Here is a 70,578-nt window from a genome sequence, read left to right on the forward strand (position 1 = left end):
GATGTCCTAGCAATAGGCATGGTGATCAAACCAAAGTTTGGAGGAGCATGGAAGAGTGGTTGGAAAAGATAAGAACGAATAGACATGACAATAAGTACCATTTACATTCAGAGGGTAAATTTAGTTTACACAACTGAGGAATTAGCATCCACAGCATAAAAATACTTAAGCAAGTCATTATTTTTCTTTAGACATAAATTTCCTTTTTTTTTCCTAGAATTGCACAAAGAGTCTATATGAATTAAGAAAACTTAAATGTACTTATTAAGCCCCAACATAGGTATCTACAATTGCTCAGTATTTTGTCTGGATACAAAGTTCAAACATTAAGGAATGTGTCTTAAACTTTAAATATGTGAATAGAGAGAATGAGATATTCACAATAAAGATTTGCATGTGCATCTTAAGATGCGAGTTGTTTAACAAATAGAAAGGTTTTCTCAGGAATAAACAGAAATAACTTGTTAGCTACTCCAAAATCATACATGAACAAATCAGGTATGCATACAAAATGTGCAGTCTTCACAAGTTGACAGATGGAATGAAAGGGACATTCTACACCCGGTGAAAACATTTTAAAGATTAGCATCCAATGAGATTGAAATGACATTGTTGGCAGAAAGAGGCAGTACCAATTTTTTTCATGTGCGTGTGTGTTTGTTTTTCTTTTGGGGAGAGGAGGGGATCCTCTGACTTTGAGGGGCTGACTTGTGGGTCCCACGGTTCGTGGGCCCACATGACAGCGACCCACGTCATGGGCGGAGCTACCTTGATTCCTACGTATTCCCAGAAATACCCAACTTTTTTTTATCAAGGAACAAGTATACTTTAATATATGCACATGTACACATATTAGTTAGCCAAGTACTCTTCTTCACTGAGATGCGTATAGATGAAAGGTTTAGAAAAGTGAAAAATCTTCCTGATCTTTCCATTATGATTGTTGAAACAAAGTTGCACAATAGACATGAGATTCTTTACAAGCTTCTCAAATTGGTTCTAGTACTTCCAGTAGCAATAGCTAGTGTTGAAATAATCTTTTCTGCCATGAATTATGTGAAGAATAAATTGAGAAACAGGTTGGGGGATCAATACTTGAATCATTGCTTGGTCACATTTATTGAGCGTGAGATGTTTTTGAAAGTTAAGGACTGTGATATTATAAACCGCTTTCAAGTCATGAAGGAATGTAGAATTAAAGCTACTCTTCCAAGCCATGAAGGAATGTAGAATTTGTAGTTTTATTTCTTCGATTATCGGTATTGACATACTGTGAACCATTGATTTTTTTTTAATCGCTAGTAATCGCGGTTCAGCATGCCGCGGTGAATATGTACCCGGGCCCTTTTTTACTATAAACTTTTTTTTGTTAGACGGGAATACCCACCTTTAAAATCCTGGCTCCGCCACTTACCCACGTCAACAAATTAGACAAACTATGCATATTCCAAATCAACCATTTTGTTTGGAGTAGTACAATGTGTGCTTACTAATAAAATAGGCTCCTGAAGGACTTGCGCTGATAAAACTTTTAAAACTTGCGGGGAAAATTATGAATTCAAAAGCAAGAATGGTGAAACACCAAAACTACTATTCTGATGGTTGTTGAAGTCTTGAAGGTGACTACTGACTAGGATGTTGTAGTTTCCAGTAGATTTTAGAGTGTATATGCTACTTTTCAGTAATGAAAATGTTTTCCAATAACAGGCTTCACTGGTAGCTCACTTGAAATAATTGTAAAGGCTTGATGCAAAAAAAAAATGAAGAAGAAGAAAGAAATAATCACTGGTGGAGAAACCATCTTTGCTCGGTTGCCCAAAATCCACAATAGTCCCGATTCGAATAGGAACCGGGACTAAAGATTATTTTTAGTCCCGGTTAAAAACTTTTTGATCTTTAGTCCCGGTTGGTACTAAAGATCATTTTTAGTCCCGGTTCAAAAAGTTATCGGACCGAGTTAGACCCCAATTCTTTTTTAGTCCCGGTTGGTATAAACAACCGGGACTAAAGATCACTTTAGTCCCGGTTGTTTATACCAATCGGGACTAAAAATTCAACCAAGCTGGCGCCACTGCCTCGCCCGGCCGCCTCGGTCTCTCCCCCTTCCTCTCCCCTTCCCTCTCATTAATTAAACAGCCCTTATCCCTTCTCCATCCTCAGCCTCATCCATCCTCCTCCATCCTCATCCCTTCTCCTCTCCCATTCTCCTCCCTTCTATTCTCTTCCTCCTCCTCCTACCACATGAGGCCGGGCAGCGCGCGGCGGCAGGGAGGGCGCGGAGCAGCGGGCGGCCGGGCAGGCGGCCTGCGAGGCCGGCGGCAGGCGGCCGAGGCGGCGGCTTGCGAGGTAGGCGAGGCCGGCGGCCGGGCAGGCGGCTTGCGAGGCCGGCGGCGGGCGGCCGAGCAGGCGGCCAGCGAGGTCGGCGAGGCCGGCGAGGCGGCGGAGCTCCTCGGGCGGGCGGCGGAGCCCGAGGCGGCAGCAGGCGGGCACCGGCCGCATAGGCGGCTGGCGGCGGGCAGCGACGCTCCCCAGGCGGCGGCGGAGCCCGAGGCAGCCGGGCGGGAGGCCGGCGAGGCGGCGGACGGCCGGCGCCTGATCTCTGCGATGTGGTTTTTTCCTGATCTATGTGATCTGTGCGGCCGATCTGTGCGATGTGGATTTCTTTTTCTGATCTGTGTGATATGTGATGTGTGAATGAATTTGTGGAGATGATTTTGTGATTTTGTGAATGATTTGTGATGTATTTGGGGATAGAAAATGCAGCTTGATGTATTTGGGGATTTTTTGAATGATACGTGGTGTTCGAATGATTTGTGGAGATTCGTGGGGCTCGAAATCATGCAAGCAGCAGGAAACTAAAAAAAAAAAGAAAAAAGAGCATTAGTCCCAGTTCGGAACTCCAACCGGGACTAAAGATTCTTTTTTAGTCCCGGTTATTTCAACTGAGACTAAAGATAGGTATTTTTAGTCCCGGATTCATAGTCCCGGTTGTATAACCGGGACTATAGGGGGGTTGTGAACCGGGATTAAAAAGGGTTTGTCCACCAGTTAATTTTAAACGTTGAAATGAAACTGCAGGAGCACTAGTCTGCACTCCACGCTCCACAGCAATGTCCTGGTGATTTGACAATGGGAAAAACCTTTACAATTTTATGCTTTCAGAAATTATTCACAGGGACTTGTCAAGTGCATCAATTCTTGCAGAGATTTATTGTACCTATGTTGTTCAGTGACGAATCATTGGTTTGATTCTTAAATGAGTACACTAGATTACAGTGCACAAAATACTTGTTGCCGCTGAAACCATACTCAGGTATCATCCCACAAATTCTACTAGTATTTCGTAAAACGATTTTTCCAAACACTATTTCCCAGAAAAAGGAGTTTACTTACTGTTTTTATCATATTTTTTTACACACACAACCACAACCTAATCCCACTTCACTTCCAGCAGCATGAGAAACCATTCCTCGCCTAGGTTTCGCGCGATGGAACGAGAGGAGGGGAAGCTCACCTCACCCCTGTGGCCGTCGATGTGGCTGGATGTTCTCCGGCGAAGGGGGGCGGCGGATGAGGGCCCAGATGAACTGCGGAAATGTAGGAGAGGTGGATGCGGTGCTGGCTGGATACCAAGTCGCCGGAGCGGCGGCGGCGAGGTCGCGTGTAAGGAAGAAGACGGCGGCGTTGGGGCGAGGCGCGCCGCGATGGGATGGGCCGCTGGCTCGCGGGGTTGGGCTGGGACGAGGCTGGAGAGGTGGGCCCACAACACAACAGGGTTCGGCCCATGGGCTGGAATTGATAGTTTTGAGGCCTTTTAAAGTATAAAGTCCACATTGTGTCCCACATATATGGTTATAATCTAACTCGTATTCCTCAACCACATCTTTACAACCCCCCCTAGCTATTAAAAATCGTGTAATTCGACTCTTCTTCTGTAGGCAGTTTTCACTTATGTGTCTTGTTGAGCTGGTTCAACCGGCTGAATCAGCACGTGGGACCCACACATAAGTGACTCCTCTCTTTGTCCACGGATGGACGGCGGTGCGATGACATCAAGCGACAAGGAGCATCCTTCCCCTACATGGCCAAACGAGCTCGAGTGTGACGAGGAGCAACAACGCCCGGCGGACGAGCCCAAATCTGCATGAGCTAGGACAAAGTTGCTGGCTCGGATGGGGTTGCAAGCAGCGGCTCGAGAACCGGCGAGGTGTGCGACTCTTCTTCTCCAAATTAACCATCTAGAATTGAAAAGAGAAACAATGCTGGTACAAATAAGAAGAAAATTTGAAGCAAATTGAGCAGTGGTGAATTAGGATTCACCTACTCACTATAAACTAGGAACGGTGACCCCAAGCTCCGGTTCCCTACCATCACGCGCAGCAGCGTCAACCCGCTGGTGTCTGCCACATCCACCTGCAAGCCTTTACGTCTCCCGTCCTCGCCTTTTTTCCCCCTGAGTCCAAGCGCCATCGTTGTGTCGCTTCTTTGCTGGTCAGTGTTCATATCCATCGCCACCCGGGCTCTCTACTATGCCTTGAGGCCTCGCCGCTCGATCTGCCCGCACTGGTGCTGACTGCAGAGGCGCCTGAGGAAAAGAACTTGAGCTCACCTGGGGCTCACCAAACGCCGCCGCACACTCCCTCCCTTCAGCCTCAACTTGAACTGGAACGTGTGGGTGGCAGCGTGGTGCAACCTGTGGCGGTGTGGGAAAAGGGGAGGGAGGAGAAACGTAGGGTCACTGAGATGAATGCCTCACATGCTGATTCATCCGGTTAAACCAAGTAAACAAGCAATGTTAGTGAAAACCGCATACAAAACAGAGGAGGGAATCAAATTACATCGATTTTATTAGTTAGAGGGTTAATATATATGAGGGATACAAAATTAGATTTGACATATATTCGAGGGAGTCAAAATGAACTTATCCCCATTTTAAATTATTTGAATCTGAGCTCAGAAATGGGTCAAATCAAATTAGTACTCCCTCCATACTCGTAAAGGAAGTCGTTTAGGACAATGTTTAAGTCAAATCTTGGAAATATAAATCATGAATAACTCTCAAGTTGTTGAGTTTGAAAATGTAAAAATTATATAAATAGATTTGTCTTGAAAAATACTTTCATAAAGTATACATATATCACTTTTCAATAAATATTTTTATAGAAACAAGAAGTTAAAGTTATGTTTTGGAGACTGTGTCGCTGTTCTAAACGACTTCCTTTACGAGTACGGAAGGAGTACCAAATTTCCAGCATACTAGACTTTGGGGAATTGTATTACAGACAAACTTTGGAACGAAAACTAATATTTGTTGAGCTGGTTATTTTTAAAAAAAAAGATGTCGAGAATTATTATACGTATAGAAAGTTAGAAACACGTGCTTCAATCGAACTTGTATTTTTATCGATCCAATTTAGAACAGGTAGCAAGGATGGTGGCTCGTGGTCAACGTGATTTGTTACGGCAAATGGATAAACAAATCAGCAGTGCTCCAGTAATGACAAGCTATCAGAACGTCAGCACGTGAAAAGAATCTTACAACGACGTGGATAAAACAAAAAAAAAATCATGCTCTAGACCAACTGCAAATCACAGACACAACCTGGCGGTTAAACAAAGCTGTAACAACAAGCAGCAAATTGATTATGTTACATATAAGGTTATAATACGTGTCACAATCCTGTCAGATCCTCATCTCTCCTTTTTTATTATTAAGCCTCACTCATTTCAACAGTCTACAATATGGATTACAAGCCGTAAGCCTCGGTGATGCGTTGGTCGTAATGCAGTCCACTGCTTAATGCAATCGCTACATGCTACTGTATTTAATAATAATACAATACTAGGTCAAGTCCAACGCTGTAAGGTGAAGGAATGGTTTCTTGATTATCCAATGATGTGAAGCAGGCAAAAACCCTGATCTAGGAAGCAGTAAGAATTTCACTGTTCGGCATAATGTTCATCTTCAGAGGCTCGGCCGTTGTTTCTTCTTGTTGTTCCTGTAATGGTAAGCAAACGTTCTTGGGTGAGTTGGGTTTTGCCCGGAGGAACAATCAGCTAGATATGGTACAATAAAGTTGGATGATTAAACGATTTTTAATGTTTCTAGCGATATTGTATCACAGGAAGAAGAGTATGTTTGATTTGACATTTGAGGGAAAAAATCATGGTGACTCGGATTTTTTCGACAATAGAAGCACAACTTCATGGTGACTCTAACATCAGTACATTAGTAAATTTTAATCTCCTATCTTCCACAGAATATAGACCAACAACTATTTTGCCTATATTATATGAAATCCAACCTAAACAGAATAGATTCTGCAACAGTAAGGAACAGTCTGGATGTTCTAAAAGGTTATAAACTTTCTAACAAAAAAGGTAAGGAACAGTCTGGAAAACAATTCTGAATGCATATTCATCATGACTACAGTTAACGGCTCTGAGTTTGGGTGGCAAGTGATGGCCATCACAGCAAAATTGATTATAAAAGAAAATAAATGTGGCTTTACAAGTTACCAGGATTTGAAGTAACTTACCCTTTCAATGGTAGTACAATACGCCTCTAGCTCTCTCCTTGCAAAGGTTGGGAGAACAAATGCGGCTCTATGCATCTGATCAGCAGCAAAAATCATTAATGAGTGTGCTTAAGTGTTGATAGGATAAGGACTAATAATACTAAAGATCAAACAACTAGGTAGCAGTTCATTCAAAAAATAGGAAAGGCGGCCGTATAGAAGTACTCCCATGACACAAGACAAAGTTAATCATAGCAGATAAATGTAATTCAGAAGTAAAATTCCTTATTAATTTTATTGGGAATACAGTCCGCACACCATGACCAAAAAAATAAGACAAACTGAAACAAGATATAGAAATTGAAGATTCCTAGGTAATTCTTTAGAGAGAACAAACCTCTGAATTATAAAATCTAATATCCCTTCCTGCTTCCATAGCTCCTTCTAGTTTTTCAATTGGATTTGCAGGAGTCAGGAAGTTGACTGGTGGACCTTCTTTGGCACATAGCAGAAACCCAATCACACCACTGCAAATGCAAGGGAATAAATGTATGTTAAAAGTGAACTCCAAACATTGCGGCAAGCCAGTAATTACCACTTGAAAAACATCATCTAGGCGATTTATGCAGCTTAATGCTTCACTTTCACCATATTAAAACAGTGGAGCAATGAGCTTAATACACAATAAAAAGAATCGCAACCAACTGTCTAACCAGTTCGTTGTCTAACTGAAACAGTGGTACCGCCAGTTCACTGATAACAGTATCATCTGTTAGGAACAAACCCAAATAAACGTGAGTAGAACACAATATGAGGTTGACAACTAAGACATTTTTAACTCATCATATACCAAAATCAGTAATAGCATAAAAGAAAAGCAATGTTAACATATCAAAGAATTTCTAATCATAAAACCTGGCTTGCATACAGAAAATGGACAGAAGGAGAAAATGGAAACGAATGAAGAACCTGGGATATGTCGGGACACTCGTCCAGGCATAGTGGACAGAACCCTTGAATGTCTCACGGCAGATCGAAAGCATGTCCTGGATAAGATGCGTATGCAACCACATGCTCTCAGCCTGATTACAAAGAACACCACCAGGCCTCAAAGCTCTTGCGATTGTGTCAAAAAATGGCTTCTCCACAAGTTCCTGGGCAGGCCCTGCAACAGATAATGCCAAAACAGATAGTGTAAGAACATTACCATCAAATGGGAATACAAAATGTAGGTGAAGTTTTCAAGTCAAACATGATCAGACCAGTTTTTTGTTCATATAAGAATTTCTATTGATATAGCAAAAGCTATAAAAACTAAAGAGATCAGGAATAATTTCATGGGAAGTAAAAAAAAGAACAATATTCTAGCGAGCTGACATTCAGCGACAAAGATAAATAGCCATTGTTTTTGAGGCTTTATAATAAAAAAAAGTAACGGTACAGCAGCATGAGCTCACCAATCGGGTCTGATGAATCGACAATAATAGCATCATATGTCCCTTCAGGAGCATTCCTTAAGAACTCCACAGCTGAAATAAAATAGGACAGTTATGAAAATTACAAACCAAAGAATTGAAAGGTGCATCTAAATTGCAAATAGGATATATTTTTTTCACAGTTATAAACAGGTAATATTGATTGTGAACGTACCATCACCAACATGAAGCCGAACACGAGGATCTTTGAATCCAACAGATAAATCTGGGAAGAAATCTTTACAAACCTACATAATTAAGATGCATATCAGGAAAGTTTGTTGTGCAATGACATATATTTATTCAAATATCAAAGGAGAATTGTTACATCAATAACTAGCTGATCAATTTCACATATATCAATTGACTCCACAGAACCATGTCTACATATCTCCCGAAGGACTCCACCATCACCACCTCCAATAACCAAAACCTGCAATTTGGTAGGTCCAAAGAACATTAGTGACCAAACTAAAATTTTCTATAGAAGTAAGGATAAAAGGAAGAAAATAATTTAAGACAATCAATTTCGAGTCTGTCAAAAGTGTTAATTTCACCTCTAATGGAAAAAAAATAAATGGAGTCCTTACTTTCTTTGGGGATGGAATTGAGCAAAGCGGAAGGTGAGTAATCATTTCCTGGTACGCACATTCATCCTTATCAGTCAACTGGACAATACCATCAAGGACAAGAACTTTTCCATAGGTTGATGACTGCATAAAAAAAAAAACAGGTCACACAACACTGTAATACAAAGTATAATAAATACTAGATTTTTTTTTATTTTGGCTGTCAATAGGTGATGAGAAGTTGAGAACCTCAAAAACTAAAACTTCTTGGTATGGTGACTTCCCCTGATACAAGATCTTCTCAACTTTCAGTGAATGGGCCTCTCCTGTGTACAAAAATAAATCATGAGAGCTGTGAGGATTAATTGGAATTGTTGGATTATATCTAACAGTGAGATGGCAACAGAACAACAGATGAAAAAAAAAGATTTAGGGGAAAATTACAAAAACAAAAAAACTGGGGGTAAACAAAAGTATCCAGACAGAACAAGTGAAGTCTAGTAATTTTTTTAATTTGCTAACACACAATAAACCATGTATCTATAAGAATAGTATTTATGAACATAACAACATGTGAAAAATACCTGGCCACATCGGGTTATTGTAATACTGCACTTTGCTCGTTTTACCTGCACAAACCAAAATTCAGACAAACGAACATCATCATCATCCAAAATAGGGCATAAAGCATCTATCGTCATCATCAAGAATCAAGAAACAACGTCACATACCGCCGCGCGAGCGGGGCTCGGTGAACCATCCGGACACCACGGTGGCGTGGCACTTGGCCTCGGATTCAGGCGCCGCCGCCCTGGCCTTGACGCAGCAAGGGGGCAGCGGCTTCCCGTTCCCGGCGGAGCCACCACTACCACCACCAGCAGCATCACCCCCACTCCCCCCTGTCCGCGCCGCCCCGGTCGTCGAGCCATTTCTTGCGCCTCCACCCTCCATGGATCCTGCTCCTCCTCGAAGTTCCCAGCCTCTACACCCCAAAAATAAATAAATAAAAAATCCCACAAAAAAAAGCAATCAATCCATCAAACGAGAAGGCGAGAGCGCGGCGCGGGGGGGGGGGGGGGGGGGGGGGGGGGGTGTTCTTCGGGGGGTGGGGGTGGGGGTGGGCTAACCTGGGGCGCGGTGGCGAGCGGCGAGGCGGGGGGGTGCGGGGAGAGGAGGCGCCGCCGCGAGGGCATAAATAGAGCTCCTCCTCCGGTGGCGGTGGTGGCTTCTCGGCTACTCCTCCTCCTCCTCCTCTCTTCCTTTTATTTCCATCTTTTTCTTTTCTCCTCCTGGGGTTTCCGGGGATTATTATTATATAGCAAGGGATCGCGAGATTGCCGTGGACGCGTGGATGGCTTATCGGCCGTCGGATGGAGGATGGACGGATCGGATTGTAGCTTGGGTTTTTTGTAACCCATATGTATGTAGTATTATTATTAAGGTATCCGATTATTAGTGGATGTGCTGGTTTGAGCCGTGTCAAAGTGTGCAAAAACAAGTGTGTGACATGTGTACACTATTAATATCATATGGTTATGAGGAAAATAATTATATTTCAGATGATAGATTTTGGCTGATTAAAATGTACTCACTCTAGGGTAAAAAAAATTGTTTTGGACTTCCAAAGATATAGCTTTGAAAATTATAGTAGCATAATAATAATATTATGAAAGTTTTTATATGAATGGCTTTGGTTGCACCGTTTTGTCAAATCTTGTATTGCAAATTACACGAGATGGAGTTAACTTGTATTGACTGCACGTACCTTAAAATGAAACAGCATTTCTTTTTATCTTTCTATTGGAGAGATATGTTCCAAGATTTGCTTTTTTATTGGAGTACGACGAAAGGTATAAGTCAAGAAATTGCAAAAGTCAAAAGTTCACAACACCTAAAAGCTAAACCGTTTAAGAATGTGAATAGGACTGTTGCATAGGACTTTCTATCAAAGTTCTACATTTCTAGAGAAGTTTATGCTAGTACTAATGGCAAACCAACCCACAATACCCATTGTCAAGACCTTTTTTGAATTTTAAGTGCCAACAACTTGAAAAAATCTTAAAAGTTTAACTTCTAAATATATCAATACCTCTCGGTTATCGCAGTAACCATCTTAATTTTTAAACTTCACTTTTTTAAAAAAAATCTAACGGTTTTCACGATAACCGTCGACACCACCACCCCGCTAGATAGTGATAACCACTACTGAAACGGTGGAGGAAAATCATAACAAGGACACATCCATTAATCAAATTCAGGTTTCTGTCTATTTATCTTACTTTTTTTTTTTCAACAGGACGAAGCGAAAAGGTGTCCTTATCTGTTTCAGGGCTCAATATTTAGTGTCAGATGGACTGCATAATTTAATTAGTGGATAGAGTAAGAAGCACAACACGAGCATCAATTTCGCCATACCACTAATTAAACACGAGCGGCACTAAACTCTACTAGAGTCAAATATTACAGAAAAATACCATCAGCCAGTACTCCCATGCATCTCACGCTCGGGCATACAAATAATCACAAGAAATCACCCGGTAATATTATAGTAGAAGATTTTCTGCTTCACAAGGCAAAACAGATCAAAAGTATGGTGATTTATCGATATTCCATATTAGGATAGCAATTAACGTAACTGTTGTCAAACAAAAAAAGAGAAACGAGAGCGAATATATGCGACAACTGGAGCCCCATTGAGCCAGGACTTTATTAGTTCTGAAAAAGCCTCTTTATTTAAGGGAATCTCTCTTTTTCAGTTGGGTTCTATTCTGCTCTTTCTTGTTGATTAGGGCATGTGTAATGTGGGAGCTGAGACGTCTTTTTCTCTCTTAAATTCCAGTCTATATTTTAACAATCCCATCGTTTGGTATATTGGAGGAAAAAGCAAAACAGCGTATTTACAAATAAAAAATCATTTATAAATAAAACTTTTATATATGTGCTCTTAACAATCTAAAAGCAAACACTGAAAAATAGATTACAATGAAAAAACTCAAAATCAACTCCATTTTTAAGGTTGAAAATTTAAATTTTAGCTGATAGATATAAGCATAAGCGAAAAGATAAGGTTATAAGACTATTCTATATACCATATTCTAATGTTTTTAAACTAAATATTTTAAAGTTTTACTTTTTATCTTAAATCCAAAACATTAAGAATTATGGTACCATCATAAAAGCTAGTAAACCTTGGGCTCAATCCATCGTGTTCAACGTCCCGTTTGATGAAATAAAGGAATGAAGAGAAAGAAATGAGAGGGACTAGTGCTAAACTACTGAAAATAAATTTAGAAATTAGCACCTATAATATTGTAGCTTCTGAGGTGGTGGAAATTTTAGCCCCTCCCTTAGGGCTTTCGATTGGAGGAAAACACATGAATTGCGAACCCTTTGTTTTGAGCACTGTTCATGCCGTTTGGAATGGAGGATTTCAGCAAACAAAGTCTTTTACTCCAAAAACTAAATTTTTTGCCTATTCTGTAATTTTTGGAGGAAATGAAAACGTCTGCCCCAAGCTAAAGGAAACTTTCCTTTGATTGAACAACGCAATTTATTGGCTAACAGAGCATCGAGGGAAGAGAAAATTGGGACAATAGCTGTATTGATGTTTACATCAACAATTTATTTTTATTATTGAGTAGTGCTCCGGTGCAATATACTTGCAGTATTCTACTACAAGTAGAATTAATCTCGACCGTTTATGTTAAAGGATAGATTAGTAATCTCTTCATACAGATTAGGGGTAATTTTAGAATAGGATGATCATCTCGACCGTTTGCCGCAACGCATCTCGCCCCCGACGCATCACCGCGGTTTCTGCTCCTCCTCCCGGCAGGCGGCGACGCGGCCGGCGGCGCTGCGCCAGAGCCCCCGACGCTGGCCCGCATCACTACCAAAAATTCTCATCCTCCTCTTCCTCTTCCCCCGATTTTTTTTGTCATGATGTGACCAGGGCAGGGTCGTTGGTGGACCTGCTCCCTTGGTAAGTTTCCCAACTCTGATATCGCATTCTTGCTGATGAAAAAGATCTTCCGAATTGCAACAATCTGATATGGCTCACTGAACTTTTGATCCTTGCTGATGAAAAGATCCTCCAAAATCTTTACTGAAATTTTGCTTCCTGAATTGAGCTTAACTGTTGCATAATGAACTGCGCTTACATGTTGCATACTGAACTGAGCTGGGCTGCATTTCTGTGTCTGAAACAGTCGCTGGCATTGGTTCACGCCGACGTCGACGACGAGGTTCTCTTCGTGCCGTGGGTGTGAGTGGAGACCGACTTCAGGACTGGCGACAACCCGTGGTGGGCGTAAGCTATAACAACATGATCCATATCATCAGCAGCAAAATTCACTTCTATGATCAGCTTGTAGCTATAAGTCCGTTGTACCCTATAAGAAAACGCTGCTGCAGAGAAGGCGGCGAGGCCAGGGGAGGCGACGGCGCTGGAGGGGACGGAGGCGGCGAGGGAGAAGGACCAGCGACAAAGACGGGGATGGAGAGGAACAGGCGATGGAGGAGAGGGATGGAGGGGAATGGTGTTGATTAGGATAGGAAAGGGAGAGGGTGAACAGTTAAATAATGGCAAATTATGATAATACCTCCACGCGAATTATTATCTCTAGACAAATATACCCCTCCACATTTCTACTCCCATAAAATTTGGTGGGAGTAGAACTAGATTTCAACCTTACGATTAAATACGATCAACGGCTCAGATTAACTTCTACTCCAAGCAGAAAGGACCGGAGCGAGCTGCTATTCTGTTCCAAATACCAATTCCTATGATTTTTTTTATGTGTTTTTTGTTTCTATGTTTTGCACAGCCATTCGTTTCTTATTCTTACTATCCTATCATATGTTTTATGTGTTTTTTGTTTCTATGTTTTATCCTATCATATGTTTTGTGGTGCTTCGTTCCAAACAAGCTCTAAAAACGAAGATGTCCTGGTAATCAACCGGGTTTGTGGTCTGTTAGCACGTAGGAATGACTAGGTATTTTAGTTTTTTTTTTGCGCGATGAAAACATTTTAGTTCTGTATGCACCATAAAAATAGTTTAAAGTCCTGATTGAACAGAAATCGAATTTGAAATATTATTCTGCTTCACATTTAGAAACCTTCTTGTCCAACTCAAACCCTTCTTTTAAGAAAGGGGCAATTGCTTATTTGACCCTGTTTTTAACTGTAATTGCCAATTTGACCCTACTTTTTGAACTTTGCTTATTTAACTCTCCTTTTTGAGTATGAAGGTCCGGTCTAACCCTATTTCATTTGGATGAAGTGACGGTGTTAATTTTGTGGTAAATAGTCCATTTTGCCCTTGCTTATTTGACCCTGTTTTATCTTGTTTGTTTGCTTGTTTGACCCTATTTTGTTATACCGTGTATATATTCAAGAATGTTGAAATATTTGTAATAATTTTTGCTCAAGTAACAGATTTGGAATTAATTTGACAGATTTGAACCATTTTGTAAAATTTGACTTAAATTTGACAGAATTTTGTGAAAATAAATTAAATAAAATGTGTCACAATTATGACAGATTTGCCATAAATTTGAGAAAAATGATTCATTTTGACAGATTTGACTAAAAAGTTGTCAGAATTTTGACAAAATGAATTAAACAAAATTTTGACAGCATAACTTCTCATTTTGTGGATTCCAAAGTGCATTCAATATAGCATAAACATATAGCAAAATCCAACAAGTTCATATCCAAGCATGTGACAACATACATCAGTTCAACATGCACATTACTAGGTCCAACATAAGGCCAACAAAAGCACACCACCAAGGCCTACAAAAGTGCACCATTAGGTCCAAAACAACATCACATAGAGGCACAAAGCCATGTCCAACATCACACAAAATGCAGTAAATAGTAGGCACATATTACATGATCCAATCAACAGCCTAACAAAGCAGCTAGCCTACCTCTAGCTCTTCCCCTACCTCTGCCACCTCTCCAGTAGCACCATCACCACCACCACCTCTAGCTCTTCCCCTACCCCTGCCACCTCCACCTCCACCTCCAGCACCATCACCACCAGCACCACCTCCACCATCACCACCAGCACCACCTCTACCTCCACCTCCACCTCCACCTCCACCTCCACCACCACCACTTGAACTTGAACTTGCCCTCCCTCTGGCTCTTCCCCTTCCCCTTCCTCTTCCCCTTCCCCTGCCACTTGCACGTCCACCTCGTGCGTTCATGGTACCTTCCCCTTCACATCCACCTGCGCTTGCGCTGTATATGGGAGCATAAGAAAGTTAGTTTGAGCAAAAGTTATAGATGAACTAAAGTGAGGAAAAATTCACTTACTTAGATGCATGTGCATCACTGTTACTCTCTTGAGTGGCTTTTTTCCTCTTTTGACTAGCTGTAAGGCCTCCTTGGCAATACTTAGCTGTATGACCCAATTCATGACACTCTGAGCATTTTCTTTTTTTCCTTTGGCCAACCTCATCAGAAGCCTTCATCCTAGAGACCCTTGGTCTCCCTGGTTTTCTCCTCAATTTGGGCTTCTTGATTTTGTAGCCTACATCAACCAATGGCCACAAATGCTTGGATGTCATAGGGTTGAATAACCCTGCATATGCTTTCCTGAACCTCTCAACGGAGAAGCATTCATCCATAAAATCACCCATATGTACTTGTCTGCTAAGCTTTGCAATGAAAGCTAAAGCATGGCTACATGGCTTTCCACTTATTTGCCAAGCCCTACAACTACAAGTTCTCTCATTCAAGTTTACTGCATGTGTAATGGTGGATACAGTTACCTCGGCGGTGCCATCTCCACATCTAAGAACTTCATGGTCCTTGATAGCCTTGCTCTGAGCATTAAGATCTTTGGTAATGGCTGGGATTATCTTGCCCTCCATATTTCTAGCAATATTGGCTCTCAAGTCAAACTTTGCAACAATCATATGTCTTATTTTCTCATGCATATCCACAATCTGCAAGTCCTTAGTTTTTGACACCCAACTGTTGAATGATTCAGAAAGATTATTACTGATGTAGTCTACCTTACATAGTTCAGAAAATTTGCTCCTACTCCAAACATATGGATGATTCTCATCCAACCATTGTATTGCATCAGGACACTTCTCCTTTATCTTGTCCATGTGGTATTCATACCTCTGAAATGTGCAGCTCTTGGCAGCTCCCCACATGTTCTGAGAAAACAATGTGCCATGATACTTCTTCTTCATGTTCTTCCACAAGTGCCTCATGCACTCTCGGTGTTCCACTCCTGGATAGACATCATCTACAGCTCCCTCTATCCCTTTGCCTGTTACAACAAAATGACAAGGCATGAGATACAAGTGTACATCACAGTCATGAACAAAAGAATGCAAAACAGAAATCACTTGTTAATATACCTGCATCGGTGCTGATGACCAATCCTGTAGGAGTACCTATGGCTTGCTTCAAGTTCTGAATAAACCATGTCCAACTCTCCTTAGACTCGATTTCAATCACCCCATAGGCCACTAGAAATAGCCAATCGTGGCCATCGATTGCAACAGCAGCTGCCAACTGACCTCTTGACCTTCCTGTCAAGTGAGTTGAATCCATTGCAATGTAAGGACGACATCCTTGCAGGAAACCATCAATGCATGGTTTAAGAGCTACAAAGAATCTCCTGAAACAAACATCCCCATTATGCTCTTCAGTGTCCAACTCAACAACACTACCAGGGATTGCCTTCAGAAGTGCCTCTTTGTAAGTAGGCAATAGATCATAGCTCTCATCCCGCTTCCCATATATCATGTCCATAGCCTTCTCCTTGGCCCTAAAAACCCTGAAATATGGGACATCCATCTTATACTTCTTATTGACCTTCTCTTGCAACTCCTTTGGTCCCAATGTGGGTTTCTCCTTTAACCAGTCCACCACCCTATCAGCTATCCATCCCTTAGAAGCCATTGTATCACCACACTTATTAACTGAACAACAAGTGTGGTCTAGCCCATTAAGCTTAACCTGCATCAAACAATGTCGGGTCCCAAAACTAAAGATTCGGAAACCGACATGTTTAACTGTATCAAGCCCTGGATCAGTAGATTGACACAGCTTCAACAATCTGGATCCTCATTGCGTACATTTAAACAAGGCTCCAAAGAAGATGTTATTACATAAAATAATAGGGGAATTTACAAGATTGTGGGTAACTATTACAGCAGAAGTTATATAGTGACTCAACTCTAAGGTTTTGCTATAGACTTAAACCATCTAACTAATCTAGATTTGAAAACTAGGTTAAAATAAGACTAACTTATATGATTGAACTCCTGGCTTCGACAAGAACTTCAATTTAATTCTGGAAAAGGGGGTTGAAGCAAGGGTGAGTACAACGTACTCAGCAAGCTATTATATTCGATAATGAGTGAATGAAATAGTAATATTTGAGTAGGATTACGATTACTTGCAGAAGGCAGAGAATATAGAAATAGAAAGCCTGATGTTTTAAATGCAGCAGCATTTAGTAAAATCTTGAATTAGGTTTCTAACCAAAGTACCATATGAGTCCCGATACTCAATTCCGTGAGCACGGCTATTCGAATAGATTCAGGTTTACTTTACTACAGTAAATGTACGCTTTACCCGCAATCCATGACATGCTAATATTCATTAGCTTAGTCATGGCAAAGCTTTTCAGTTACTAACATCAGTGGCACCTGTTCCATGAACTCTCATCCTCATGCGCTCTGAACGTAACATTGTCAACAGCGCGAGGAGTTCTGGCATTCCCGAGGTTTTTAGAGAGAGAACTGGTTGAGAGACCCCCGTCTCAACCAGGTTTTCACAATTATATATATACTTGAGCTCAATAAATCATTTACCTGCGCCTCGGTAAACGTCACATTTGCCCTTCGCGGCATATAATTGCCTCCTGCGCGAGGACTTACAATAGAACCACTGTACAGAGGTACCACCTTTGCTAGATAACTTACTTTGCAAGGTCTGTCCCCATTCTAGAATTGTGGTCGTACTCGTTCGTTTGACATAAGTACTTGGTAATAACTATATCGACTGAGACAGTACTAGCCACCCGGAAATCAACCAATTCCTACGTACTGTCCCAATCTAAGTTCATTATATTTTTATGCGGACTAACTAGGCAGGGCTAAGCAAAGCTAACATATCTGGTTTGCTATGTTCAGGTTATGCATTCAAAATCATGTATGAGTAATGCATAGAATAGAGATATAAGAATATGGGATAATTATGCTCAAAGGAGAGGAATAATAACTTGCCTTGCTCCAACGCGAATAAATCAAGGTAGGCAACCTGATTATCCGATGCTCGAAATACCACAGGTTGCCATCCAGAATATAATAGACTCTACTATAGAAGAGGAAGAACCAATTTCAATAAAATCCATAAAATAACAAGAAAACGATAAACAACTAAAAGGGCTAGGGTTTAGGGTATAACCTATCTCCTTTATAGGGTGTAGGGATTACTGGGCTAATATGTGTAGGTTCTAAAGGGTTGGAGGCTAGAGGGGATTAAGTAATAATTGTCACTTATATTTTATGTGTGGTTTTTGGTTTCTTGGAGAATAGGGGATATACCGAATAATCTAACTGGTTAAGTGGATATGTGGCTAGCATTGGTCGAGGTTGGGCTTTGGTAGAAGAATGGCTAGGATTTAGTTGTTCTCGAGTCGATGCTGAAATAGGATAGCATATCAGCTCGTATTTCATGCATAGGCTATGGGTAGTAGAAGGGTAAATGGTTGGTATGGAGTTCGGATAGCAAGCTGATTGAGGTAGGATAAATATTAGCTAGGGTTTAGGTGTTTGCTAGTCGCTGCTAGAGTTGAGCAGTATAACGACTAGAACTGGTATCTTTTCTAGCCGGTATCAACGGATAGTTTAACGGCTAGAGGGATAGGAGGTTTGTGTGGGTTTAGTGGGGCGGAAGTGTTACTCCGACAACCTTGAGTGGCGGCGGAACGGCTAGGATCACACAGAGCCCAATAGCTAACTGTGCGGCGTGCTGTGGAGGTCGAGGGAATAGTGAAGCTCCGACCACTATAGGCATCGAGGCATGGGGTGCCAGGAGCAGCACTTCGACCTTAGGTTTGGTTTTGCCGAGCTTTACAACCAACGGCCCGATGTCGGGGATAGTAAACCACGAGCGTCCCCATGGAAGGTGTAAAGTTCCAACTGGCTGCTTTTTAGTGGCTAAAGGGTATTTTGGGACAAAAGAAAATATTTAAAAAGGCAAATATAAATTCAAACTATATTTGAATAAATTCAAATAAAATTATAAAATATCAAATTTTGTGTCAAAAGATAGGGTTTGAATTTAGATAAATTTAGGTCCAAGTTTCACTGAAATCGGATCTACGGTTTAGGAGATATGGGCTTCTAAAGAATAGGATTTGAATTAAATAGGGAAAATACAAAATGTTACTGTGCAGGGGCCCACCTGTCAGTCTTTCTTTTTCTTTTTCTCTTCTTTCTTCTTCTTCCTCCCGTCATCTTCCTCCTCTCCTTCTTCCCGTGTAACAACACAGAGAGAGAGAGAGAAGGGGCGCTGGGGCTCCAGTGGCCGGGGATCGGCGACGTCGGCGGCGACTTGTGTTCCCGGAGACGCGCACCCGGGGAAGTCGGTGGCTGGCCGAGAGAGAGGGGAAGTTGGCCGGAACGGCAAGTAGAAAAGCTTCTCTTCGGCTGCAAAGGAGGTGTTGTGGTGGTTGCTATGGGGTGGGGGAGAAGGGGGAAACGGGAAAAATGGGTTCGCCGGAGGGAGGCAAAGCCGATGGTGCAAGGAAACTAGGAGGGAAGCTATAGGGGAGGAGATCGACCGCTGGCGGCGTCGGCCGGACTTGGCAGGAGAGAGAGAGCTCGAGGAGCTCGGCTATGGGGAAGGAAACGGGGTCTCTCCGGCTATATATAGGCGAGGAAAGGCGGTGGTTAGAGGCGGTTTCGGAGGAGGAGACGAAGGGGATCACGGCAACGGCGACGTGAGGAAGAGAATGACGGCGCCGGCTTCGTTCTCCTATTGGCTGATGAAGGCGGTTTGGTGCAGTGACTGGCGTCAGCAGGGTGAGGTGGCGGTTGACGTCAGCGGCGGATGCTTAGCGGCGAAGGAAAGACGGCGGCGACGGCTCAAAGTTGCGGGCGGCGGCGGCAAAGCCGCGAACGGCAGCAGTGGTGACGTGGGCGCCATGAATACGGTGGCGGCGCTCACAGGGAGGAGGGAATCGGTTTGGCTGGGAGGGGTAGCTGGGCCGGCTTGGGCCGTGCAAGAGAGAAGGGGAATTCGGCCCAATCTAAATAGGAAGAAAGTCTAATTTTCATAGAGGTTTAATTTAGAGGAGAGTTTGTAATTGGAAGCAATTTGGATGGCTAAGTTTTACAAGGAATTCAAATTCGGAGAATATTTGAATAAGAAGGTTTGAAAGGAAATTATATCCAAATATAATTTCCAGAAGAGATATTTTCTGATTTATTTGAGAGCGATATCTTTAGAGGTGAAGTTTGAGGGAATTTATTTGGAAGCACTCAAATAGGAAATAGGAATATTCAACACTATAAATAATATGGCTCTAGATTTAAATATTTTTGAGTATGTGGAGGGAATATGGAGGGAGTAGAATAAATATAATTTTAGCCCAAAATATATGGCATGGATTCTAGAGAAGTATTTGAGGCTAAAAAGGAAATTTGGATCGAGAATTAAGGATAGGTTTAAGATCAAAGGGATGGGTTAACAATTAATTCCAATAAAATTGGAATGGCTTTGGTTTAGGTTCAAAGGAGGATTTTCTTGGACCAATTCATAAAAGTATAAAGGATTTTCAAACTAAATTTAAATAAAGGAAATATTTGGTCGAAAGAAGGTTTAAGATGCAAAATCAAATCAAAGAGAATACCTCAATTTAACGAGACCAATTTTTAGAATAAAACCACGAAAGATTTTAAATACCAAAAAGGGATTTTATGCATGTTAATTTTAGGAGGTCCCTCTAATTGTAATTTCTTAGGTTTAGGAAGGTTATTAAGAACATAAGAATCGGCATGATGCATATTTAGAAAATAGCAGATTTTCAGTATGTTACAAACAATCAATGGACTTGTTAAAATTCACATAAAGGCACACATGTTAAAATTCAAGATTGAAAGCATGGAAAAAAATCTGCGCACTACATACCTTGCAACCATCATATTTGGACTTGCTGGTGGATGCAAAAAATGTCCACTTGCAACCCTCCTCTGCTCGCCTACACTTTGCCCTAAACCTATCCTTGTTTTTTTTAACAGTTTGGAAAGCATAATCATTCAAGATTGCATGGTGGGTTACTGCTGATTTGCACTCATCAACATCGCGAAACAGCACATCTACATCAATGCATGGATCATTAACATCATATGAAAAATCATGAATATCATCACAATCATCATCATCATCAACAATTTCATCATCAGGTTCATAGCTGTTGTCGGAGTCAGAGCATTCAGAATCATAGCAATCAGAATCAGATGATGCAGCCAAGTCAGTGTCATAGCTACTATCACTTAGTGCCACCAATGATTCAGTTTCGGAATATGAGCCCTCCTCATCAACTCCGACTATCTCATCACTGACCATTTTCCTTGTGGCTCTTTTGGTATGCTTAGACTTTGAAATAGGTGGCTCTACCACTTTAGCTGTGGGTGGGGTTAGATCAGCAGGAGGACACAAAGAAATATGTGGAGCACTTTCAATTTGCAGCTGCACACTATTTCTGAAATTTGGATGGACCCTTCTTTTTGTGGGAGAGCATTGCAATGGGCCTTTAAATTCATCAACATCGGCTTCAATATTGGCTACTTCATGAGCTATGTTCAGCGATAACCACTCATGCAATTGCTCATCACTACTAATCTCAACCCAAGCATCATCACAAACACGCCAGAAAGTAATGTATTGTTTAGAACCCCACACAATTTTAGAGCCGATGAAATCAACTAACTGCAGCAATTTGAAGCTAGCTATGTCCACATCTGTTGTAAAATGCCTACTTGTGAAATAGGTCTTTGGCCCCCCATCTGGCAAACTGAAATGTGACCTTACTCTAACATCAAGAATCAAATTACATGGAACAGGCCTACAAATAGGAGCAACACAAGATAAAGAACAACTTTCAGTAAAATTTTTAGGTGCTTGTAGGAATGGAGACAACATACAACATATAAACCCTAGGTTAGATTAGCAATGGAGACACCAAGTTCAATTAGAGTAAGACACAACATCTAAACCCTAAATTAGCACTGGACACAACATCTATACCCTAAATTTGCATGGTATTGCATCTGTTCCTATAACCTAGCAGGGTCACAACCACAAGCATGCACAGGGTCACAGGATCACAACCACAGGGTCACTGAAAGAGAATAGAGGGAAAATACCTTTCTATGGTAGGAATCCCTTCCATGGTTGAGGGAGCGTCGCTGTCGGCTACCTCCGAGCTAGTAGGAATCCCTTCCATGGTTGAGGGAGCGTCGATGTCGGCTACCTCCGAGCGCTGGCCCTCCTACCGTCACCGCGTGTAGCACCCGCCGCCGCCCCGCACCCCACAACTCGCTGTCGTCGCCCCCACAGCAAGCCGTTGCCGCGCCACCACAGCAAGCCGTCGCCGCGTCCCACAGCTCGCCGCCGCCGCCCCGCGCCCCATCAAACCGCCGCCGCCGCCGCCGCCCTCCACCTCCACGAGGGGGCGCCAGCGGGGCTGTACATCACGCCGCCGCCGCCTCCTCAGCTCGCCACCGCCTCCCCGCACAGATCGGCGCCGCCGCCCCCCTTAGATCGGCGTCGACCCGGACCGGACGCGCCGCCGCCACTGCCCTCCACCACAACGAGCGAGCGCCGGCGGGTCTGTGCTTGACGCCGCCGCCGTCCCCTCAGCTCACCGCCGCCGCCGCCCCCTTAGGCCACCGCCGCCGCACGCATACTCGCCACCGCCGCCGCCGCACGCACGAGTGAGAGAGAGGTGAGACCGTGAGGAATGCACGAGTGAGAGAGAGAGAGAGAGAGTCATAATAGGGTTTGGGCTTTGGAGGGTATTTTCGCCATTAGGAACTCTGCAAAGATTTTCTTTTTTAAAAAATTGAACCCTAACGGAGTCAGCGAAAGAGGGTCAGACGGAAGCTTCGTACTCGAAAAGGAGGGTCAAATAAGCAAAGTTCAAAAAGTAGGGTCAAATCGCAATTACAGTTCAAAACAGGGTCAAATAAGCAATTGCCCCTTTAAGAAACGTTCAAAACATGTCAAGATTATTCCCAAACGGAAGTATCTTCTTGCCTAGACAGAATATTAGTGAGCTGTAGTGACATTTCTTTGTTGAAAAGTTGAAATGTTCTTATGAGAGCGGAAAGTGCTGCCATTTCAAAAGCAGGGAATGTGTGACTTTGCGTCCTTTTCAGCCAATACACTATCATTGGCACGCTTTCTGTGCTTCTAAACAGTTCTCCCTCCATTTTATATTATAAATTGCTTTGTTTTTTTCAAATTTATTTAAGTTTGACCAACTTTAGTAAAAAAATATAGTAGCATTTTCGATATAAAACAAACATATTATCAAAATATATTCAATGTTAAATTTAATAAAAGTAATTTGGTGTTTTAGATGTTGTTAGTTTTTTCTATAAATTTGGTTAAACTTAAAAACATTGACTAGGAAAAATATTAAAACGACTCATAATACAAACTGGAGGAAGTATGATTTTTATAAAAAATAACTTTTTATCAATATTTCTATTAAAAAAAACAAACTTTTCAACTTTCTAATGTTTAGTTTACTCATTTCTGCACTCAAAAAATTGTCATAAATCCATCAGATATAAAGAACAGGCTGAAATCGTCATTTAAAGATAGCAGATATGGTACTTATTAACATAATAGCTTGGCTTTCTCTTAAAGTCTTAATAGTATATACTTATATACAGTAGTATACATAAATGGCTTTCTCTTAATATATACCGTTTTTATCTCTTGTGAGTATCATGTTTCTGTGGCTTTAAAATCACAATGACTATTATATAGCATCTCTTTTACAATGTATATAGCAACGAGGGAGTGTTCGGCTAGGCCCCACCTTGAAGAGAGAGGGAGAATAGAGTAGCAGGGGAGAGATATAGGGCCTGTTTGGTATAGCTCCAACTCCTAAATTTAACTCTAAGAGTTGAGTCTGGAGTGGAGTTGTGGAGCTGCCTAAACCCAGCTCCACAACTCTAGTTCATTTTGTGAGAGAGCTCCACCCAACTCCACTCCCAGTTTTGGTGGAGCCGAAATTGTTCGGCTGAGCTCCAGCTCCAGAAGGGGTGAAGCTGGAGCTAGAGCTGTGCCAAACAGGCCTATAAACAATGGGCTATTTTATTCCTTGTGATAGTTTTTATGGCTAACGGTGGATCATCCAAAATAGATCTATAAGGACCATCTTCACAACATCTTCACAATATACAGGGACGGTTGCTTGAGAGGCTTAAGACCCCCTCTAAGATGTGTTTAGTTCACGCCAAAATTGGAAATTTGATTGAAATTGGAACGATGTGACAGTAAAGTTGGAAGTTTGTGTGTGTAGGAAAGTTTTGATGTGATGGTAAAGTTGGAAGTTTGAAGAAAAAGTTGGGAACTAAACCAGGCCCTATTTCTACATTTGTGAACGTCCTAAGTCAACGTGGGTATAGCCAATCAAACAATATGCATAAACTAAACATTGTTTTGTGGTAAAAACACCAATTCAAACAACACGCATAAACTAGACAGTGTTTTGTGTAATGGTAGTTGTAGGAATATTAGGGCCCGGTTTAGTTCCACAGTTTGAACCCCCAAAACGTCACATCGAACTTTTCTACACACACAAACTTCCAGCTTTTCCGTCACATCGTTCCAATTTCAATCAAACCTCCAATTTTGGCGTGGAACTAAACACACCTTAGGATATGATCAGTGGCGACACTAGAATAAATCGGAGGGGGGTGCACCACCTCAACCGTACATGTAGTGGTACACGGAATTTTGAAGACATGCTATACAAGATAACAATAGTCGATAGACTATCAAATGTTAAACATCATACTAGATGATGGCTAAGTGTATGATGAAAATGTAATTAGAAATTCCTACTTTATAAAATGTAAAGTGAAGGGGGCACAATAAAAAAGATACTCAATATTGCAAGACACATTTAACCATTGAATAGATACGTTTGAGAGGACATGAAAGAAGAGATTGAGAAGATACGTAAAATAAGGTAAGTTATTAACGTACTGATTAACTGAGTATTAGTTATTTCAAACTGAAAATAGATTAATATGAATTTCAAAGCAGTTTTTTTATAGATTTTTTTTTAGAAAAACACAATGTTTAGCAGCTCAGGGGGAGCTTGCATATGAAAAACGAGGGATTTTTGTCTCCCTTATGCATCAAACTAACGCACCTAGACTAGTTAAGTGGGAGTACTATATATTGGTGTGTGATAAAATTTAAAAGTCAAGGAGCTAGTGCCATAACTCTTCAAATTGAAATATTAGTACTTAGGATTGATCTGCAATATTACTCCACTTTCCTTAATCCCAGTTCAACAGTATAATTATTTAAATCCTAAAATACTGTCTAGAAACATTAAAAATAAAAACTAAAATTGAATTTTGTATCTAAACTTTAAGATTTGATGTGAAGAAATCAGACAAACTAAAGAAATAAGATGACGAAGTTATATGCTCTTGCCTCTATCCAATCAACTGGCGATAGACATGATCAGTAAAACGAAAAAACAAAATAACAAAATAGTAGGCTCGTGCGACCAAGTGGCCATGCGGCCGTGCGGTCGTCCCGCCGCGCTCTGGCCAGGCATTGGGGTTGCGCTTTGGCCAGGCATTGGGGGTGCACGTAACCGAGCTGAGGGGGGTGCACATGTAGCAAAAACAGAACATCAAGTACTGAAAACAGAAATACATGGTTCCTGTGCACCCCTCAGCCTGTATAGCTTCGCCCCATAGAAAAGATTTGATTAGAATCTTTTCTTATCTCTAATACCTTTCAATTCTCTATCCGTGTAAGAGCATCACCAAGAGTATCCTAATATTTCATTCCCAAAACTATTTTTATAGGAATCCTAAACAAAATTTGATGTGCTAAAATATTGATCCCTCCAAGAGATTGTCTAAAATTGACTTCCTAAAACTAAAAGGTGGGCCCTCTACAAAACCACTAACTGAAATTTATTTCCGTCTCTCCCTCTGTGAGATCACTCTCGCGAACTCCTGATCGCGGCCTCGACAACAGCACATCAACAGCAGCACCAGCTGCAAAATTCAGGAAAAACAGTAGAGAACAATAGCACGAGAACCAGCAAGCAGCAACAGATACCTTAATCTTCAGCAAGTGAGTTTGAGCAATGGTGCAAGAGCAGAGATTGGGATCATTCACTTGCATCGCTGAATGAATCACCAACGGCAAACTGCTTCGACGGATGAACTCATCTTCATGAGAGACCAATCCCAGCAAAAGGAATGAGCAACTCCGGCCGAGTCATGGATGATGGGAGCCGATGCAGGCGGGCTGATTTGCGTCGTATCGAGGCGGTGGCTCAAATGGAGGCAGCGAAGGTGGTTGGGGGATAGACGAGGAAGTTCACCGGCTGCAGTGCAGATGGGGCCGCTGCCGCTGCCAAAGCACAAGCTGCCAACACCGGAAAAGCTTTGGGGAGCGGCGCATGATTTCTAGCCGGCCGCGGCCCGCGGGGGAGATGGGGCTGCCTGCAGGACACCACGATGAGGCGACGAATGACCTCGCGGCGAACCCCAGGTGAGAAAATTTCATGTGGCGCGGGAATTCGCTCAGGAGAGGGAGATTGGGAGCTAGCGCCTCTCCCCACTTGTGGAGAACGAAGAATCCGGGCTTGGGAATTCCAACCGGTGGGAGCTTGGCTAGGGATTCTGTTGGACTGGGTTTTTGAACGAAAATCCCCAAATTTCAGGATTTCAGGATTGGAAACCATATACAGATACTGTTGGTGATGCTCTATCTATAATCCCTATATATAGCAGCCTAGGAATGAATTGGTATGCTTGTTGCTTTTCTTTTTTTATTATTTTTGTTGAGACGCAAACTTTTGTTAAATTTGCAGATGACAGCAAACATGTGCAGCAACTACAAGGTACACAACGGCCAAAGAAGTGGTTAAACATGAAGCGATGCATACCATGTTTATCCAAAAATGATGGGAGGGTTTAATAACATCATACATTGCATTCAGGGGGAAAGAAGTCTATCATACATACAACGCCCTCGTGATCAGTTACATTTACAAGGTCTTCCATTTCAAGGATTCCCCAGAGGCAGGAGTACAAGAATACAATGTGGAAGTGGAATGCTTATAATACATGCATTCCATGTACAACACAAATATTACATGTATAGATGAAGATCCAACGGTAAATCGAATTATCTTATATAAACCAAAAGGCTTGGAACCAAATGGTCTATCTATGTACAGAATTCAATCATATACTGAAAAATGGTATATCAGCAGGGGAGAGAGAACTTTTACCAGCTGAAGCATCAATTTCTGCATGTAGCAAAGTATGGACATTACTGATCTTCAGCGAAAAAGTTCGGTTCTGCAGGCTTCTGTAATAACCTTGCAGGCACTCTTTCCTGCAAACGGGCCTTTCGAGTGGCATTTCTCCGTAAGATCCGCATCATATTACCAGCAAAACGTGAAGCATATAGCGCCGCACCAAGACTGAGCGAACTCGAACCATCACTGACAATTGCCGCTTGCAACCTCTTCTCCTTCTCAAACAAAGTATCCTCCAGTTTCTTTCTGCAGTATCTATGCCAAGCTGCCTGTATAAAACAAGCTGCCCAGGTTCTCCATTGCTGTGAATAGAATCTAAATGTATGCTGGAGTTGTTTGCTGTGGAGTCTCCTGAATTGGGTGGCTACAAACTTCAAGTCATCAGCCCTCAAAGCAAAAGCTTCGACTTCAGACAGCGTTTTCACAGTCCTGGTTGAGCTGGGAAGGTTTGAAGCTGAAGTAGGGTCAAGTGCCCATGTGAGAAGCTCTTCACCACAAAAATCTCCACCTTTGATAATATTGGAGTTGAAAAAGCCAGTCTGTCCACCATTTGTCGTCATACTCTCAAGATTTCCTCTCATGATGAAGAGCATTTCATTCACTGGGTCTCCTTCGCGAATGATGCAGCTGCCTTCTGTGTACAGCATGGGCTTTAGACGATCACACATGGCATCCAAGAGCTTCTCATCCATGTTTTCAAACATTGGAACCTGCAAATGGTGAGAAAAAGAATGAAGGGATTAATTAACTAAAGGGATAGCCGGTAATTATCAGCTAACTAGGAATCTTTGTATTAAGCCATCAATGACCTCCATTGGAAAAGTATGGGTGTGCCTAGTTCACGCCAAAATTGGAAGTTTGGTTGAAATTGGAACGATGTGATGGAAAAGTTGGAAGTTTGAAGAAAAATTTTGCAACTAAACACGGCCTATATTGGATATGTAGGTCCTCAAAAGTAATATTCCTTTACTCTTAACTTGGTAGTGGATGGTGCATTCTACACTCAACGTCTCAACCCCTCTCTATATCTTTTCTGGCTGCAAATATGTAGGTATATGTGTATTGTCTCTACTACTTTTACCCCCCAAAAAAAATCATATTTGCACGAGTACACGCCGATGGTTGATTCGCTATTTGGCACCATGTAGCCACATAAAAAGTAGATTCTAGGATATTTATTTATTTATATACTCTGGAGTCTGGACTAAAGTATACTTAGTAGGGATCTGTTGTAATGCACGGTTGTGATGCTAATTAAACAGAAAAATGATAGGGAAGGTTTCTGCAGTCAGCTCTGTGTTGCAGAGTTACTAAAGTTGGAGCTCTGTGGCAGGAATCCAGGATAGAGAGTAGAGTACAAGTCTTGAAAGGCTGAAACCAGTTTTGCATATCAACTTTAAGAATTGGTGTTGCCGTAAGCATACTAGAGCAAACTCCTTTCTCCATGCTTCACAGAGAGGAACTCCAGTGTTGAAAGTGATACGATCCCATTGTTTCCAAGTTTGTCTAGAAAGTTAGGATGGTTTATTTTCCTAGAAGTAGCATAGCGGAATGCTGAGATATGTCTTTTGCAGAATACTGGTCAGTGGTCATTAGAAAGATATGTTCCATATTACATGCAAAACCCACCAGCACACTAAAGGAGCAGCCAAAGCAGTGAACCAGTCATGAATTTGCACTTTGATATGGCAACAGGATTTCCAAAGCAATATGAACAGTCATAGAACCTCCCTATTGTTGATGATCATATTGTAGACTGGTTTATAGTTGAATTGACAAGTATTCAGAAGCTGACAATACAAATTTTCTAAAAATTCATATGGCGCTTTATAGAATACATGGAGAAGGAAACAAACAATAGGGTAATTGTCTGGTTTGTTCAGATAGATTAGACTCAATAGAGGACAACAACGAGTGGCTGACTTTGCTGAATAGTTCGTGGTAAAACAATGTCCAAGAGGTAAGCTGGAAATGAGGCGACTTACAAGGGATGGATCTTTCAGTCAGCTGGTACAGTCCTGGCCTACATTTGTAAAACAATGCCCACGAATTGTTCATTCCATAATACATGATTGCAATCTCCCATTGTCTTCCTTCAGTAAATTAGAATGGATGCTCTAAATGGTATGACTATGCTACTTAAGTGTACACACAACCAAGACCAACTCAACACAGACACAGTCCAAAGCACTAAATGTTCCTATCTTATTGAAATTTGGTCGGTCAGTCTTTCAGCCGGCCTGGCAGAAAAAACACTAAATGTTGGACTGTCAAAAATAGTACTTTAGTACTCCCTCTGTCCCAAAAAGATTGCAATTTTAGGAGTGAGGGGGGCAAATTAGTAGGGAAGGGAAATGACCTAGATTGATGAAACAAAGTTATACTATAGGATTGCATTTTTTTTTGGGACAGAATTTGAATGCTAGAATTGCAATCTTTTTGCAATGGAGGGTGTAGACTTTAATTGGCTATACTAAACCAGATTACTGATTAGACTTCAGGAACTGCCAGACTTACACTATGACCCAGAAGAGGAAAGGTCTGACACAAAACCAGAAAGTCCAGAACTAACATCTGACAAAACCAGTACAGATGCAGCTATTCAAAATAAGCAAGAAACTTGGAATTTACAAACCACATGCAAATTGTTTTTATGTAACAATCTAACTAATGGTCCTTGGGAAATAGAAGGCAAGAAATCAATCCTCAACATATGATTTGGCATGACATGCAGTTGGGCTTAGTGTTGATCGTGGAAGATGCATGTTGTCTCAAGATGAAGGTATGAAAGATTGTGCGAGTCTCAAGAATAACCCTTTTCATATACACCCAGATGGGACAAGAATCAGGATTCTCTCAAAACATAGTAGCAAATTATGCAAAGGTATGAGAAAATACCCTCATGAGAAGCGACAGGCAAAGATGCCTCTTTATCTCTCTCCTAAGATTCTTAGGAAGATTTGAAAGAAGGCCCTCTTCATCAACCCCTCTTGTTTCTTGCCACCTATATTGTTCATGACGCAGTATTCGCTCCTTGAGGTTATCAGGAAGTAATCGATGTGCCATCCATTGCTCTGTGTCACGCCGTTTCACTCTCATTTCTTCTATACGCACAGAGGCAGATTGTAGATAGGTCTACAAAATACATGCAATAGAAAATTACGAAAGGAAGAAATCGAGCCGCTTACACATTTAATTGTCATCCCGATTACACCTTGAACAACAGAGTTGTTTTCATTACATGTAATATAAGTAAATAGCATTGCAAAAAAGGAGCTGTTTAACCCTTTAATTTTTAAGGAGAAAAAATGATACATAAAGAGAATATGAATTGGCTATATAACTCGTTAATTGTGGCTTCTATTGAAAAGACAATATGCATGCCAGAGAATAGATAAAGAGAACATGCATGTCAGAGAAACACATCTACAGTGTACTATTTTCATTAAAAAAGATACTCCACACAAGTTGCATATATAAAAAATATTAACTACTTAATCCAATTATGATCATAATAAAAATATGACAGTTGATATATTCCATACCTGCACATTACCGATAAGGAGTGCAAACAAAACTAGACCTGATGTCGAGACAAAAACAGCAAATAGATTCTCCCATGTATACGTGCTTGTCTTAAGATTTTGACCAAGAGAACTGCAACAAATAAAAAACTATATAGAAACAATATTGAAGTATGTGTTCTTCAAGGGAAAATAAAATGAAGGTTATTTCTACAGACCTTAGATTTTGCAGACCCCACCAAAAGCAATAAAACAATTTTTCAAAGAAACTCGTTGATTGTGAAACATTTTGAAGAGCTGGAAGATAAATTCCGAAAGTTGGATCTGCATTGTCAGTTCCATTTGTCGGGCAAAAATCTTGTAAGAAACTGTTATTTCTAGCTGCATTACTCCCACAAAATAAAGATCCCGAATCACAGCCATCATGTCTACTACATGCATCTTTCCAACAGGTGTCTTCTCGTTGAATGGAAAGAAGGTACCAAAGAGCTCCAAGGACCTGCAAGCATTTAAAGCATCAGTTAGTAATATCTTGACCATGAATAACAAAATATGTGCAAACTGACTAGCCTCTTATGAAGAACTGAATGGCGTATCACAGGCATGCATCTTTTATTTTATTTTATTTTATTGCAGTATATCTACAGGTACCAGATGCTTTTGCAGACATTTTGGATATGCCTTGTTTTTTCTGAAAGTTATAATGGAGCAATTAAGTGACTGTCATGGGGATTGGGCTGAGAGGTCAAGGCCCCAGGGCAGCCCACCTGTCAAGAGAATGATATCGCCGCCTCGTACACGCCTACATGATATGGTATTGGTTGGTTAGAGTCTGTTGGATAGGATTAGACTGGGCCCTTCCTTCCATCTATGTAAGGATGGATGTAACATCGTTTGGATCAGCAATGAATTCAGAATCAGTCTCCCTCAACCTAAGTCCTCTCTCACCCCTAGCAGCCATCGCTGCCCCGCTATCCTCCTGGCAGTGTTTATCCCTATGAACCCTGGCCCATAACAGAGACAATCAGTTCTTCAGACATCAACATGGTGTCCAATATACTTGCCCATGCAGAAAGGGTAATGTTGGATGCCCTCTATAAACCCAGGGGACAGGCTGCAAGTTCTAACCCCAGTGTGGGGCAGGCTGTACATGCACATCGCAACTTGGTTTTTGGCTGTCGCTTATCCAGAAGAATTAAAATGGGCCTGCACTCATCCTATAGACCCTGAAGCATCATAATATCATTTGATACAATTTCATGTATCAACCCCATGCAGTAACAAAGTGGCCCTAAACTTAGGCTAACTTAAGCTAAACACAGTGTTACCACAAAGCCAACATGCGTCAAACCCAACTCGGATTCATATGTCTGATTCGACATGAGAAATACTACTCGGGATCGGACATGGGTGTAGAATCCAACTCAGACTCTGGGCATCCAATTCAGCAAACAGTTCCATTGATTGCTAAGAGGATATGTCCAAGATATGATCAGCTCATCCACATATACAGATAGCCAGATATTGTATGTATGGCATGCCTCACTGTGACAACACATTTTATTGTTTCTACTACGAAATACGATATATAGTTGCCTCAGACAATATAGAGCAGATTGTTAAACTAAAAACATGGTTGATACTGGATAGTGGATATTACTATGGTACTATTGTGCTGAAAAATCTACATTAAACATGTTGATCTTTATTTCAATGATGTGACAAAGCTGAAGCTAACAAGCATAAATTCTTCATGGACACGCATCTATGAGAAAAAAAGAATCCCCATATGACACTTTTTTTAATCTTTGTAGATCTATGTCCCAAAAACTAAATACTAAAGTTCATTCAGGTAGAATCTTTCACGACCACAAGCAAAGAACTATTGTCAAACAATATTCACTGAATTATCACCAAGAATGAAAATTAGGCAGAAGATATAAAATGGCCCAAATTAGCATGCCATGTAATTTGTGATGTAGAAGACTTACATGACTAGCAAGCATATAAATTAAAAGGTTAAATGCAGCACCAGCCCATGCTGTCTCTGTAATTATACCAGCCGATCTGGTGATTTGAAGGTACAATGGTATTATTCGAATCAACCGAGGTACATATTGACAAATAACTATAACCATTAATATATTTTTTGCCGTCATAACTGAGGAGCCTTGCAGACGGGGTAGAACTACCAATACGAGCACCTGATAACAAAAATAAATATTGTTACAACTTAAACAAAAGAGATCCTTAGGAATGATACATCAAGTCAACCACATAACACTTGAATGTTTGTTCTACCTTTGCAACTCAAAACAACCCGCACATGAAAAAGGAACAAAATAATTCATAGAATGCATATTCCCAATTTGTTCCCATCCTTACTTGTCTAAAAACTTATTGCATGCATGATTGAGTCAAACATGTATATGTTTCATGCATAATAAAAACCAAACATATCTTCAGTGCCTATATTTTATTATCTTCTGGTTTGTATTATCCATTCAATTGAATCCCCCACCTATGATACAACAGCTCTATCCAATTTGGCCACTAGAAAGCATGGAAGTTCATCAAACCATGGTGTAGTGGCACGATCAGTAGCTGCAGATCAATCATAAATACATGTCGTTTTGCACATTGACATGATACCTTAAAATTGAACTTTGACCATAACTAATTTCTATTGTATTATATTTAAGACCTGGTAAATTTGAAATATATGGAAGTATTTCTCAAGAAAAATCTATACACATTATCTTCAAATGTCCAGTCTGAATATGTAAGTCCAAAGGTTTGTGACAGGAGGGGGTAGAGTACACCAGAGCCAAGACAATAGTTCTTCAAAGTTTTTTTGAAGTGTCCAGTATATCTAACAGCTACATTTAACTGATTACTATTGCGTTCCTTAAAATCGTACATGAGTAAAGTAGTACAAAAGTGAATGCATATTAATATACTATGCAAAGAACCTTTATGACCCTAACAAACACCAGACTTATAAGTAGCTCATTGTTTTAAGTGCTCAGATCTAAAAGATTAATGAAGTAAATTGCAGATGTACCTGAGGAAGGGGCAGAACAGCTAAGAAATCAATCAGAAAATATGTTGATAGATACCGCTTTGCTATTGCAAAGGTGTCCTCAACCAAGACACCTCGACCAAACACTCTAGAGGAAGGAGCAATAAAGCCTGTCCTGAACTGAAAAATTATATGGAGTAAATAGAATATATCTGTAAAAAATCGCAGGACACTTGCTATGATTTCCAACTTTTTGTCCAGATATAAGCAGATATTGTCACCATCAATCACTGGAATATAGAAGAATAACGGGTCCACAGAAACTGCAATAAGGCATGATATAACAAATATCTTGTTCCATCTCTGCAAGAATGGCCCTTGAGGATCAAGAACTCTTGTTTTGGACTTCTTTTCCTCAGAAGCTGGTTTGTTGAGGGTTTCAGGATGTGAGGAATTCCCTAGGAATGAAAAGGCTCCTACAGTTCTATCCATTAGCGAGTCAAACACATTATGCCTTCCTTCTAAAACTGTCTTTTCGGAACCAACAGAATGTTCTGATCTCCAGTCATGAAATCTGCACATAAAAAAAATAGCAGGTCAAAGTACTCCTCGGAATAATGTGCATGGCAGCTATTTATATTGCAACATTTTTTCAGTGTAGTAGAATAAGAAATTTCTGTAAGCCATAAAATGAACCAAATTGTTAGTCATGTGGAGTAGGCCTTCATGAAATCTGAACGAAATAAAAATTTTGTTTCAGACACCAACACACTCTTGGATGTTGGTACAAGGAGTGCACAGAAGCTGACCTCACATATTTGTCCTCTCGGAAAGCCATGGATTCCACCAAACACCAGCATGCAAAACGAGACCAACAAGGCAGCAGAAAGGGATCAAATCTTCAATGTCGCATTGCAGTATCAACTCCCTGACGGTCACCAACCATAAATCAGTAGCATCCCTCAAAATGCAAAGATAGCAAGTACAATAAACTGGACAAAAATTGTGTGGCCCAAAGACCAAGGAAAGAAATATCAAGTCCAATAACGCGACAAAATGTAGATAAATCGCTAGTTTCAATAGGAAAATTATCAGTCACAAGTGAAATGACAGCTGTGCAGCTTGTAATTAGGCAACAGCGATAAGATAAGTTACTCCACCAAAACAAGTAATAGCCACATAAAGTATAGATCGAGTGGTAACGTTAGCATTCAACAATTCGGTTACAAGTGAGCTGAAAGTGGAGCTGCAATTTCCTGCTCAGCTTCAACAACTACCGAAAACATAACCGGTTTGTGCGCTTGTTGGGAAGAAACAGCCAAAACAAAGAAATCTCGCGGAGCAGAGAACAGTAACTAGTACATGACGAGAACCCGGTGCCCTGAATCCGAATCAGTTCATGGATATTCACACTACGGGCCACCAGGGCCACCAATTCCACTAGTGAATCGCGCAGGGACGACGGGGATCATTCCCAAATCCTGAGATGCTGGAGCCTAGCTTCCCACCTAACCAAAATCCGCGAGACCTACCCCGACTGATTAAGATCTGAGCGAGAAGCGGCGAGCAGACGAAGTAGATCGGGGGGGGATAAGCAGGAGCTATCCCCACGGCGGAGGGAGGGAGGGAGGGAGGGAAGAAGGAGGAGGAGCAAAAGCTTACCGGAGGGGCGCAGGGCGCTGGCACGGCGGCGGAGGAGGTGGTGGTGGTGGAGAGGCTACTGCAAGCTGCTGCTACGAGGAAGCGGCGGCGGAGAAGGCCGCGAGACGCGAGGGGGGAGGAGAGAGAGAGAGAGGAGAGGCGGAGTTCAATGCTGGCGCCGCATGATGCGGGTGGTGGCGGTGATTGCCGTACGCCGTAGGGAGGGGACGGGAGGTGGACTCCAGCTCGACCAGACCCGGTCAGTCACTTGCCTATCGTGAGACGGTCTCGCTTCGCAACCAGCCGTTCCCCGTTCCGTCTGGCCACTCCGGTGTTTGCTTGGTAAGCCAGTCGCTTTTCTAGTTCCGTACATTTAAATTTTATGCAGCGAAATCAATTGTATCGTGTAATTATTAATACTGTAACTGATATCGATAAAGTTTTTTTTGACTATCAAACTAAGAATTCATAAAATAAATTATAAACTTCTTATACATTAACCAATACATAATAATCAATAATAATTGAACATATATTTATGAACGAACTAAAATCGCTGAACACACGTGACTACTCCAAAATCCACAGTCTATCGTCTCTTTTTCCATCGCTTTTCTCCCTTATCTTTCTCTATCTATCTAAACTGCATCATGTTCTCAAAAGAAGAGAAGACGAAGGTATGTCTTGGATCTGGATTAGTGTGGCTTAACTACACATTTACGAGGAACCGTTGGTAAAGGTGGGTAGGCGAAAAACACCATGACACAAAGAGGCGGAATTCAATGCTAACTTATTACGTGGAATGACGCATTAATCGTCATACAATATAAGGAGAGGGGAGGTGAACCCAGCTCGACCAAATCATCAGGAGCCCTAATACGATCATGCAACCAAACATCCAAAATATTCCATATTGCTCAAGTCACACCATTGATATGCTTGTCACGAGCTCATCTCTAGATATGTCACTGTACCATCTTCCAGTATACGTCTTCATTACGACAACCTCCAACCATTCCAAATACATGCCACTACATCTGGTTAATCGCTAAAAAATCATATTAGAACTAGATAGTGATAGATTTGTGAGCCATATCATTTAATTTACGAGACAACGATTTCAGTTATCACTACTACTTTTTCTAAGTATTATAACTACCATGAATAAAGTTTCATTTTACATATCTTCTAGGGTGCATAAAATTTTATCAATAATAAAAAAAATATTTGTGTGGCAACCAATTGTCGACGTTTGATATCGCGACTATGGTATTTTGCATAGTATGGAGATCGTTGGTACAAGAGTATATGCGAGATCGAGGTAAAACAGATGGAGACAAGGATTTTTATACAGGTCCGGGCCCCTTATTTGGCAGGTAATAGCCCTACTACTGTTGGTTGAAGCCGGTGTTTCTTATTTATCATAATCACACCGGTACAATATTTGAGATAACTGATCTAGCTGTTGTCGACTTAACGGCATGGATAACCAACTCGTAGTCGACGACAGGGTAATCTTCTTCCTCGAGTCCACACTCGGCGAGATCAGAGATAGCGCTAGATCTCTCTTGTTGGCCTCCGCAGACACTATATTGGGCTTGTCTAGGCTTATCTCTGATGTCGATATCCGGCGGCTTGTCTTGACGTGTGTTGGCTTGTATTGATCTATGTTGATATGTTGTGTCTTGTGGCTTCCTCCCTCTCCTCCTAGGGAGGCTTGTATTTATACCCATAGATGCCCCCTTGTCCAAGTGGAACTAGAGAGACCAATATGGATACAATCCGGGTAGTCCTTGTCGTTTCCATATAGAACTCTATTCGTCCTTCCTTATCCGGAACTCCTTCAATATACGAGGTATGATTCCGTATAGGACATGGTACATGGTGGACCATGCTGAGCTTAGTCAACTATTATTAGGTATGTGGTATCCATAACCATGACACCAATATAGTAGATATTGCTTGGATAGACATCCTAGTGAACTAAAATCTTTGGACCCCATAACCACTCTATAGTTTATTGAGCTATCAGCCATTTTCCCTCGTTGCTTCTCTCTTTGACTCTCTTATTGTTTATATATTTCCATGAAACCTCCGTCACTATCAACATCTATTCATAACTCTTTATATTTCCTTCCATATCCTTAAAATGGATGGAACGATAGCCGTTGGTTGCACTTTGGGTGAGTGTTGACCTTGCGACAACCAAGATATGATTGTGCGATGCAATAATAGGATCAGCGTGGCTCGATGGTAAGGAAGTTTGTGACCATCCCTCCTCTAGGTTAATATGTACAAGCTAACTGAAATAATTTTTCTCTATCTATTATTTTCTCGTAAACTGTGTACTTCTACAAAGATTGAATCAACTTATAAAAGTAATAACTATAGAGTATAGAATAAGATACATTGTTTATTAGCTAATATTTAAAACAATAAAATAGTCAGAGCTTTTCTTTTAAATAGTGTACTTGTATATGTTAGACAAGCATTTCAAGAAGGAAATCTGAGTTCATGTTCCATTTATTTTACCAACCAGGTCTTCCATATCATTTTTTTATGAAAATGAAAGGATTTTGATACTTGTCATGAGGTACTTGTGGATGTATCACGACTTATCGACCGTCATAGGTATATAAACGTAAATTGCGTCAATGTTCTACCTAAAAATTTAGAATAACCGTACTACATATTCTACGTAATAAGAGTAAGGAGGAACAAACTACCATTGCAATACCTCGTGCAGTTCTAAACTATCCCAATTTCTTTTAAAGGATTGTGTAATACACACTCTTATTAACTTTGGACCATTTTGTTTTAAAAGTGGCTCCAACAGATATAATACATTGTGACAAAAATCTTATATTGGGATCATGGTTGTTAAGTCGTAAAGTTGAGATCGAGATACCCCTAGACCGACCTGTCAACTTGGTTGACTAGTCAATTACTTGGTCATGCAAAAACAGGGGATGCAATATATAGTCTTTACCACTGTTATACTATGCTAAGAAATGCATGTAGTATTACTGTAGAGTAGAATGCAAGATGATAAGTTGATAAGAAATAAAACTGAAGTACTAAACACAATAAGCCAATTGGTGAATTGGTGATTTTCTATGACTAATCTATGACTAACCATGACTAATCGCATGACTTGTTATTTGGTCGAGTCGTGGTTCTCTAGTCGACTAGCTTGATCGACTTTACTATTAATCGCGACTAGCTGGGTGACTTGATAACAATGGTTGGGATGTATGGGGATTTCTCTATTTGACCCAATCAAACCAAGTTCAGCTTATAATGGAAGATACTATGGTATGTGTGATGAAGCCAATGACACACACTTGAGCCCTGTTAACTAATATCATTTCCCATAATTGATTACTTTTTTCATACATCAATAATAAACAATAGAGAACCGGTAGCAAAAAAAATGTAAGGATGTAATCCGAGCGGCCATCCGACCTAGCGGGAGGTGGCTCCGCCACTAGTATTAGAAAAACAGAAGAGTTTATTTTCATTTTTTGTGCACTTTGAATTCAATTTTATTCCATATCCCTGCATAGTTAAGGGTGTGTTTGGATGGATATTATGGCGGCCTGAATTTTGTGGGTGATGGTGGGTGGGAGTGGGATAGGACGGCCCAGAGAGAAATATTCCCCTTAGATACCGTATGGAGGGATCCGGACGATTTGCCCAGACGCAACCAACTGAGCGCCCTAACGAATGGAGGGATCTTTTTGTTTTTGTCCCTTTCTCCCTTTTATGTGCGTGTGATTTTTTTTATTTCTCTTTAGAATTTTGTTTGTTTGTAATAGATTGGTACTTTTGTCGGCCTTGTGAATTTGAAGGGGGTATACTCACCACCTGTATTTAATTGCAACCATTTATCCATCATACTCTCTCTGACCAAAACAAATGGATCACCAAACCGACCTTCATTCTTACAAGTAAATAAAATCTTAGATAGCCATCTTCACTCAACTAAAAAAAATAAGGCGCCATATTCCTCTTCAGTTAAATGCATATTACATTTATCGGTAATATGTGAGCCGAAGTCACGTAATTTTGACTGCAGACGATCCTGGTTCGAACCAGACGTGCACTGAACTCCTGAATAACCATTATTTATAAGAAAAGGAAAAAAAGAATTCCTAGAAACCGGGGCCATTTCTAGCGGAGAGGAGGCAGGGCCCCCGGGGTCCACCCATACGCCACAGGGGAATCTGCCCACACTCACACCACCGTCCCCTTCCTCCTTCCCCCCGCCCCCGCCGCTTCCTCCTCCCCTCCACCGCCCCACGCCCCCCCAGATCCCCCAACCCCATTATTAACCCACCGCCCCCCGCGCGCGCCACTGGATCTCGCCTCGATCGCGGCGGTGGCGGTGGGGAGGGGAGCGCACCGCCTGCCCAGCCATGAGATGGTATGCTTGGCTAGCCTGAGGAGGGCTCTGCCTCTGCTGCTGCGCGCCACCACCACCACCACCCCCCGCTTCCTTCTCCCCAGGGCCCTCTCCGGCGGCGTTGGCGGCGGGGCGGCGGTGGATGCGCGCGCGCTTCTCCGTGGGCACAGCGGGTGGCGCGGGCTCCGGGTGGCCGCCAGGATGATGCTCGACTCCTCCGACTCCGCCGCCGCTGCGGGGCAGATGCAGCCGCAGCGGCGTGCGGCGGGGGCCGTCGCCTGCAGCGCGCAGGACGGTGGCGCCGCAGGGTACGCCAGCGGCGGGTGGGCGAGGTAATAATGATAATAATAATAATAAATAATAATAATGAATAATGCGTGTCTTTACACTTTCATGGTTATTATAGCTCTATGTATCTGTTTCGATCCTAAACCATCTCGTTTTCGCCTCTAGTGTGAAATGAACTGTGTTGGCATTTGAATGTGGTCCTTTGCGCTGGGGAATTGGTTTGGTTTGTTCAGGTGTCCTGTGGTGGTAGCCAATTAGCATGAAGAAACCTGCTAGGCCCCAAATATGAAGGATGCAAATGTAGCAGATATTCTGATTGCTATTAATGGCTTAGTGGATTGGTTCTGCATGATATTATTCGCGCCTGTACAATTTTGTGAAATAGTTAATGCGTGAAAAGCTTATCGTAAAACAGTAATGTTCTAAAAGGTGGTAATTGCGTGCTCAGCACTATTCTTTGCTTATAGATAACAATCTTCCATTTTTGTGGCAATGTGCCGATGCGTATGGATGATTTTTATGTAGAAACCAGAAGTAGTATATACATATGCAATGAGTTAGGGGCTGTTTGATTTTAAGCCCTAAGCTGACAAACCAAAGTTTGGCAATGCACATGCTTTTTTGTCCTCCATTTGGCTGGTGACCACAATTTGTGTGCCCTCTCTATTTGGCAAAGGTAGGCAATAATTTGTGTGCTCTCTCTATTTGGCAAAGGTAGGCAATAGACTTACCAAACTTTTGGGGACAAAATTTGAATGGCAATATCTGACCAAAATTTTGGTGGCTTAGCCTATCTCCATGCCCATATAAAAAAAATATTGGTAAAACCAAAACATGTTTTTTTGCTACTTTTTTCTCTAGGCACACATTTAGTCACGGTTATTAGATTTCAAATGGACTTATAGATGATATATATATAATTATAGAAGACCTTAGTTTTGTATGATGCACAACAAGGGCGAGGTATGAACCCATGATGGCATAAAAATCCATTGCCTAGTAAGATTTAAGAATGTGCCACCTTTTGAATTTATGATTATAAAGATTTAAGTACAAGAGAGGAGGCCCTATTGGACATATGAGCTTAGTTCCAAGAAGATCGTTATGAGTGGATTTTTACAGCGGATGAAGAAACATGGTATTTACCATACTAAAGTTTATAAACCGAAGAGTATCCCAATCACCCAAACAACCAAACAATACTTGTTTGAATATCCACCATAAAAAGTTTGGTTCACTTTCATGCCACAAAAAATGTTGAAGCCATCTCAGATCAGACATATCACTTTGTTCCCTTCCACCCAAACTCCTGACTCACTAATGTTGACTCATGCCTAGGCCATGTTCCATCTAGTCTACTACCTAAACCCAGTCGTTCTGTGCTCCTTTGGTCCTTCCCCAGAATTCTGTTCCTGCATCATCTTCACAGTTAATGTCCTGCAGGTATGATGTTTGTGTACCCACTCAAAATTATAAGGACATAATTACTCCTAAGAGACCAAATATAGGACTACATACATGATTAAATAGCTAATACACGATCTTCCTCATAATATCGCCTGCTGCATTCATCAGCAAAAATGAGCAAAGCTCACTGAAATCCTTAGCTCCTGTCTTTAACATACTCAAACTGGGAAGTTAGTGGCCATGGCAGCATGACTGGAGCGATAGGTTGTGCCTCTTACATATGGTTGCGATGGAGTCACTATCTCAGCATGGAAGAGCACAGTGAGGGTGAAATCATTTGATATGACACTGATTCTCACTTAGCAGGGAGGGCGCAGTGATGTGCTTGTAGATGGACATGGCATTTTGGAGATTGCGGGGTACTAGGAGTAAGAAAGTAGGTAATGCAGTGGCTCAAGAGACAAGCGGAGCTTCAGTGAAGAAAGAGTGTAGGGAGGAGCAGGTCTGGTTGAGCCATTAAATATGATGGGGGCCTGGTGATAAGTTGCCATCAGAGACTTTGGATGGAAGGTACCATAGTGGTATCAGAGAGTTGCGAAGCTTTGGTTGTTTTTGGTGAACTAGACTTTTTATGGTATTTATGAAAAACAAAAACATTTCGGGCTCCTTGGAAGTTGAATGCTGAAATTTCACAGGAGTTTCATAGAGGCAGTTTACATCCAACAGGAATCAGGAAAAAAAATTCCATGTTCAAAGGAGACCTTAGGTTATATACTTGATGTTCTCCTTAAAAAGCCATGCAAATAGGGATGGATAATGAGCAAGTTTGGCTCGTTAGACTTGGCTGGTCAGGTTCATTATGATAAGGAGCCAACTTGGATCAGCTCATTAACCTTAACGAGCTAAAAGACTGGCTCGGCTTATTTTGCTAACTTGAGCTGGCTCGTTAGCAAGCTAGAAATGTTCAAACATGTCATGTACAATTTAATATTTACCAATTTATCATATATTAGCAAAATAGTAGCACCAAGTTATCATATATTAGTAAAATATTTATTAAATATAAAAGGATATGAAGTAATTCTGACATTAAGTAATACAAATAGAATGGTCTTTTATACAAACATGCTTAATGAGTAGCTGGCAAACTGGCTGGCTTGGTATTGGCTGATTAAGCTAACGAGCTAAACAGCCAGTTTGGCTTGGCTTGTTTACAACATGAGTTCAAGCTGAACTGGTCCACGAGCTTTGAGCGTTTTGTTCACCCCTACATGGGAACTCCAAAAAGGGTACATATGCAACATGCCCTTAGGGGCATGCTATTCTACAAGTAGGTCAATTGATTAGTGTTGTCAAGAAAAGTAGGCTCCTATTTACATGATTGCATCACAGCCATATGGTACTAGTGGCGCTCAAATATATGTTTTCTTAACTTTGGATATACATTGAGCACCAAAAGAGGTGTAAGCAAGTTACTTTTGACCAAACTATGCACCTTTTTTAGGAAACTGTCAGTCATACATTTCAAGCAAACCAGTACTTTATGCCATAATTTATGTGATTCCCATACTTTTGTATTGACCTTTTCTTTCTCAATTTTGGTAAAGAATTTGAGCACTTGACCTAGTCCTGCATTAATAAGAAGACTGAATTGTGCGATGGATCCCATTCCTTGGAATATGAAGTAGTTCTATAAGTCTGTGCTTACACAATCATGATGGCCTCTTATTCTAGTTTTTTCCTGCATCCTATTTTGACTGCCTTAAAGGCTTAAACATACCATGTTTGTTCAACATGCAATCATGACCGAATATATCAGAGTTTACAATGTGATCTCTTTTGCTGGAATATGGGACAATTAATTTTATCTCCAATGTTTAAATTTCCATCTCTTTACAAGAATCATTTATTCTCTTTGGACTCATTATTTGACATGCTACCTTGGTTAACGTAATGTCCGAAAAATTTGTGACAGAGAAGATGGTAAACTGAAATGTGGATATTCAAGTTTTAGAGGGAAGAGAGCCACCATGGAGGATTTCTATGATGTAAAGTTAACTGAAATCGATGGACAGGCTGTTAGCCTATTTGGTGTATTTGATGGTATGGTTTCCATCTTTCCTTGTCTACTTTCGTGATTCCGTGCCCACCATGTTTTTCTTTTGAAGATTTGGTGCATTAGGTCATGGAGGACCACGTGCTGCTGAGTATTTGAAGGAAAATTTGTTCGAAAATCTTCTGAAACACCCTGAGTTCCTGACAGATACAAAGCTTGCCATAAGTAATTTTTCTCTTTGATTCTTACCTTTCCAGTTCTCTGTTCACCTTTTTTTTTAAAAGGTTGCTAATGATTATTATCTTCTCAACTTTTGAAAAAAAAAATCAAAACATAACAACAGGTGAAACATATCAGAAAACAGATACAGATTTCTTAGAATCAGAATCCAATGCCTTCAGGGATGATGGTTCAACAGCTTCCACTGCAGTTTTGGTGGGTGGCCATCTATATGTAGCAAATGTTGGTGATTCCCGTGCTGTTGTTTCAAAAGCTGGTAAAGGTATGTAACAATACATGCTTGTTGGATGTAGTTTTTCATCTGAACAACCACTTGGATTCTTATCATTGATATCTGCTTAATGTTTCTAAATTTCCCAGCATTGATGTTTTTGTTGAAGAAGTTTGGTACCTAATGTCTCATATAAACCCCCCTTGGCCCTTCTGCTAACGATTATTTCCTGTACCATAATTTAAGGCTAGTGACAAGGGTTGCTTATTTTCTAGACATTCTGGATCTGATATCTAGGTGGGATCTGAATTGGTAACTTAATTACTGAACTCTTGAAAGAACTAAGTTTACCTGCATGGTGCTGTTTCTAATTTGCTTGGGCATGTTTGGTTTCCCTTCCCAACCTGGCTAGCCTTGGTTCACTCTACAAAAGTGCACATGGGAGTCCGGTTTCAATACTTTCTAGTTTTTTTATTCAGTTTATATTTGTCTTCCCCACCCATCCATTAACACCTAAAGTGCCCATGGGACTCCTGTTTCAATATTTTCTAGTTTTTTTTATTCAGTTTATATTTGTCTTCCATACCCATCCATTAACACCTAAAGATTTTCACTTATTCGTTTTTTCTAGCTATGGCACTGTCAGAAGATCACAAACCTAACAGGAGTGATGAGCGGAAGAGAATTGAAAATGCAGGAGGAGTTGTCATTTGGGCTGGTAAGCTAAATCTTCATTCTTGGATGCACTGGGCATAGTTTGCCTTTGTAAGCTCACATGGACAAGGCAGGTTGCACAAGGCTTGTCCATTTGGTGCCTTCTGATCTCCTTGTAGTTTATGTTAGGTTCTCTATGTCATACCTGGGTTGTTTAGCATAGCAGCCTTATTTACCTAAAAACATGCCATCTCTGTATATATTTTTCTGTTTGTTTTTTAAAAGTGAGTTTATTCCCAGGTACTTGGAGGGTAGGAGGTGTACTGGCAATGTCGCGTGCATTTGGCAATCGTCTACTGAAGCCATTTGTGGTGGCAGAGCCTGAAATTCAGGTATCTTATTGCACTTAATCATGCTATGATTTGAAGGCCTCATTTTATGTAGTTTAACCTACTCTAGTTAAAGGCTTAGCCTAGTCTAGATGAAAGTCAGAATAGGAGGTATTTGCAGTTCAACTTGTCTCTTTGTATGACTCCTCTGCTGTATAATTCTGATCATGACCATATAGCTTGTTTGTGAAGCTTGATTAATGTCTTAAGAAATTACAGGAAGAACTTGTCAATGAAGACTTGGAATGCCTCGTTCTTGCTAGCGATGGACTTTGGGATGTCGTGGAAAATGAGGTAATAAACCACCAAGCACATTATCTCAACCTGAAAACGATTCGAATTTCTCAATGAAACCACTGCTGCTTATGTAGCATTGAACAAAGCATCACTTTATTGTCTTCTCTGTCTGATCTGGGTATACATTTTTAATGATTGCTAAATTCTCTGATAATTCTGTTTACCAAAATAGGAAGCTGTTTCCCTTGCGAAAACAGAAGACCTGCCTGAGTCAGTGGCTAGGAAACTCACGGAAATAGCCTATTCTCGAGGCAGCGCTGACAACATTACATGCATCGTGGTGCAATTTCACCATGATAAAACTGAATAATAAGATGGGACTAGAGCTGATGAAAGGTTGAAGGTTTTTCTACTTCAAGCTACTTTCCAGCAGTCCAACCACAGAGGGGGTTCCCCAGGAGATGTTGCTCCTGTAGCAATTGCTAAGGATTGTTTCGTTGATTCTTTTCCTTGTGTAGGAATCATTTTTTTGTTTTCAGAGGTGTTACGAACAGAAAATTTTATTTCGAGTGTAACACACAGTTTTAATTGGATGGATACTAATAAATCAATTGCTTGTTTACCTAATTACCTGCCATTATGGGCATGGCATATAATTCTCGATGATATATAGTTCTTTTTTGGCAATAGTAGGGTACATAGGTCTGTTTAATGTTTTGCATGGTCCGAATTTCAACAAGCTTAATGTTGATTCTGGGCCGAACTTGTGTGGATCCTTTGGTCCATTTAACGTTAGTGACGGGCCAAATTTAACTATGCTCATATGCATAATAACTTATCAATAGCCGAAGCAAAGCGATACAACAATTGCGGTTTAGCGTACACCCCAATGATAAAATGGTGAGATTAGGCCCGCAAACAACATTATTTGGCCTAAGCTTGTTGTAACTAAATTTAGCCCACCCTCACATTAACCGGGTAGAATTAAGCACTGTCATACACAGGCCGGATTTACTCATTAAACAATCTGAAGCTGGTTAAAACAGGCCCTAAAACTGCTAAATCAGACCGACAAATGACGATTACCGTCCTAGTTAAACATGCCGAATTTAGCTAACTTCGGCTTAATCGTAAGTTTACTGGGCCGGAGACACCAGTCACCTTAGAGCACTGATCACACGCATGAACACAATGATTTCAGAGAAAAAAAACCTTTCAGTACAGGCAAGATTTCAGAGAAGCTTGTGTATCAGATACAAACTGTCATACTCTGGACCATATCTTCTCCGGTCGAGAGGATAGCTATGTAGGAGTAACTCCAAAATCAAGATGCAATAGTCTACAGAAAGAACAGTCCAACGAAGGATTACAATCTTTTTCTTTAACAATTGGCATTTTCTAGTGCTCTGAGCTGTATCTTTTATGCGTTATTGCATTTCCTGTTGGCCATGAACAAAAGCAACAACACTCAAAAGTACAAAAAAAAAAAAGAGTTCAGTGATAACACACAGGAGAAGAAGGCCAGACATAACAAGACAGGAAAACAATGTTACTTCTCAATGAAAATAACCAAGCACTTGCCCGCCCACATTCTGCTTAATTGCTTCCTCATGATCCAGTACACCATTTGGAGTTGTGATCACGACATAGCCCCACTGCATGACAAACAGCGCACTGAGTCAGCAATAATACACTATGTAAAATAAGGGGTGTAGAAGTGATAATGAATTGAGTTACGACGATAACTCAATCACAAAAACGCTAGGTAACACCAATTAGTTGCTTAATATTAATGAAAGTGGGCAAAAAAAACCATGTTTTTGCGAGAAATCAAATTTGCCAATGTGGCCTATCACCCTGAAGGGATAGCCAATGGTCCATGGATCTTATCATTTGCTTTGCTTTCTGAAAGGGACTTTGCATCAGTGACACTTAACAAACATGCTAGTTATAATTCTTCTCATCATCCATATTCTATCAATTCAGCTCCTTAAAAATATTTTTCAAAATGGATTTTACACTGCCATGTTGAAAGAGTTTGCTGTGTCAGAAAATAATTGCAACAAAGAAGATACAGTACGATCGTGTTAACTACAAACATCAATTATGAAGTTTTCTAAGGAATTAAATGTTCATGATACTAAGATATTGTAGGCTACTGTCTGATCTAGTTAAATATTTTGTTGCTCCTATACATGATTTACTTTACATGATTGACATTACATACATTCCGTTACTTTCAACAAGAGAGTACATAAAATATCTAGCATTTAAAACCAAGAACTTATAGGAACTTCAGCTTCTTAATTCTCCAAGACACTGTTTGCAGTGTAAAAAAGGATAAGAAGAATAGTCCAACAACTAACTAAATATTTCAATGGTCACAAATTAGTAGATGGAATACCTGCCGTGTAGGAAGCATCCGAACTCTGTATTGTTCTATTTCCTTGGCTCTAATATCCTGCCTATAAGTAAGAGCCTTACAATCTTTAATCCTTCCATGAAGCTCTACATTGATTTTTCCAACTCTATGGGGATCGATGACCTCAAACTTTTTAATGTACCCTGTAAAATATTAAAAGCCCAAATGTCAGAAAAAAACTAGACAGGCAACATATGTGGGCTAAACAAATGGAGGGCACCGAGCAATATCAGAATATTTCCTTTTGTTTTTCGCATGAAGAAGCCAAAATACAAGGAGAAAACAGGCGAGTCAGTATGCCAAGTATCATTTTGTTTTCCTTGGGTCTGTTATCGGTTTATTGCGGTGCATAATTTCAAGTGACCGGTGCAATGCAAACACTCTTTAACTTGTCGTTAGATGAAATGGGTATAAGAAGCTCAAGCACAGAACGATCTAGGGAATAGCAAACAAATGCCCGACCTGACCTGACCGATTGAAGAGATAAAAGGATAGTAGGATATAGCAAAGCCTAAACATCAAGCTACCAATAAAACAAAAATCTAGCATCTTAAGAATATGCACACTCGCCTTCATTTTCCGATAGCAATCCACAGTTTCCCACAATAAGAAATGACAATGCTAACTCTAACTCATCACATTTCGTCCATCCAGATGACGCAAATATAAGACACAAAAACAAGTCAATTATCTAATCTAGCCGTCTAGGTACCGAAAGATCCCAAAAATCGTTCTTAGCATGACCATCTCACTTCGTGTTCGTTTCTGTAGTTTCCTCCGTAAAACCCAAAACCCCCAAAAGTAAAGCATCCCTCACAACTAATCCAAACATTTGCTATGCTCGGTGGGTGGGATTACTTGAGTAAAGACTAGTAAATCGCACATTGAACCCAACAGACTCCTCCCCCGCCCCCACATGAATGAAACCCTCGTGTTCGACAGTAGTAGAACAGCTCAAGCAGCAGCAGCAGCAAGCAGTGCAGACTACGCGGGCGGAAGCAGTAGGGGCGCTCCGAAATGAAGAGGAAGCCCACCTCGGTGCTTCATGATGTTGAGGAAGGAGACCATGACGCCGGAGATGGGCTGCAGCAGCGCCGTCGCCTTCCCCCTCCGCTCCGCGTTCACCATCGTCCGCAGCGCGTCGTTCAGGATCCGCCGCCCCATCCTCTCTCTCCTCGCCTCGCCGCCGCCGCCGCCGCCGCCGGAGTAGATGGAGTTCTGCACCCGCAGCAAGGGCAACGCACGCACGCACGCACACGGCCGCACGAGTCGCGGGCTGGAAAGGAGGTGTTATTCGGCCTAATGGGCCTTGGGCCTTTGGGGTTACAGATGAGCCTTCTAGGGTTGCTGGTGGGCTTTGTGTTTTCTTTGTTTGGACCTTCGGTTATCTTGTACTTCCTCCGTCCGTCGTAGAAAAAGATTAATTTCCGATTATAATGAAAAACATGGTATATATCCGAAATTCGTAGTTTGTATTTTCCTTTTTCGAAAGCGTTGCATGTAGTGAGTGATTTTGATTTTTGATATTCACAGGTGGAACTCATAATGCGTCTCGTTCTTAGAAACAATCTCGGTCTAAGATGGAAAAATTGCCACTCTCATAGTTTGAGATTAGTCAATCTCGAGGTCACATGTAGGGATAAAGTGGACAATCCCATAAACCGTATAAAAATTCGTTTACTAGTTTATTTTTCATATGGTAGTATAAATTTTAGAGGAAAAGAATTAAATAAAAAGTGGGATAAGCGGGATAAAAAATCTTGCTTGCCCGTGCCGCTTGCATCCCTAATTGTGGAGATTATGGGTACCCCATACCCACACGGTATGGTTATCCGACTAGTCATAGGGGATAGCTTATATCTGTGGAATATGTAACAGATCATGACTTGGGTATTACGTTTCCTTTTATATTATGGAGCGGCCTAAAGTCCTGATTTGATAATATTGTAAAGTAGATTTAGGAAACTGATACCGTATTGGTTAAGGTTTCTATCTTGTAATCTTGTCCCCCATCCTATATAAGGTGGGCAGGAGGCCCTCTAGGGGGCATGAGACAACCTGATCGTCAGATCAATACTACACCCCGGCGGATTCAAATCCCTAAACAGGAGTAGGGTATTACCTCTCATTGAAAGGGCCCGAACCTGTCTAAATCCTTTGTCTCCGTATCCATCCACTTTTAGGTCTCGTGCGCTACCCCTTTTTATTATTGCCGAATCCATGTTTCGACAGTTGGCGCGCCAGGTAGGGGTTCGCCGAGTTTCCTGTCAACGAGTGTGATGGAATCAATTTCATGATTCGTCGGCTTCGTCTTCGATTCGTGAGTTTTCACTTCCTTGCTGCCGACGACTTCAACAATCTCTCCTTCTCCGACTTGGGTTTTAACCAGTCGAGAGAACGGCGATCAAAGATCTATGTCATCAAGTTGGAAGCTTCAACCGTCATCGCCACCGATATCTCCTGTATCTCCGCAAAAATCTCCGCTTCGGGAGCTACACTTTGTGGTTACAACAATGACCAGGTTCGCCGTTCCAATCTACCAATTATTAGATTGGCCTCAGATTTAACTACTAATTAAATCAATCTATGTCTTGCATGCACTGATTGTTGGCTGTGCCCTCCGAGTCCCCTGATCGTCACGAGAGACAACCACGGCTGGCTAGTTGCATAAGACAGCTGATTGGATCAATCTCGGACTCGGCTGACTCAACATGCAAAATCAAAAACACGAAGCAGTACATACAAGCAGCAATTTTCACTTGGTTAGCTCGAGTATTTTTTAATGAAGACGTATGGCTATGGGTACACGCGAGCTATATCAATGCTCAAACTTATCCAGCAATTACTGGTCATCGCATGCGTTTGTACGTGCATGGAACAACTATAAACACATACCAACAGAAGATCTGCACATGCATATGATTTTTGCTACGGGAGTCTGGACCATATATGTCGCCAACGACTTTGTCAAGTTTCTCTTCAACTCGGACTGGAACACGACAGACAACCTTCAATCTAGGATACAAAACGGGCTGGTCTACTATGTCAATATTGGTGGGCATCATCATCACCGGCTTACCTTCGCCGCCGTCGACTGATGTCTCCGCCTACACAATTGGCCAATTATGCCGCCGTTGCGGGGCGTCTACGACTTCACCGTTGTCCCGCTTTCACCGCCGCCGACTGGTGTCTCCGCCTACATGGCTGGCCTATTATGCCACCGTTGTTGGGCGTCTACGACTTCACCGCCGGCCTGCCTCCGTCGCCGCCGACCGGTGTCCTCGCCTATACGGTTGGTCGGTCACACCACCGCTCATGGGCGTTCATGTCTTCACCGACCGGCTTGCCTTTGCAGCCGACTGGTGTCTCCGCCTATACGGCTGGCCTATTATGCCGCCGTTGTTGGGCGTCTACGACTTCACCTCTGGCCTGCCTCCATCGCCGCCGACTGGTGTCCTCGCCTATACGGTTGGTCGGTCACACCACCGTTCATGGGCGTCCACGTCTTCACCGACCGGCTGGACTTTGCCGCCGCCGACTGGTGTTTCCGCCTGCACGGCCGGCCAATTATGCCGCCGTTGTCGGGTGTCTACACCTTCACCGCCGGCCGCCATCATCACCGTCGATTGGTTTCTTCGTCTTCACGGCTGGTGTACTCCGCCGCCGTTGCTGATGGCAACCATGTTTTCACTACTGGCTGCAGTCATCGCCGCCGACCGGTATTTTCATTGCCATTGATGGACGACTTTGTTCCCACATCAGCCACCTCTGCCATCACCAAGGGGAAGATTACAAAGCTAAGTCATCATTAATTTTCTTTATATGATATTTTCCTTTTCCTCTGCCTCACTACATCAACTGGTTCGCCGTTGACTAGTGAGTCGGGGGCTACAGATGTTATATCATATTTTTTTAATAATTTTCATAATATTCATCTTGATTGCTTGCGACATAATCTGAGTACAAAAGTGCCTATCGAGTTATGGAGTTCCATCTTCCTATGCTTTCCGTTTGGTTTGCCAATGGATAGTTGCCTTTGGGCCGATTCCTAGCACCCGGGGGCTCGTTGGATGGACCGAATAACGCAAGGTGCTAAGTATTAATCGGAAGAAATCAAAAGCATAGAGATAATATAATTTATTTTCTGCTCTTAACAATTGCAAAAGTACCCGAGTAGTAAATTCTGATTCGTGAAACTTTGTTCCATTAATGACGAACTCATGTCACTCATATGCATGTTTGGGAAGTGCCTAGGCCGACTCCCGGTGCTTGGTGGCTATGACTAGTCAGGCAGAGTGTTTAAACGTAATGAGTCATCTGCTCGAGGAAATCAAAATTGACGAGAGGAGAAATACATATTTATAAATATTTCAAAATGCTTGAATTTTTCTCGAGTATTATATTTACATCAGATACTACTCATCCTATCTATTTGTTCTGTAGGATCCAGATCCAGATATGCATAAAAGGGATTCATGGCTTTAAGCTTATCTCCTACACTTCAGGAATGGATCAGTCAGAACATCACCATCGGCTTGCCTTCGCCGCCGCCGACTGGTGTCTCCGCCTGCACGGCTGGCCTATTATGCCGCCGTCTGTTGGGTGTCTACGTCTTCACCGACCGGTTTACCTTCGCCGCCGCCGACTGGTGTCTTCGCCTACACGGCTGGCCTATTATGCCGCCGCTGTTGGGCGTCTACGTCTTCATCGACCGGCCGCCTCGTCTGCCGCCGACTGGTGTCTCCGCCTGCACGGCTGGTCTATTATGCCGCCGTTGTTGGGCGTCTACGTGTTCACCGACCGGCTTGCCTTCGCCGCCGCCGACTGGTGTCTCCGCCTACACGGCTGGCCTATTATGCCGCCGTCTGTTGGGCGTCTACGTCTTCACCGACCGGCCGCCTCGTCTGCCGCCGACTGGTGTCTCCGCCTGCACAGCTGGCCTATTATGCCACCGTTGTTGGGCGTCTACGTCTTCACCAACCGGCCGCCTTGTCTGCCGTCGACTGGAGTCTCCGCCTGCACGGCTGGCCTATTATGCCGCCGTCTGTTGGGCGTCTACGTCTTCACCGACCGGCTTGCCTTCGCCGCCGCCGACTGGTGTCTCCGCCTACACGGCTGGCCTATTATGCCGCCGTCTGTTGGGCGTCTACATCTTCACCGACCGGCCGCCTCGTCTGCCGCCGACTGGTGTCTCCGCCTGCACAGCTGGCCTATTATGCTGCCGTTATTGGGCGTCTACGTCTTCACCGACCGGCCGCCTCGTCTACCGCCGACTGGTGTCTCCGCCTGTACGGCTGGCCTATTATGCCACTGTTGTTGGGCGTCTACGTCTTCACCGACCGGCCGCCTCGTCTGCCGCCGACTGGTGTCTCCGCCTGCACGGCTGGCCTATTATGCCGCCGTCTGTTGGGCGTCTACGTCTTCACCGACCGGCTTGCCTTCGCCGCCGCCGACTGGTGTCTCCGCCTACACGGCTGGCCTATTATGCCGCCGTCTGTTGGGCGTCTACGTCTTCACCGACCGGCTTGCCTTCGCCGCCGCCGACTGGTGTCTCCGCCTACACGGCTGGCCTATTATGCTGCCGTTGTTGGGCGTCTACGTCTTCACCGACCGGCCGCCTCGTCTGCCATCGACTGGTGTCTCCGCCTGCACGGCTGGCCTATTATGCCGCTGTTGTTGGGCGTCTACGTCTTCACCGACCGGCTTGCCTTCGCCGCCACCGACTGGTGTCTCCGCCTACACGGCTGGCCTATTATGCCGCCGTCTGTTGGGCGTCTACGTCTTCACCGACCGGCCGCCTCGTCTGCCGCCGACTAGTGTCTCCGCCTGTACGGCTAGCCTATTATGCCGCCGTTGTTGGGCGTCTACGTCTTCACCGACCGGCCGCCTCGTCTGCCGCCGACTGGTGTCTCCGCCTGCATAGCTGGCCTATTATGCCGCCGTTGTTGGATGTCTACATCTTCACCGACCGACCGCCTCGTATGATGCCAACTGGTGTTATCATCTTCACGGCTGGCCTCGTCGCCGTCACCGCTAATCGGCGTCATCATCTTCAATGCAAGCTGTCTACGTCTGCTGCCGACTGATTTCTTCACTTCTATGGCTGCATGATTCTGCCAGTGTTGATTGGCCTTATCGTCTTCACCGCCGATCGTCTCTTCTGCTGTTGACTAGTGCCGTCGCCTCTACTGCTGGTTTATATTGCTACCACTACTGATGGACGTCATTGTTTTCATTGCTGGCCACCTTGTCTGACGCCGACTGGCTTGTTCACCACCACGACTGCGCATCTTCGCCACCGGTTTGCTTCTGTTGCCGCCAACTCCTGTTCACGTCATCACGGCTATGCAACTTTGTCGCCATGGTGGAGCGACTTCATATTTATTATCTTTGGCACAGGCAAACACTATTGCCTCTACTTCGCAAGTTTTGCTACTTCACCAGCCACGACGTTTACAAGAGCTTCGACATCTCGGTATGCGTCACCAAATATGATGCCGTGTCATTTAACTACTACAAGTGGTTCTACAATTTTCAAGATTACTACTCGGACATCCTCAACACATATCTTCACTCAAGCAATGACTACTCGACGACAAGAAGCTACAGTTCTCGACTCTATGTTCAGTTGCTTTCCAACTAACCAAAGAGTCGGGGGCTACACAAATACAAGACTCTCAAAATTCGACAAGCTGAAGCAATCAATTAATTGGCCAACGAGTCAATTCCAGGAGTCATTATCTTCGTCTTTGCTTTAGAGCAGAGTTATCAACCAATCAGCTCAGTTTCGACGAGTTGGACAACATCATCTACTTTCCTCCAAGTGAAGCATCTGCAACAGCTATAACACCAATTTGATGGATTATTGTCACTGACATCATCACCAGCACCTCTGCTTCATCGGCCCTGACATCAACTCTGTTGCTAATGGATGACTATGTCTTCGCCGACTTATTATTTCACTTTCACGGTTGCTATCGACTGGATCACCGACATCGTTATCTTCATCAACATCCTGACAAGCCTCTTCATCATAGCCCACTCTACTGCTATTGATGGGCAACTTCGTAATTATATTTGATCATCTATGATTGCTGCTTATCATCATTACTGTCGGTTGCGTTTGTCGTCGTCGACTATTTTCTTCATCTTCATGATTGGTGGATTTCGTCATCGCCTTTGATGCGTGTCTACATCTTCACCGTCGGCTTGCTTTCGTCACCACCGACCGGTATCCTCGCCTTCATGGATGGCTTATTATGTCGCCACTAATGGGCATCTTCATCTTCTTCACCAGCTGCATCGTCTGTCACCGACTGATTATTTCGTTGCCATGGCTACACAACTTTATCGCTGGGCGGCTTCATATTCATTGCTGGCTGACCTGACTGTTGCCGTCTGGTTTCTTCGCCTCCACGGCTATGCAACTTCATCATTATCTCTATATTGGTCGTCTTGTCTCTATGCCAACTGCGTCAGCTACCATCGATGGACAATTGTGACTACGACAGAAGGATAAGCTATATACTCAGGGGCTTACTACCTCAAACACCAGTATCATACCTTCAATTTGGACTTGCTCCGGATACATGCAACATGAATTTGATGATCATGGGTCTATTTTCTATACTCAAAGACTGGACTATTTATTATTCCCCATAAGGGTTATCAACCGAATACTTGCGCCGGTCTGGATTCAATTATTATATCTATTTTGGAGTATCCCATAAGAGATAATCACTCAGATCAGAAACTATTGATATGAGCTACACTTGGTCTATATCACCCGGAAGATTTACTACTCGGGAGCATGTTATTTGCGTCATCCTTTAAAGGGTGTCGAAGGCATATTTTTTGGCATAGGCCTAATATGTCTGCAGCCTATATTTTCAGATGTGGCCTGTCACGTTCTTTTAGGGACTTAGGCACTTTTTACTTAGGCCAAAGTGCGCGTGATCAAGTGCCCAATACCTTAAAATCCTTTTATACCGCAGTTACTCAACTTTTTAGGAGTTGGTACAATGCATTTTAAAAGGTGCCAAACAGTAATGCTTTATATAGCTGCCCGCTGACTTTTTTATATAAGTCAAGGCGCTGTTTGGGTTCATAAAGCAATTGATTGGATACAATATCATTGCCTTTTGCCACGTAAGTGTGCACTTTTATTGACCAATATTATGGCTTAGACTGATTATATATTTTGGTCATTTTTCAGGCGGTTGGTAAATCCTTTATGAGTTTATTTACTCGGATTTTACACCACATATGCCATATATTTACAGCTGTGGTGAAACCATGTGTCTTTTAGGGACTTAAGCACATCTGTTAAAGCAGTGTGCGTATGGCGTATGCCCAATACTTTGGAAATTTCTTTATTCACAACATACAAGCTTCTTTATAGCTATTTTGCTATGTGAATTTTCAATGATGTGGCCAACCTTAGGTTACACTCATCATATTTTACAAAGCGGTCGGTATATCACTCGGATCATGTTATTCAGGGATTCACACCGCATATGCTACATATTAATATCAAGTCGCTTGGTTGACCATAATTATTGGAACCACTTGGTTGGTTGGATTATTTATTCCTTGACTATATGCTTGGTTTGTTCAGTTAACCACATAGTCGGGGGCTACACCTATTAGGTGCATCTAGTCGATGCACCTGACTTTATTTTTCAGCCCTCCACAGTCTTCAGATTTGGTAAAAGTACTCGGGAGATCATGGCAAAGATGATTGAAGCACTCGGCTTTGGAGTAATCTAGTTCGGGAGAAGATTATCTTTTCGACTGTGAAGGTCTCAGGGGCTACTGTGGAGATTATGGGTACCCCATACCCACACGGCATGGTTATCTGACTAGTCATAGGGGATAGCTTATATCTGTGGAATATGTAACAGATCATGACTTGGGTATTACGTTTCCTTTTATATTATGCAGCGGCCTAAAGTCCTGATTTGATAATATTGTAAAGTAGATTTAGGAAACTGATACCGTATTGGTTAAGGTTTCTATCTTGTAATCTTGTCCCCCATCCTATATAAGGTGGGCAGGAGGCCCTCGAGGGGGCATGAGACAACCTGATCGTCAGATCAATACTACACCCCGGCGGATTCAAATCACCAAACAGGATTAGGGTATTACCTCTCATTGAAAGGGCCTGAACCTGTCTAAATCCTTTGTCTCCGCATGTATCCACTTTTAGGTCTCGTGCGCTACCCGTTTTATTATTGCCGAATCCATGTTTCGACACTAATCACATGTGTTGACAGAAGCACGATTGCTTAGGGTAGCTCCACGGATTGCACTTGATAGAGTTAACTGAGTATCATTCTCGGTTCAAGCCATCAACCAATAGTGATAACTACGCTCCAAGCTGATCAGTTCATTTAAAAACGAAGATCACTTTCAATGCTTGAACTCTACCTCTTAACTGCCTGAAAAGTCCCCATTTTTTCTCTCATTCCCCTAGATCTCCTCCTCCCATTCATTTTGTAGTTTCTCTACATTTTCTCCACTAAAAAAAGGAAACATGCATATTATGGGTTCTCCCAAGATACAATACTATGGCAATCGCTATTGGTTGATGGCTTGAACCATGGTAAGAGAATGTAAATGTTTTGGTAATGCAAACGTAAATGTTTTCCCATCACGCTGTGAATGGAAACAGAACAAGCGTTACTGTGCTTTGTTTGGATTCGAGCAGAAGATCACTTACCGTAATGTTTTCCGAAAACACTTGATATCGGACGGTAACGAGTTTGTATTGGGTCCATATCGCTTCCCATGGTACCCGATCCCGTCGTATGCAAAGCAAGGCCCGGTCCTACCAATTTAGTGGCCCGGAGCGAAGCTAGAAAGATGAGCCCTTTAATACAACTCTGATAATATAATGATGTTTCTAATAAATACAAACAAGTTATATATCTTTCTCCTATGCTTTCTAAATCTAAGTTCATATGGCCTATGAACTCCTATATCTATAGCATACATATATGTTGTGAGGCTCCTTAACTTCGAGGGCCTAGTGCGATGGCATAGCTCGACCCCCCTAGGGCTGGACCTTAAGCAAACATATAATAACTTGATCAGATTGTAGTGCGAATAGATTGCGGAAGAAAACTCTCCAACCAAACAGCACCTGAGTAAAACCTTTTGCGCGAAGTAAGGTCGAACACATAAGGCATTGCTACGGTTGCGTAACCTAGCTTATTCCATAAAGGTGCTTGCCTTTTAGCGAAAACAACTAGTACATACACATGACATAGCAAAATCATGCTCTCTCACCAATGTTAACAATTATTTTTGGAGGGAAGATCATCACCAATGTCAATATCAACATATCTTAACACTGAAAGGGACCTAACACACACAGTACACCGGCCTGGTTGAAAGTTCGAAGGATGCTGTTCCAGCTACCAACTACTATACCTCGCATTGGGTGACATGAATATACATCTCTACAAGGCACAAGGTGATTACTAGCTCACAAGGTGATCATCATCATTCTGTCCCATCATGCCTGTTTTCTCTCTAGCCATCTTGTGGAATGCTCTTTATTTCACTGTCAGGCCGTCCTTTTCCCCCACAAAAAGAAAATAATGCTGGTGGCTCCACCTTTTGTCATCACTGATCAGCTCTGGTTTCTGTTTTATTTTGAGCTTTTGATAATTGAGTAGGTGCACCCTATGATGGCTGGTTTCTGGGACATGCCAAATTTTGCATGCCTCATCATTATTCACCTCTTTTGGTCATTAAATTAGTCCTCCTTTGTGGTAAAAGAAAAACTACTCCCATATGTCTGTCTTATGTGCATTATTATCAGGAAGAGAATAGGGAAAGGTTGTTCTTGATAAGTACTCTCCTCATTCCTAAATATAAGAACCTAATACTCGATGGGATTGTCTATATTTGCAGTATTATGATATGTCCTATCTAATATTATGTTTTTTATATCTTGGGACGAAGAAAATACTAGGTAAGGAGAAACTTTTGACTCTAACCATATATGTGTGACCTGCGACCACACAATATTGTTACCATCAGGAAAAAATAAGTATCATGTATATATGGAGAACATTAATTTATATGAATACATCTTCCCTATGTCTACTCTTTGCTAGGAATGACCATTTCAACTTATCTATTGCCAAAGTGCAATCATCCTTAAGTCCAAGCAACCCATCGAATATCAGAAAACCCAACAACAAAGAAACAGATTGATTAAGTATTAACATTGCTAATGGGACTCAAAACTGTGGCAATAAACTGCACATATCTATATAGCCATTGGCGGACGCGTCTTTAAAATATAGATGGGACGGAGAACGGAGATTTTCACTCGATAAGAGCAATCGAATACAACACATATCGTATTAACAGTCTATTCACATAACTGCCTCAATCTGTTAGGTGTTCACATCTTGTTATACCTAATTTTGATGGCCCATGACTATTATAAGGAGGTAAAGGGGTCTTGAGGGTGTGGGGTGACACGAATCATAGCTGAGTCGGTCCACCACTTTGCCTAATGGGTGGATCCGCCCCTGTATATAGCCCCTTTATCTGCCGCAATTAAGCTGTTAAAACTGCCTATGCACACGAAAATTAAACTAGTGTGCTAAAAATTTGCATATCCACTTCCACTAAGGCAGAAGTAATAAACAATGACTCTCCCTAATTAATTTATCAAGCTAGCACTCTACATTAATTATAGCCAGTTGCAATTGGCCACATACTTTGTTTAAAACTGCATCCTCTTTGGAAGCAATTCCTTTTGTTGTTCTGGACACACTAGCTAACAATCTTCACTTGGCATACCAAAATGATAATGCTTGATTTGAATAATTAAGCTAAGCCAGATTAAGACTGCGACACTGAAGTGCAAAGCAATGGCAAACCGGTCGTTACACGGTTTTTGCCGACAATAGTTATTACCGATTGTAGTTAATTAATTGGTCATGTGAATAAATAATTCTTCGACACAATGATACATAGGAATCCAAAGATTGAAATCAAAAAGAAGAAGAAGAAGAAGCAGGTGATCATTCCATAAACTGGTGTTATCTGTTGGCGATTAATTAAGCATAATCAGGGGCCTGATGGATGATTACTGGTTGTGCTTTTACCTTCTTTTTTTTTAAGTTTGTCTTCTCAGCAAGAGCCTTTTCGGCCACCACACGCAACAAAGCATTCACAGGTAGCTAGGCCTCGCCGGTCGGCAACGCAAAGAGTCACAAATTAAATTCCCTTTTAGCTCAGACAGAGTAATACAGTAATTTCAAAAGAGCTGAATAGTATTACTCTGATTTCTTTTTTTTTAAAAAAATAAAGACAGTAGAAGATCTAGTTTTTACATACCTCTAGCGACCTCTGCATCTGAGATGCACAAATTCATAGTTATACTAAAATTGATCAGACTATAACAAGTATGCCCTAGGAAATTGAAATTAAAGTTGCTTTTTAAAGGTGTACAATACTCTTAGCATAACGATTTTATGGGCTTCATATATTGGAATACACAATTGGAAATAAAAATGCACGAATAGAATATCATGGTTGTGGAATAATATAGGGAATGAATTCATATTAATTTCTAAAAAATAGAGTTTAGTAATATCAAAGATAAATCATATGAACTTCAAGATAATGAAGGAGATAAAACATGAGGTAAGACCTCATGCTACCTTTCAATAAAAATATCTTTTGGAATAGTTCCATCCTTGGAATTGAAAAGAGAACTCAAATGAAATCTGAAGGATTTCCATAAGAATTACTTTAGTTCCTGGAGAACCAAAACAATTTCTCAAGTTTCAAAGAAGACATAATCTTTTTTTTCTATTTTTCTTGGTTCCAAAGAAGGCATATAGGTATTCCTCTTACAAATTGCTATGTCAATCATTGATTTCCTTAAGGGCTTATTCGGTTTAGAGAGGATTGGAGGGGATTGAGGGTGAATAATTCCACACCACAATAGGTGTGGAATAATTCCCCTCCAATCCCTCTCTCACAGGGGTTGACCGAATAAGGTCTAAACTGGGCCCGCACCCAAATGACATGTAGAAAATGTCTTCTCGTGGCAATGGCTAGATGAAGCTTACCACACGCCACTACTCATCCACAACACCGAAATTTTTGTGCGGTTCTATGTAGATGTGAGTTCAAAGAGTGCACTTGACTTCGGTGCTGTGTATGAATGTGCTTGTTCATTAGGAAAAATAAAATATGCTAGAAAATCATACAAAGTATCATGTGGCTAGTTTCTACCTCAGTATCGCAATTGTTATACACTTCTGTCTTTTTCATCTTTTCCTTTTGAACCCTCCATGCATTGGCCCATTTCTTTGTACTCTCTGTCTTTTTGTACTCAACACATACTTCGGTCCCCAGCTCATTGCTACCAGTGGCAATGTAGCATGACAAATCTTGGGGTCTCAGGTTCATAACACAATGGAGGAATTTTCAACCTTTTCTGCTACCCCCCCCCCCCTTCACATAAAAAAGAAACAAAAACAAAAGGAACAGTTACTTTTTCCCCTTCTCATCCAAGAATATATGTACCAATCAACTTTTGCAATATTGAAAACATCAATTATTTATTTAGGTATATTGAACCTAATTATGTCTAAAAATACACGAGGGCACTTATTTAGGAAGAGACCTTACTACACTTATTACATAATTTTCCTTTTTCACAAGAGTGCTGGAATATCATTTGTTGTCACGCCCGGAATTTCTATCCAAAATTCCAAACGCTTACATGTGCGCGAACCCTCGTCCAGGAATCAGCCGAGGCACACAATAACAAATTGATAATAGAGTACAATTATTACTCTAATTAATAAGCGAATAAAATGTCATTACAGAGGTAGATAGTTCCTCTCAATCAATAAAGATCTAAGCAGCGGAAAATAAGATAAACGGCGCAGACGATTCCACTCCACAGGCAGCTTGACCAGGGCTACGCCTAATCATCCACACCATCAGCATCACTGTAGAACTCCTCCTCTGATGAATGATTGCAAGGTGAGTATATGACATACTCAGCAAGCCACGCAGCAAATATGCAAGTGCACAGGATAACAAAGGATGGCATAGTAGGGTTTCATTTGCATAAACAGCATTTAATAAACATTTCAGAATTTAATAAAACAGTTGAGTAATAATTAAACAATATTAATCCAACGCTATACAACATACCCTGTTGTATAGGCCCAACCATTCTGAACAACCAATCCCGGCTGCACAGTTCTATCTCCAAACCAGGAATATACCATTCCAAACCAGGAGCTAATCAAATTATTACCAGTCATAGTATCTTTTATTATGATGAGAGGTGTGAGACTAATCACGAAAGACATTGTTAGACCCGCCCATAACCGCGGGCACGGCTATTCGAATAGTTTTACTCTGACCAGAGGTGTACCACTGTACCCACAAGACACAGCCCCACGACATGTCACCATGCGCCTTGATACCACCACGGTACCTCAGAAAGGAGCTGTGACAGTACCCCTCGCACAACACAATCCACCACAGCGCACCGTTCCTGGATCATAATCACCCCCTTATAAACAAGGCATGGACTCCCCAGCGACCCCCGTGGGCTTATCTCCGCCACTTCTCAGTCTGGTGCCCCGCCATGAACCATGCTATACAAAAGGTAAAGCCGTTGCCCACGCTGGCTTGTGGTTGGCACGGTTAATGTTTCACAACCGAAACTCATGAACCAGTTCTTAATTGTCATGAGCACGACCATCAAAACCATGTGCTCACAACCCACCATTAACAGGTTTTAGTTGGCAAATTAATTAATTAACCAATCATGATTAACCATCATGAGTTATCATTAAGCCATCATTAAATAATAGTGAGTCATAAGTTATCCCAATAGTGAGCTAATGTTTCTAAGCATGGCTAAGCAATCACATCTAATATCTAGCTGAACTAGTATATAAAGCTCAACTAGTCAATTTATAATAACCCAAGGTATCAAGGAATAAAGTAATCAAGAACAAAAGGGCTATAACAAACAATAGGGTAATTCCACCCAATGACATTCGAAAATAAATGCAATAATTGAATAGAAATAATAGCTTTAAACGGGATCAACATGTTCAAAGGGTTGTTTGGAATCTGTGTGACTTGCCTTGCTGGCCTTGGAACTCTTCAAATTCTTCTCCTGCGAAAACGGACTCTCCGGAAACGTCGGAATCTAAACAGAAAAGAGCGAAACACCAAAACAGCACATAAACAAGCATGAACAGAACATGTGAATATTTTTAACATGTAGATCTCAATTTTAGAAAAATTTAGAGACTTGAACCAACTAAATCCGAGCTAAGATGAATTAGTTATGAATTTTTAAAATTAAATCGGATTAAAACACTTATATGGATTTTAATTGAATTATGACGCAATAATGAATTATTTTTGAAAAGGAAAAGAGGATTTATTGCGTCAGCGGCTAGGGTTTGCGGTGGACCGGGTGCACGGCGACGGTTCACGAGATTGGACGGCCGAGATCGATCCATCCAAAACGAACGGCCGAGATCGACCGGTCCACGGCCGGACCACGGCGGACGGCATCGATGACGTCGGCGATGACGTCATCTCCGGCGGCGACCGAACCGCGCGAGTTCGCCGGCGAACGACGGCGCGGCGGCGCGAACGGAGAGCTCCTACGGGTAGCGGACGGCACGGCGAACTCACCGGTGACCAAAGAAGCGGCGGAAGAACAACGGACGGCGACAGCGGCGAAGAAGAAGCGGCGGCGACCTCCGACTTAACAACGGCGACGGTGTTCCGGCGGTCGACAGCGACGGCGGAGTGGCGGACGAGGTCGGCGACGGCTTGGCGACCACGACGGTGACCTCCCCGAGCAGCGACGACGACTGGAGCGATGGCGACGCACGGTTGGAGCGACGGCGGCGACGGCGGCGCGAGGGCTCACGGCGCTAGGGCTCTACGGGCGACGAGAGACGAAGGCAAGGGTGGCGACGGGTAGCGGCGGGCTCGGGGGTCCTTTTATAGGGGTTGGAAGGCGGCGGCGAAGGCCCACGGCGGCCGGCGACGAGAAGGAAAGATTAGGGTTCGGAGGAGAGAGATGAATCCGATTCGAGATCGAATCCACGAATTTCCAAAGCGATTTAGATGAAGTTCCAAAAGGGAAAAGGTAGAGGAGGTCCCGAAGATCATTTCCCCTCTATTGATTTCACCGGAAACGGAAAGGGGCGGCTGGATTTGGAAGGAGACGACGGCGGCGCGGCGCTAGGGTTTCGGGCGGCGGCGGCGCGAGGAAGACGACGAGTCTGACAGGTGGGCCCCACCTGTCAGCGGGCGGACGCGCGCGCGCGAGCGACGGCTGCGGCTGCGGACTGGGCCGACTTGGGCCGGGGAGAGAGAGAGAAGGTTTTGGGCCGACTTTCGGCCCAAAGCCAAAAGAGACTTTTAAAAACCTTTTTCCATTTAAATTATTCATGAAATGCAATTCCATTTATTAAAAATACTTCCTTGGCTCAAATAAATCCCAGAAAAATCTAGGAATTATAGAATCAAGCAAAGTATTTAATGAAATTTTATCTGGCCCCATTTTATATTGGAATTTATTATTTAAAATTATATCTTCTCTTCTAGGCTTTTAAAATCATTTCTAATAATTCCAATTAAACAACAATTTATATTTTTAGGATTTTTTAGGATGTGACAAACCTACCCCCCCTTAAACAGAATCTCGTCCTCGAGATTCAGAAGAACTAGCGAACAGATGCGGATGAGCTGACTTCAATTCATCTTCCCGTTCCCAAGTTGATTCGTCTTCCGAGTGATTACTCCACTGAACTTTACAAAAACGGATAACTCGATTCCTGGTTCTTCTCTCATCTGTTTCCAAGATACAGATTGGTTTCTCAATATAGGTCAGATCCTCTTGGACTTCTATCTGTTCAAGGTTAGCTTCTTCGGTAGGTACCCTCAAACACTTTTTCAATTGCGACACATGGAACACATTATGGACTCCTGCCAAAGATTGAGGTAACTCCAACTGATAAGCGACCTCTCCTCTCCTACTGACAATCTTGTAAGGTCCCACGAAACGCGGTGCCAATTTTCCTTTAGTGTGGAAACGATGAACTCCTCGAAGAGGCGTGACACGAAGGTACACATAATCTCCTTCGTCAAAACTTAGATCTCTACGACGATTGTCGGCATAACTCTTATGACGAGACTGGGCCACACGCAATCTTTCTTGAATGATTTTTACCTTTTCTTCTGCTTCCCTTAGGATATCAGTCCCGAAAACCTGACGTTCTCCCGTTTGATCCCACAAAAGCGGAGTGCGGCACTTCTGACCATACAGCGCTTCGTAAGGAGCCATCTGAAGACTAGCTTGATAACTGTTGTTGTACGAGAATTCCGCATAAGGTAAATTCTTATCCCAACTTCCACCGAAGTCTAAAGCACAAGCTCTCAACATGTCCTCCAAAATCTGATTTACCCTTTCGGTTTGTCCGTCTGTCTGCGGATGATAAGCAGTACTAAAGTTCAGCTTAGAACCCATCTCTTCTTGAAGCTTCTTCCAAAACTGTGAAGTAAACTGACTACCTCGATCAGACATTATTTTCTTAGGGACACCATGCAAGCACACAATCCTTGCCATATACAATTCAGCCAACCGACTTCCGGAATATGTTGTCTTTACTGGGATGAAATGAGCCACTTTGGTAAGTCTGTCGACTATCACCCAAATAGAGTCATGTCCTGATGACGTTCTGGGTAGACCGGTGATGAAATCCATACCGATTTCCTCCCACTTCCATTCAGGAATCTTCAAAGGCTGCAGCAAACCTGCGGGCTTCTGATGTTCTGCCTTGACTCGCTGACAAACATCACATACTGCTACGTATTCTGCGATTTCACGCTTCATACTTGCCCACCAAAATCTTTCCTTGAGATCCTGGTATATCTTGGTACTACCAGGGTGAATGGAGTATAAAGTATCATGAGCTTCTTTCAGAATTGCATCTTTTAAATCTTTGTTGTCGGGGACACAGATTCTTTCGCCCAACCATACAGTTCCTTGCTCATCTTCCAAGAAACCGATAGCTTTTCCTCTTCTCATATTCTTCTTAATTTCTTGAATATCGGGATCATTAATTTGGGCTTCTCTAACTTGATCGATTAGCGTGGGCTTTGCTTCTAAGGCTGCAACAAAACCTCTACTAACAATTCCCAAATTTAATCTTTCAAAATCCTTGCATAACTCCAATGACAACTGTCGTCCTTCCGTAGCATTGCAATAGCCTTTCCTGCTAAGAGCATCTGCTACAACATTAGCCTTTCCCGGGTGATAATGAATTCCCATGTCATAATCCTTAATTAATTCCAACCATCTCCGTTGTCTCATGTTCAGATCTGGCTGAGTAAAGATATACTTTAAACTCTTGTGATCGGTGTACATCTCTGTACGAGTACCGAAAAGATAATGACGCCAAATTTTCAACGCATGAACCACTGCAGCCAACTCAAGATCATGAGTAGGGTAGTTCTTCTCATGCGGGCGTAACTGACGAGATGCATAGGCAACCACCTTCCCATCTTGCATCAGAACACAACCTAAGCCAAGCTTAGATGCATCACAATACACTTGGAAACCCTTCTTTGGATCAGGTAAAATCAAAATAGGAGCTGATGTTAAGCGATTCTTCAACTCTTGAAAACTCTGCTCACATTCTTCTGACCACTTGTACTTTACATCCTTTTGAAGCAGTCGTGTCATGGGCTTAGCAATCTTGGAGAAATTCTCTATGAACCTCCGGTAATAACCTGCAAGACCCAGGAAACTGCGAATCTCTGAAACTGTCTTCGGTTGTTTCCAGTTGGTTACGGATTCCACATTACTAGGATCAACGGCAACTCCTCCGGCTGAGATGACGTGACCAAGGAACTTCACTTTAGACAACCAAAATTCACATTTGCTAAACTTGGCATACAACTGATGTTCTCGCAGCTTCTCTAGCGCAAGACGAAGATGTTCTTCATGCTCTTCTTTTGTTTGGGAGTAGATAAGAATGTCATCAATAAAGACCACCACGAACTTGTCTAGGTATTCCATAAACACCTTATTCATTAAGTTCATGAAGAAAGCGGGGGCATTGGTAAGTCCAAAAGACATAACAGTACATTCGAACAATCCATACCTTGTGGTAAAAGCCGTCTTAGGTATATCCTCTTCTTTAATCCTCAACTGGTGATACCCTGATCGAAGATCTATCTTGGAGAAAACGGTGGCACCTTTAAGCTGATCAAACAAATCATCAATTCTGGGCAGCGGGTACTTATTCTTGATAGTCACATCATTTAATGCACGATAGTCCACACACATCCTATGGGTATGATCTTTCTTTTCCACAAAAATAACTGGAGCTCCCCATGGAGATGAACTTGGTCTGATGTATCCCTTTTGAAGCAAATCGTCGACTTGCCTTTTGACTTCTGCCAACTCATTGGCTGTCATTCTGTAAGGTCTCTTATGGATCGGAGTTGTTCCGGGTATCAGATCTATTCTGAATTCAATATCTCTCTTAGGCGGCATACCAGGTAAATCGTCCGGGAACACGTCCGGGTATTCCTGTACTACGGGAATCTCTTCCAAAGCTATTTGGTTCAGACTTGACCTTAAAGACTCAGAGGACAGTGCATGAACTGTTACAACTCGACCATCATTGCTGGTGAGAGTTACTTTTCTGTTGGCACAGTCTATCACACCTTTATACCTGACTAACCAGTCCATCCCTAGGATGACATCAAGATCTTTGGATTCTAACAAGATAAGATTGGCCAGAAATGGCACTTCTTGAATTTCTATTCTGACAGAGGGGCTACGTTGCAAAGAGAGTACTTGATTACTCGGGGTACTAACCATCAAAGGACGTCTAAGATCTTCTACTTCCATCCCATGATTTCCCGCAAAACTCATAGATAAAAATGAATGTGTAGCACCAGAATCGAAAAGCACTGTTGCAGGAACTAAGTTAACAAGAAACGTACCCAAAATCACATCTGGAGCACCTTGAGCTTCTGCAGCAGCAACATGATTGACACGAGCCTTTGGCGTAGGTGCGGTAAAGTTACTCTGGGTAGGGACAATCTTCGCGCGTCGGGGCTTCGGACACTTGTCAGAGTAATGTCCTGGTTCACTACAGTTGAAGCATACTCCGGGCTTGCTGCCTTGCTCCTTTTTGGCAGGCTGTTGTTGTGTTGGAGCTGCCACAGGACGTGGAGCTTGATTTCGGATGTTGTTGCCAGCATTGTTGTTGAAGAACTGACGCTGCGGACGAACAACAGACGAAGAACCTCCTTGTGGCATGGACTGGGGTCCTAAAGTAAGACGCGGCCTCTGACTATTCCCCTGTTGTGCCTTGAAGTGAGCAACCCGACGTTTCTTCTGCTCCATGCGGTTATACTTGTCCTCCTGTCGAATAGCCTTATCCACTAACTTCTGGAAATCATGGTAATCCCCAGTCATGAGTGGGTAAGACAGCTCATCATTAAGTCCCTCCAAGAACCTCTCCTGACGCTCTTCATCAGTGCGCACATCTTCTGGAGCATAACGAGCCAGACGATTGAACTCGTGCAGATACTCGGTGACCGTGCGAGATCCTTGGGTGAGCGACCTAAATTCTTTCTTCTTGAGAGACACCACTCCCGATGGTATATGCGTCTTCCGAAAAGCAGCGGTGAATTCAAGCCAAGTGATAGGTTCAGCAGTAGTCCTGTTAAGGCGGAAGTGATCCCACCACTCAGAGGCAGGGCCATGCAGTTGGTGTGATGCAAATGAGACCTTCTCCTGATCAGTGCACTGAAGCAAATCCAACTTCTTCTCTATGGCGTGCAGCCAATCACCAGCTTCCACAGGATTAGTGGTGCTAGAGAAAGTGGGCGGCCTCACACGAAGAAATTCTGCTAACTTGTTCTGGGGAGGTGCCTGGTTATTTCCCTGGATCTGCTGGTTCTGGAGTTGCTGCATCATCATGTTCATAAGCTGTGCCTGTTGAGCCAGGACTTGGGCAAGTGTGGGATTCTCTCCATTGTTGTTGTTGTTGTTGTTGTTGGGGCCATTCCCATTGCTACGAGTGAGCACCATCTGGCATGGGCAAGAGCACAAGAAGAGAAACCGGGGAAAACTACTTAGGACAGAGAAGTAATTTTTCTTCTAACTTAACTTTTATTGATCTTAACTGAGTTTCATTATTACAAAACTGAAGACTCTCTCACACCACTAAACTCACCAACTACCTAACACTCGAAAGCAAACAAACGCATGCACTTACATCCCACCACTGATGTAAACCACATGCAGGACCCACACACACAACCACACTTAAAACAAGCAAACTAACACAACGACCTAGGACAACGGCTTGACAAGGAACTCTAGGTCTTCCGGGCATCGGAGTTGATTGAAGGCTCGTTCGGCTCGTCTTTATCATCTTGAGTGGCTCCCCACTCGACCTTTGAATGGGTGCGCTTCGATTCTACTCCTTCATCATCACTTACATTGACGACCGGAGGGTCTGCTAGGGCTGGGGTAACTTCTTTCTCCACCACACGGACCTTTGGCGCCAATTGGTAACGAGGGATGAATAGAGCTCTCTTCCTTGCGGTAAGACGAACCCTGGCCTTCTGCGGCGGTGCTTCTCCCTTCAATGTGGCTAGTTCCTTCTCCAAACGATCCACCTTGTCTTCTAGCTTGCAAATCTTACCGCAATTCCGGTCTTCACGATCTTGAGCTGCTAGCACAACCTCCGCGCGGGTCTCATCCATAGCCCACAGCATCTCAACCAGATGCCTTGTGGTAGCATCATTCTCAATCCCCTCAGTCTCAAGGTAGCTGCCACGGTCACTTCCCTGGGGTTGGCGAGGATGGTAGCGATACTCAGTGTCGGCCAACTGATCACTGTAGCGATCGCGGAGCTCTCCTATGGCGATCCTTGCCACCTCCTGACATGCATGAATATAATTTCCTCCTCAAGCTTCGAACATCACTGATGGGATATCTTCACTATTACTGTTCAAGGTGACTTTGACCTGACACTTCTCTTCATCCCGATCATGAGGAATCTGGGCATACATAGGGGCAGTCCCAAATCCTATGGCAAAGGACATCGTACACAACTCCTGGACAAATCCCTCAACACCAAACAAGTACTCAGGCTTGTAGCGCGGCATCTAAAGACAAGTGAAAGGAGGGAGTTAAGATGTTTGTCCAATTAATAGCACAAGTTTTTGGATTAATTTGAATAAAGTTAGAAATTCCAAGTAAAAGGTAAGTAAGTAAACCAAGCTTGCAAGATAAGTTGAAACAGTTGGAAACAAGATCACAAATTTTGCACTTTTGAACGACAGGTTTCAAAAGAAATAAATTAAAAGAAAAGTTATAAAATCAATATGCTAAATTTATTTCATTGCAGCAAGATTAAACAATGTTGTAAAACTTTTGCTGGCCAATGAGCCATTAGTACAGTAATAGATGTACGGTACTAATAACACAGGAATAATAATAAATAAATTTTTAAATGAGAACAATTAAAGGAATTATAAACTGCATGTGCCATTTGTTTGGTTTAATTAAAAGAGAAAGAGAGGAGAACAGTTCTATTTTTCCAATATTTTTAGAGGGCTTCTATGGGTAACCATTGGGCATAACCTAGGGTCAAGGAGGCTCTGATACCAACTTGTCACGCCCGGAATTTCTATCCAAAATTCCAAACGCTTACATGTGCGCGAACCCTCGTCCAGGAATCAGCCGAGGCACACAATAACAAATTGATAATAGAGTACAATTATTACTCTAATTAATAAGCGAATAAAATGTCATTACAGAGGTAGATAGTTCCTCTCAATCAATAAAGATCTAAGCAGCGGAAAATA

General features: G+C 42.2%; 5 protein-coding genes across 10 annotated transcripts; 1 reads left to right on the forward strand and 4 right to left on the reverse strand.

Annotated features, from left to right (window-relative positions):
* Positions 1-5,608: 5,608 nt before the first annotated feature.
* On the reverse strand, positions 5,609-9,846 carry LOC127763977 (spermine synthase-like). Its single transcript, XM_052288780.1, has 12 exons — positions 9,690-9,846; positions 9,294-9,544; positions 9,147-9,191; positions 8,812-8,888; positions 8,584-8,706; positions 8,322-8,426; positions 8,169-8,241; positions 7,976-8,047; positions 7,488-7,683; positions 6,916-7,045; positions 6,540-6,614; positions 5,609-5,999 (listed from the first exon to the last, which is right to left on the reverse strand). The coding sequence occupies exons 2-12, from the start codon at positions 9,511-9,513 to the stop codon at positions 5,922-5,924; spliced, it is 1,194 nt and encodes a 397-aa protein (XP_052144740.1). The 5' UTR covers positions 9,514-9,544; positions 9,690-9,846; the 3' UTR covers positions 5,609-5,921.
* Positions 9,847-14,230: 4,384 nt separating this feature from the next.
* Positions 14,231-19,667, reverse strand: LOC127761614 (uncharacterized). 6 transcript variants are annotated; one of them, XM_052285933.1, is made up of 5 exons: positions 19,011-19,667; positions 15,950-16,581; positions 15,705-15,858; positions 14,889-15,551; positions 14,231-14,813 (listed from the first exon to the last, which is right to left on the reverse strand). In XM_052285933.1, the coding sequence occupies exons 1-5, from the start codon at positions 19,061-19,063 to the stop codon at positions 14,489-14,491; spliced, it is 1,827 nt and encodes a 608-aa protein (XP_052141893.1). In that variant the 5' UTR covers positions 19,064-19,667; the 3' UTR covers positions 14,231-14,488. The 6 variants fall into 6 exon arrangements, with proteins under 6 accessions (XP_052141893.1, XP_052141890.1, XP_052141888.1 ...); XM_052285930.1 differs by adding an exon at positions 17,828-17,918 and having other exon boundaries at positions 14,889-15,858; positions 19,011-19,666; XM_052285928.1 differs by having other exon boundaries at positions 14,889-15,858; positions 19,011-19,666.
* A 7,177-nt stretch (positions 19,668-26,844) lies between these two features.
* Positions 26,845-35,647, reverse strand: LOC127762341 (cyclic nucleotide-gated ion channel 1). The gene is made up of 8 exons (XM_052286820.1): positions 35,359-35,647; positions 34,506-34,624; positions 33,739-34,270; positions 32,666-32,878; positions 30,893-31,173; positions 30,696-30,807; positions 30,049-30,285; positions 26,845-27,860 (listed from the first exon to the last, which is right to left on the reverse strand). Exons 2-8 carry the CDS (start codon positions 34,532-34,534, stop codon positions 27,162-27,164), a joined length of 2,103 nt encoding a protein of 700 aa, XP_052142780.1. The 5' UTR covers positions 34,535-34,624; positions 35,359-35,647; the 3' UTR covers positions 26,845-27,161.
* Positions 35,648-39,620: 3,973 nt separating this feature from the next.
* LOC127763066 (probable protein phosphatase 2C member 13, mitochondrial) lies at positions 39,621-45,888 on the forward strand. Its single transcript, XM_052287648.1, has 8 exons — positions 39,621-40,074; positions 43,413-43,540; positions 43,620-43,718; positions 43,837-43,995; positions 44,576-44,662; positions 44,899-44,990; positions 45,207-45,281; positions 45,457-45,888. Exons 1-8 carry the CDS (start codon positions 39,761-39,763, stop codon positions 45,592-45,594), a joined length of 1,092 nt encoding a protein of 363 aa, XP_052143608.1. The 5' UTR covers positions 39,621-39,760; the 3' UTR covers positions 45,595-45,888.
* A 555-nt stretch (positions 45,889-46,443) lies between these two features.
* On the reverse strand, positions 46,444-48,915 carry LOC127763067 (40S ribosomal protein S15a-5-like). Its single transcript, XM_052287649.1, has 3 exons — positions 48,681-48,915; positions 47,629-47,789; positions 46,444-46,879 (listed from the first exon to the last, which is right to left on the reverse strand). The coding sequence occupies exons 1-3, from the start codon at positions 48,808-48,810 to the stop codon at positions 46,781-46,783; spliced, it is 390 nt and encodes a 129-aa protein (XP_052143609.1). The 5' UTR covers positions 48,811-48,915; the 3' UTR covers positions 46,444-46,780.
* Between the last annotated feature and the right edge of the window lie 21,663 nt (positions 48,916-70,578).

This window comes from Oryza glaberrima, chromosome 2, assembly GCF_000147395.1.
Source record: "Oryza glaberrima chromosome 2, OglaRS2, whole genome shotgun sequence".
In the NCBI taxonomy this organism is placed as follows: domain Eukaryota; kingdom Viridiplantae; phylum Streptophyta; class Magnoliopsida; order Poales; family Poaceae; genus Oryza; species Oryza glaberrima.

Excerpts from the sequence above, each read along its gene's own strand:
- LOC127763977 (XM_052288780.1), bottom strand. The coding sequence starts at position 9,513 with ATGGAGGGTGGAGGCGCAAGAAATGGCTCGACGACCGGGGCGGCGCGG. Across the intron at positions 8,427-8,583 it reads CAATTCCATCCCCAAAGAAA|GTTTTGGTTATTGGAGGTGG; the intron begins GTAAGGACTCCA and ends ACCAAATTGCAG. Across the intron at positions 6,615-6,915 it reads TTAGATTTTATAATTCAGAG|ATGCATAGAGCCGCATTTGT; the intron begins GTTTGTTCTCTC and ends GCTGCTGATCAG.
- LOC127761614 (XM_052285928.1), bottom strand. The coding sequence starts at position 19,063 with ATGACGGGAGGAAGAAGAAGAAAGAAGAGAAAAAGAAAAAGAAAGACT. Across the intron at positions 16,582-19,010 it reads AGAAAAAGAAAGACTGACAG|TTTTGGGACCCGACATTGTT; the intron begins GTGGGCCCCTGC and ends CCGAATCTTTAG. Across the intron at positions 14,814-14,888 it reads AGTGATGCACATGCATCTAA|CGCAAGCGCAGGTGGATGTG; the intron begins GTAAGTGAATTT and ends TCCCATATACAG.
- LOC127762341 (XM_052286820.1), bottom strand. The coding sequence starts at position 34,534 with ATGGCTTTCCGAGAGGACAAATATGTGAG. Across the intron at positions 32,879-33,738 it reads CTGTTCTGCCCCTTCCTCAG|GTGCTCGTATTGGTAGTTCT; the intron begins GTACATCTGCAA and ends TTTTGTTATCAG. Across the intron at positions 30,286-30,695 it reads TCCTTATCGGTAATGTGCAG|ACCTATCTACAATCTGCCTC; the intron begins GTATGGAATATA and ends TGTATTTTGTAG.
- LOC127763066 (XM_052287648.1), top strand. The coding sequence starts at position 39,761 with ATGGTATGCTTGGCTAGCCTGAGGAGGGCTCTGCCTCTGCTGCTGCGC. Across the intron at positions 43,541-43,619 it reads CCTATTTGGTGTATTTGATG|GTCATGGAGGACCACGTGCT; the intron begins GTATGGTTTCCA and ends TTGGTGCATTAG. Across the intron at positions 44,663-44,898 it reads AGGAGTTGTCATTTGGGCTG|GTACTTGGAGGGTAGGAGGT; the intron begins GTAAGCTAAATC and ends GTTTATTCCCAG.
- LOC127763067 (XM_052287649.1), bottom strand. The coding sequence starts at position 48,810 with ATGGGGCGGCGGATCCTGAACGACGCGCTGCGGACGATGGTGAACGCG. Across the intron at positions 47,790-48,680 it reads CAACATCATGAAGCACCGAG|GGTACATTAAAAAGTTTGAG; the intron begins GTGGGCTTCCTC and ends AATATTTTACAG. Across the intron at positions 46,880-47,628 it reads GGATGCTTCCTACACGGCAG|TGGGGCTATGTCGTGATCAC; the intron begins GTATTCCATCTA and ends TTTGTCATGCAG.